Raw genomic sequence first — 52,278 nt, 5'->3', positions numbered from 1 at the left:
GAGAAAAACCTATCTTCTTCTAGTAAAGCAAGCCCTGGAAGCTTAGATATTTATCTTTGAAAGTGAAGATTTTCAAGATTTATACCGTTGGACTGGAGAAGGAAATGGCAACCCACTCCAGTATTCTTGCCTAGAGAATCCCATGGACAGAGGAGCCTGGCAGGCTACAGTACATGGTGTTGCAAGAGTCGGACACAACTCAGGGACTAAACCACCACCATACCATTGAAACAGAAAATTGAAATCAATTGGATGTAAAAAATTGTGTGTGTATTGTCTTGTCAAAGCCCACCCTATAATTTTTTTAAGTTCACATATTTACTTTCTAATTGAAGTATAACTGATGTACAATATTACATAAGTTACAGGTATATAATATAGTGATTCACAATTTTTAAAGGTTATACTCCATTTATAGTTAAGATTAAACACCGGCTATATTTCCTGTGTTGTACAATATATCCTTGTAGTTATATAATATAGTGCTTTATTTCAAATTAAATAACAACTTTAACACCAATATGTCTTTAAAAACTAAAATTTAACTTTAATTTGCTTGTACATTTTAAAAGTCAATGTATAATTTACATTCAATAAAATGCACAAATCATAATGTGTAGTTTTATGAGTTTTGACAATTGCTCAATCTGTAACCACCACCGCAATCAAGATTTAGACTATTTCCATTACCCAGAAATTCCCTTGAAGTTCTTTCCACTCAATCCCTTCCCAACCCCAGAGGCAACCACTGTTCCAGTTTGTATTTAAAAATGATTGGTTTTGCTTGTTCATTCTGCCTTCTCTCACTGGATATACTATTTTTAAGTCATCCATGTTGTTGAGTATTTAAGTTGTTTGTCCCCTTTTATTGCTGAGGAGCATTCCATTGCATTATACCACAGTTGATTCATCCATTCTCCTCTTGATGGACATTTGAGTGGTTTCCAGTTTTTGGCTATTATGAACAAAGCTGCTGCAAGCATTTGTGTACAAGATTTTTTTTGTGGATATATTGTTTCCTTCTGAGTAAATATTTAGGAGTGGAATTGATGAGGCACCAGATAGGTATATCTTTAACTTCACCTTATTATAAACTTTCGGTGTAGGTATACATTTAACTTTATAACAAACAGTCAAGCGCTTTCCAAAATGGCTATATAGGCACACCTTGGAGATATTGCAGGTTTGGTTCCAGATCGCTGTGATAAAGCAGATATCACAATAAAGTAAGTCATGTGAATTTTTTTGGCTTCCCAGTGCATATAAAAGTTATGATAACCATTATCAGTGAGTTGTAATCTTTATCCTGGTAGAGGGTCTTGCCTCTGTGTTGATGGCTGGTGGTTGTTGCTGAAGGTTGGGATGATTGTACAGTTTCTTAAAATAAGACAACAATGAAGTGTGCCACATCAATCGACTCTTCCTTTCACGAATGATTTCCCGTAGCATGTGATGCGGTTTGATAACATTTTATCAACATTGGAGTCAGTCCTCCCAGACTGCGCTACTGCTTTATCAACTAAGTTTCTGTCATATTCTAAATCCTTTGTTGTAATTTCAACAATCTCCACAGCATCTTCACCAGGAGTAGTTTCCATCTCAAGAAACCGCTTTCTTTGCTCATCCATAAGAAGCAACTCCCCATCTGTTAAAGTGTTATCATGAAACTGCAGCAACTCAGTCACATCTTCAGGCTCCACTTTTTAAAAAATAATTTTATTTGTTTATTTTTATTTTGGGCTGTGCTGGGTCTTTGTTGCTGCCTGGGTTTTCCTCTAGACTTCCCCAATGGCTCAGCAGTAAAAAATCCACCTGCAGTGCAGGAGTTGCAGGAAATGCAAGTTCGATCCTTGGGTTGGGAAGACTCCCCTGGAGGAGGACATGGCAACCCACTCCAGTATTCTTGCCTAGAGAATCCCATGGACAGAGGAGCTTGGAGGGCTACAGTCCATGGGGTCAAAAAGAGTCAGACACAACTGAAGTGACTTAGCATGCACACATGGGCTTTTCTCGAGCTGTGACAAACAGAAGCTACTCTCTAATTGCAGTGTGGGGGCTTCTTATTATCGTGGCTTCTCATTGCAGAACATGGGCTCTAGAGCATGGGTTTCAGTAGCTGTGGCACGAAGGCTTAGTTGCTCCGTGACAGGTGGGATCTTCCCAGACCAGGGATTGGGCCTGTGTCCCTACACTGACAGGTGGATTCTTAACCACTGGACCACCAGGCAAGTCTGAGGTTCCACTCCTAGTTCTCTTGCTATTTTCACCTCATCTGTAGTTACTTCCTCCACTGAAGTACTGATATAGCACTATACAGATTTTCAACTGTGAGGAGGGTTGGAACCCCCAGTCCCTGTACTGTTCAAGGGTCAACTATATATTACCCAGATCCATCAGAGGAATCACAATGTATGGCAGCTATAGCATATGAAATGTATTTCTTAAACAATAAAACTCAAAAGTCGAAATTACTCCTCAATCCATATGTTGCAGAATGGATGCTGTGGGACTTCCCTGGTGGTACAATGGATAAGAATCTGACTGCCAATGCAGGGGACGTGGGTTTGATCCCTGGTCCGGGAAGATCCCGCAGGCTTCAGAGCAACTAAACTCGTGCATCTTAACTGATGAAGCCTGTGCTCCTAGAGCCTGTGCTCCACAACAAGAGAAGCCATTGCAGTGAGAAGCCGTGTGCAACTAGAGAAAGCCCACACGTGGCAGTGAAAACCCAGTGCAATCAAAAATAAGTAAATAATTTTTCAAAAAAAAATGGCTGCTGCGTTAGCAGGCATGAAAACACAAATTTCATTATACATCTTCATCAGCGCTCTTGGGTGACCAGGTGTATTGTCAGTGAGCAGTAATATTTTGAAAGGAATCTTTTTTTCTGGGCAGTAGTTTTCAGCAGTGGGATTAAACTACTCAGCAAACCATGTTGTAAGGTACTGTGCTATCATGCAGACTTTGTCGTTCCATTTATAAAGCATGGACAGAGTAGATTTAGCATAATTCTGAAGGGCCTCAGGGTTTTGGAAACAGTGAAAGAACTTCAGTTTCATCTTGAAGTCACCAGCTGCTTTAGCCCCTAACAAGAAAGTCTGCCTGTCCTCTGAGGCATTGACTTCTTGGCTCCAGCTCTGCAAGTCCTATATGGCATCTTCTTCCATTGTAAAGGTGTTCTCTTGACAGTCCAGTGGTTAGGACTGGGTGTTTTCACTGCCAAGGGTGCAGGTTCAATCCCTCATCGGGGAGCTAAGACCCTGCAAACAATAAAAAAGAAAAATAAATATTTAAAAAAATTTGTTTTGTCTACATTGAAAATCCATTGTTTAGTGTGCTGTGCTACATCGCTTCATTTCCTTCTCCAGGGGATCTTCCCAACCCAGGTCTCCTGCACTGGCGGACAGACTTTTTACCACTAGCGCCACCTGGCAAGTCCCAGCAGGGTCTGTGTTTAATGTAGCCACCTCCATGCAGGATCCTCGCTGGATCTCCTGGCTAACTTGCTACAGCTTCTACAACAGCACTTGCTGCTTCGCCTGCAGTTCTTTGTTGCGGAGAGACCGTTATTCTTAAACCTCATGAACCAACCTCTGCCGGCTTCACACTGTTCTGCAGCTTCCTCACCTCCCTCAGCCTTCACAGAAGTGAAGAGAGCTGGGGCTTGGATTAGGATTGGGCTTTGGCTGAAGGGAGGGCTTCCCTGGTGGCTCAGATGGTAAAGAATCTGCCTGCAACACAAGAGACTCAGGGTCAATCCCTGGGTTGGGAAGACCCTACTCCAGTATTCTTGCCTGGAGAAATCCATGGACAGAGGGCCCTGGCAGGCCATAGTCCGGGGGTTCGCAAAGTTTACAACTGAACAACTTTCACGTTTTGGCTTAAAGGAATACTGTGGCTCATTTGGTCTTCTCTCCAGACCACTGAGACATTCTCCATGTCAGCAGCAGGCTGCTTCGCTTTCTCATTACTCATGTGTTCATGAGTCACACTTTTAATTTCCTTCTGCATTCACAGCTTGGCTGACTGTTCGGTGCCAGAGGCCTACTTTTCAGCCTGTCTCAGCTTTCCACATGCCTTTCTCACTAAGCTTAATCATTTCTAGTCTTGTATTTAAATTGAGGGACATGTGACTCTTCCTTTCACTTGAGCACTTAGAGGTCGTTGTAGGGTTATCATTAATAATTGGCCTAATTTCAATATTGCATCCCAGGGAACAGGGAGGCCCGAGGAGAGGGAGAGACATAGAAGGACAGTCCACAGGGGAAGCAGCCAGAATACACACACATTAAATTTGCAGTCCTCAGTATTGTAAAATAAAATAAAGTAAAAATAAAAAAATAAAAAATAAAAAAAATAAATTTGCAGTCCTATGTGAATCTGGTTCACTATGCCTCAAAACAATTATAATAGTAACATCAAAGGTCACTGATCACAGGGCCTTGCCTGGAAGTCCAGAGATTAAGACTCTGGCTTCCACTGCAGGGAACTCAGCTGGGGAGCTGGGATCCCACATATCACACCATGCAATGCAGCCAAAGAGTGAAAAGAAAAAATTAAAGCACAATAAAACAAGGTGTACCTAGGGAGCTCCCTGGTCACCTGGTGGTTAAGATTCCAGATTTTCACTGCTGAGGCCTGGGTTCAATCCCTGGTTGGGGAACTGAGATCCCACAAGCCAGGTGGCATTGCCCCCAAAAAATAAATAACAAGGGTGCCTGTACATGTACATTCTGCCAGTAATATTTGAGAGTTCTAGCTCTATATTCTTGACCACATTTAGCACTGTCAGTAGTTTTAACTATGGCCCCGCTGCTGGGTGTATAGTGGTATCTTATTGCAGTTTTGTATTTTTCTGATGACGACTGATGTTGAGCACCTTTTCATGTGTTTTTTTCCTAACCAGATAGCTTCTTTCTTAAAATATGTTCAAGACACTTGCTTTCTACTGTCCCATCTAACCCTTGTTCTTCTATCTTATTTTAGGTTATTTTTTCACATTTCGCCACTTGGAATTAGTATTCTATATTCCGTACTGACTCTTCAGCTATCCCTCTTTGTATGATTTTATTTAATGGTTGCTCTGGGGATTACCATCTGAGCCACCAGGAAGGTCCAAGAAAAAGAAGTGCAAGAAGACAAAGTGGCTGTCTGAGGAGGCTTTACAAATAGCTGAGAAAAGAAGAGAAGAGAAAGGCAAAGGAGAAAGGGAAAAATACACCCAACTGAATGCAGAGTTCCAGAGAACAGCAAGGAGAAATAAGAAAACCTTCTCAAGTGAATAATGCAAAGAAATAGAGGAAAACAATAGGATGGGAAAGACTAGAGATCTTTTCAAGAATATTAGAGTACCAAGGGAACATTTCAGGCAAAGATGGGCACAGTAAAGGGCAGAAACAGTAAGTATCTAACAGAAGCTGAAGAGATTAAGAAGAGGTGCCAACAACACACAGAAAAGATCTTAATGACCCGGATAATCATGATGGTGTGATCACTCACCTAAAGTCAGACATCCTGGAATGTAAAGTCAAGTGGGCCTTAGGAAGCATTACCACAAACAAAGCTAGTAGAGGTGATGGAATTCCAGCTGAGATATTTCAAATCCTAAAAGATAATGCTGTGAAAGTACTGCACTCAGTATGCCAGCAAATTTGGAAAACTCAGCAATGGCCACAGGACTGGAAAGGTTTTTATTTCAATCCCAAAGAAAGGCAATGCCAAAGAATGTTCAAACTATCGCACAATTGCACTCATCTCACAAACTAGCAAAGTAATGCTCAAAATTCTCCAAGCCAGGCTTCAACAGTTCGTGACTGAGAACTTCCAAATGTTCAAGCTGGTTTTAGAAAAGGCAGAGGAACCAGAGATCAAATTGCCAACAACTGTTGGAGCATAGAAAAAGCAAGAGAGTTCAAAAAAAAAATCTACGTCTGTTTTATAGACTACGCCAAAGCCTTTGACTGTGTGGATCACAAAAAACTGTGGAAAATTCTTCAAGAGGTGGTAATACCAGACCACCTTACCTGTCTCCTGAGAAACCTGTACACAGGCCAAGAAGTAACAGTTAGAATCGGACATGGAACAATGGCCTAATTCAAGATTGGGAAAGGAGTATGACAAGGCTGTATATTGTCACCCTGCTTGTTTAACTTATATGCAGAGTACCTCATGTAAAATGCCTGGCTGGATAAATCACAAGCTGGAATCAAGATTTCTGGGAGAAATATCAATAAACTCAGATATGCAGATGATACCATTCTAATGGCTGAAAGTGAAGAGGAACTAAAGATTTAACCTCTTGAGGGTGACAGAGGAGAGTGAAAAAACTGACTTAAAACTCAACATTCAAAAAACTAAGGTCATGGCATCCAGTCCCATCACTTCATGCAAATAGATGAGGGGTATGTGGAAATAGTGACAGACTTTATTTTCCTGGGCTCCAAAATCACTGAAAATGATGACTGTAGCCACAAAATTAAAATATACTTGCTCTTTGGAAGGAAAGCTATGACAAACCTAAATGCCATATTAGAAAGCAGAGGCATCACTTGCCCAAGAAAGATCTGTATAGTTAAAGCTATGGTTTTTCTAGTAGTCATGTATGGACGTGAGAGTTGGACTATAAAGCCATAAAGAAGACCGAGCACCAAAGAATTGATGTATTCAATTTATGGTACTGGCGAAGACTTTTGAGAGCTCCTTGGACAGCAAGGAGATCAAGCCAGTCAATCCTAAAGAAAATCAATCCTGAACATTCACTGGAAGGACTGATGCTGAAGCTCCAATACTTTGGCCACCTGATGTGAGGAGCTGACTCATTGGAATAGACCCCAATGCTGGGAAAGATTCAGGTTAGGATGAGAGGGAGTGACAGAGGGTGAGATGGTTGGATGGCATCACTGACTCAATGGACAGGAGTTTGAGCAAGCTCCAGGAGATAGTGAAGGACAGGGAAGCCTAGCGTCCTGCAGTTCAGGGGGTCGCAAAGAGTTGGACACTACTGAGCAACTGAACAATCAGGGTTAAACATACAATACATATTTTTAATTCATCACTGTTTACCCTGATTTAACTGTATACTAGCTTAAGTCCTTAATACAAGGATCTCAAAATCATGCAACTTCACTGACCCACTTCCTTAGTTTGTGCTATTTTTGTCATGTATTTTACTTTTACATACATTATAAACCCCAGCATATATGTGTTAGGTTTTTGCTTTAGACAGTAGTCTTTCAAAGGGTATTATTTAGTATTTCTGGTGCTCTTTACTTCTTCTGGAAGACCCAGCTTTCCATTTGATATCATTCCCCTTCAGCATGAAAAACTTTCTTTAGCGTTTCTCAAAACTCAAGTATACTTACTGATGAGCTCTCTCAGCTTCAGTTGTTTGAAAATAACTTATTTCCCTTTATTTTTGAAAAACACTTTGTAGATACAGAATTCTAGATTGATACTTTTCCTTTAACACTTTAGCAATATCATCCATTATCTTGTCATTTTCCCGTGAGGCTTAGCCTTCATTCTTTTGTGGAATGAAAAGAATGTATTCTCTAGCAATACAGTTCAAAAGCATCAGTTCTTCAGTGCTCAGTCTTCTTTATGGTCCAACTCTCACATCCATACACATCTACTGGAAAAACCATAGGTTTGGCTAGATGAACCTTTGTCGGGAAAGTGATGTCTCTGCTTTTAAATATACTGTCTAGGTTTGTCATAGCTTTTCTTCCAAAGAGCAAGCATCTTTTAATTTCATGGCTGCAGTCACTATCCACAGTGATTTTAGAGCTGGCTTTGTTTAAAAGTTTATTTTGTTTTTCAACAATTCAGTTATGATATGCTGAGGTGTGTGTGACTTTCTTTTTGGCTCAGCAGAAGTTGTTTTTCATCAACTTAGATATTTTTCTGCCATTATTTTTCTAAGAGATTTATTTGTGCCCATTCATTCTTTCCTCTCTTCTCTTGGACTCAATTCCACATATGATAGACAATTTGATATTGCCATTGAGGCTCTGTTTCTTTTTCTCCCAACTTTTTCTCTTAGAGCTTTAGTTTGGATCATGTTGGGGAGGAAAAGTATCTTTTTCCTTTATATGTCTAAGTTCTTGGCCGGAGCCATGTAACAACAGATTAAAAAAAAAAAAAAACATTAAAAAAGAGAAAATCAGGCAGATTCTTTACCAGCTGAACCACAAGGGAAGCCAGAAAGAGAAAGACAAATATTGTATTCTAACACATATAGACAGAATCTAGGAGAATGGTACTGAAGAACTTATTTACAGGGAGGGCAGCAATGGAGAAACAGACATAGAGAACAGACTTATGGACATGGGGAGAGGGGAGGACAGGGTGAGGTGTATGGAAAGAGTAACATGGAAACTTGTATCATCATATGTAAAATAGTCAATGGGAATTTGCTGTATGGCTCAGGAAACTCAAACAGCAGCTCTCTATCAACCTAGAGGGGTGGGGTGGGGAGGCAGATGGGAAGAAGGTTCAAAGGCGAGGGCATATATATATATACCTATGGCTGATTCATGTTAAGGTTTGGCAGAAAACAACAAAATTTTGTAAAGCAATTATCCTGCAATAAAAAAAAAATTAGCAAAGGAAAAAGAGAGAGAAAAAAGCAGGCCTTCCCTGGTGATCCAATGGTTAAGAAACTGCCTTCTTATGCAGGGAACTTGGGTTCAATCCCTGGTGGGGGAAACTAAGATCCCACATAACACAGAGCAAACCTGTGCACCACCAGCAAAGACCTGATGCAGCCAAGTAAATAAAAAGAGAAAAGCAGACAGATTTATTTAATATCCTATTTAGGAGTAGCATGTTTTGAATTCTATACTGCTATTGGTCTATTTTCTAGACCAATCCGTTTGGATCCTTATGGATCCTTTCTCCTGCTACTAAGCCTTTCTAGCTAAATTTTAAACATAGTACTTCACTTCTAGGATTTCCATTCAGTTCTTAGAGTTTCCATTCTCTCCAGAAATTCCTCGTTTCTTCATTCAATATTCTTTAGCATGTTTACAATGATTAAAGTGCTTGCTTACAAATTTCAGCATGAGTTGTTTGCCTTTTTCTCTTGATTGTGGACACTGTCATGGTTCATTGCATGTCATTGCATGTTCATTGCATGTTAATCTTCTTGCTTACTGGATAATATGAATGACATATTGCAGAGTCTGAATTGTTATCTTCCCCTGAACAGTTAGATTTTCTTCTAGTATGCAATTACATTCCCAGCAGACTCCCCCACTGATTATGTGGGCGTTTAGTTTTAGGTTTTACGCTTTGTTAGGACGAGTCTACTTTAGTTTTGTATTTTACCCTTAGTCCTAGTGCTTAGTCCTTAGGCCTGGAATGTGCTAGTTTGTATGTCTAATGTATGAAGTGTTTATCAAACCCTTCTAACTGGGTAGAATTTGAACCCCAAACTTCCCTCCAGCACCAAGTATCTGCTGGAATCTATAGCCAGCTCTTTCTCACCTTTCCTGCTTTCCCCTGGGAGGAGAGTGAAAAAGCTGACTTAAAACTCAACATTCAAAAAACAAAGATCATGGTGTCCAGCCCCATCACTTCATGGCAAAAAGATGGGGGAAAAATGGAAACAATGAGAGATTTTATTTTCTTGGGCTCTAGAATCACTGTGGATAGTGACTGCAGCCATGAAATTAAAAGATGCTTGCTCTTTGGAAGAAAAGCTATGACAAACCTAGACAGTATATTTAAAAGCAGAGACATCACTTTGCCGACAAAGGTTCATCTAGCCAAACCTATGGTTTTTCCAGTAGATGTGTATGGATGTGAGAGTTGGACCATAAAGAAGACTGAGCACTGAAGAACTGATGCTTTTGAACTGTATTGCTAGAGAAGACTCTTGAGAGTCCCTTGGACTGCAAGGAGATCTAACCAGTCAATCCTAAAGGAAATCAACCCTGAAATTTAACTGGAAGAACTGATGCTAAAGTTCCAGTACTTTGGCCACCTGATGAAAAGAACTGACTCACTGGAAAAGACCCTGATGCTGGGAAAGATTGAAGGCAGGAGAGGAAGGGGATGACACAGGATGAGATGGATGGCATCACCGACTCAATGGACATGAGTTTGAGCAAACTCCAGGAGACTGTGAAGGACAGGGAAGCCTGGCATGCTGCAGTCCATGGGGTCACAGAGTCGGACACAGCTGAGCATTGAACAACAACATGAGAGTCTTGCGCTGCTCGTAAATATAGGACTCAATCAAGAATTTGAAGGCAGTTAGTATCTCTTATCTTCAGGTAAGTTGCCAGATTCACGTTTGCTCCAACCTGACTTCTCAGTTTACTAAGACTCCCTTTCTGCTTAAAGTCTATGTCCAAAGATTCATGCCAATCCGTGGGGGGTGTGGGGCATACCCTCAAGGAAAAAGCTGGTTAAACTTGTATCTCCCCCAGTGTCTTTAGCTTCTTTCAAGATGGTATCTGTTTCAGCTTCTATTGTTTGGTCTTCAACACCTCAGAAGTTGATTTTTACATTTTGTCAAGTTTATAATTACCAACAGGAGGGTTAATCTGTTAAAAGCCACTCCATCATCACCAGAACCAAACTCCCTAACTATATTTTGGGCTTCTCAGGTAGTGCAATGGTAAAGAATCTGCCTGCCAATGCAAGAGATGCAAGAGACACAGGTTCACTCCCTGGGTCAGGAAGATCCCCTGGGGGAGGAAATGGCAACCCACTCCAGCATTCTTGCCTGGAAAATCCCATGGACAGAGGAGTCTGGCGGGGGGGTCACAAAGAGTCAAACACGACTGAGCATGCGTGCAACAGGAACTGTATTTTAAATGTAGATACATCTTACCTGGGGCTTTCCTGGTGGCTCAGATGGTAAAGAATCTGCCTGCAATGTGGGAGACCCAGGTTCAAACCCTGGATTGGGGAAATCCCCTGGAAAAGAAAATGGTAACCCACTCCAGTATTCTTGCCTGGAGAATCCCATGGACAGAGTAGCCTGGTAGGCTATAGTCCATAGGGTGGCACAGAGTTGGATACGACTGAAGCAACTTAGCATGCACACACACCTACCTAATGCATTAGTGAACACGTAATTCTACCACAAATGATGTACATTAGTATTTTGAAAACTTTTTTCCATACAATTATTTCCCTTATAATCCTTTTTTTTAAAATGGGAAACATTATCCTGAAAAGTTTTCAAAGGCTTTACCCAAGAATTTCCAACACAAAAAGGTTAAGAACTTCAAAAATATATGTTAAAAACTCCTGGCATTAGAGACGCCTTCCTGCTGCTGCCATAGGTTTCCTGCAGTTGAGGGAAAGCGTTTCTCCGGGATTCCTTCATTCATTATCTACTGAGTACCTACTATGTGTCACAGACTATCCTAGGGCCATGGGACAGGACAGTAAATAAAACAAGTACCTCCACTCATAAGTTGGCAGTTATACAAGTGTTCTTTTCACATTTCCAACTAGAAGGATCATTAAGTCTTTCTCCTCTAATTACGGGGTTACCTGGCATGGAGGAACAGCCACTGGCTCACACATATTAATTGGGTAAAATCTGAGAGGCTCTACTCCCAGGGATATTTGTTCTTGTCCCTCTTCACACTGGTCTACTGTTAGAACCACCACCCCTTTCCTAAGTGGGAGAAAAAGAAGTTTCAGGCAGAAAGGAATTGTCAGATGCTGCAGGGAAGCCACAACCTAAGGGAAGACCAACCACTGGATTTATAGGCTTTGGTCATGAGAACCCATTAACAAACTCAATGCTGGTGTGGGGACAGCAGCCACCCTGCCGGAGGCAAAGAAGTGGGAAGCAGCAGTGTGGCCCTTCTCAAGTTTGGCAATATAGTTTAGAGGGAACAGCTAGGCAGGGAGGTAGGTTCAAGAGACAAGCTCTTTTTGGATGAGAAAAGCTTTGGCACTTTTTAAGGCTGAGGGGAGACAAAGACTGAGTTACAATGAAGTTATTAGTGGGCCAAGTATGGATAAGTGACAACTCAGAGATAAAGAGCATAGGACAAGCATTCAACAAGATTTAGTTCTTGGGCCCAGTTAGTATCCACTTTTTTTGTGGGGATTCCACAGCACATCTGTGCTCTGAGCGGACTTTCCGCAGATTCCTAAGCCCGGAGTTTTTCTAGTGGTTCAGAGGTAAAGAACCCACCTACCAATGCAGCACTTCCTGGACTTCCCTGGTGGCTTAAGACAGCAAAGCATCTGCCTACAGTGCGGGAGACCTGGGTTCGATCCCTGGATTAGGAAGATTCTCTGGAGAAGGAAATGGCAACCCACTCCAGTACTCTTGCCTGGAAAATCCCATGGACAGAGGAGCGAGGTAGGCTACAGTCCACGGGGTCACAAAGAGTCGGACACGACTGAGCGACTTCACTTCACCAACGCGGGAGACACAGGTTCGGTCCCTGATCAGGAAGATCCCCTGGAGCAGGAAATGGCAACCCACTCCAGTATTCTTATCTGGGAAATCCTGTGGCTATAGGAGCCTGGAGGGCTACAGTCCATGGGGTCACAAAGAGTTGGACATGGCTGAATGACTAAACACCACCACTACTTAAACCGAGCCTGAAGACGGGTTGACCTGAATCTAAACTTCAGGCTTCCCTCCTGACTCCTCCCTGTCAGGCGCCCACATCTTCATGGATGTGCTGCCACCTACTGGAAGAGTGCAGAAAGTGGCGACAGCCATTTGCTGGAGGGAGCTGCTTTTCTAAAATGGCTGCAAAACCCTCTCCAAGAGACCACTGGGAAGGCCTAGGATTAAGAGGTTTGTTGGACTCCCTAAATGCAACAGGGTAACCCTGCAGCCCTTCATTCCAACGGAAATCACCATAATATTCCTGGTTGGAATAATTAGTAGTATATAGGGCTTGACAATCTCCTTCACTTGAAGGGAAGAACAGTTAGGATTAAAGAGCTGTTTTGCTGCTCATCCTGCCCCACAGCAGGTTATAGAGACACTGAGATCAAAGCCTGGCACACCATGGGTACAGTACAAGCAGCATTAGCTGCTAGTGGGTTAGCAAGCCAGCAAATGCTAATTCATGTTTCTAGATGGCCAAGTTGTTTATTACACCTTCAAGTTTAAACCCAGACACTTGTCTAAAGTTGAACTAAGCAGTCAGGGTGGTACCCACAAGAGACAGCTGCTGGATAATGGAAAAGGCCCTGGAGACCTAGAGACCAATCATACAGGCCCTTCCTAAATGTCCAGTTTGTGACAGACTGATCTGCCAGTGATGCAAATTTCCACACATCCAGTCAAATTCTACACGTTTGCTTCAAGAGGTAACAAACATGGCTTCCCAGGTGGCTCAGTGGTAAAGAATTCACCTCCCAATGCTGGAGACACAGAAGATGGAGGTTTGAACTCTGCCTTTCCCATGGAGCAGGAAACGGCAACCCACTCCAGCATTCTTACCTGGATAATCCCATGGACAGAGGAGCCTGGTGGGCTACAGTGCATGGGGTCACGGGGTCACAGGGTCCAACACGACTGAAATGACTCAGCCAGCACACACTAGCACAAACGGCTGTAATTAAATCTTTTACATCTAGGAAATATAGGCCACTTTCCTCACTATTCCAGTAGGTGGCAGCACATCCAAGATGTGGGTGCCTGACAGGGAGGAGTCAGGAAGGAAGCCTGAAGTTGTTTCAGGGTTCATTTTAGTTTTTAGGTTTGGTTCATTGGATGATGTCCCTATGCTGGCTTTTCTTTGTAGTAGAAAGAAAATTTCAGTCTTCCCTGCTTCAAAGCAGGTATTTATCCTGCCCTGTCACACAACAGGTAGACTTGGTAGATAGTGAGGTGGTACTAGTCAAGAATCCACCTGCTGATGGAGACACAAGACTAGGGTTCAATCCTGGGTCGGGAAAATTCCCTGGAGTAGGAAATGGCAACTCACTCTAGTATCCTTGCCTGGAATACTAGCACCGCCTAGTAGGCTACTGTCCATGGGTCACAAAGAGTGTACAACTGAAACACCGTGCATCACATGCTCAAGGTTTAGACACCTGCACTCCACCAGCAACTCAGAGCCAGAAAACTGCACCAAGGACTGGTAGTTTCGCGCAAGCCATTTTTTTCCCATGGGGTGGGGATAGGTTGGGGATGATTCAAGTGACATTATTTATGCCACCACTGATCTGACAGGAGACAGAGCTCAGCTGGGTAATTCTGTGATGGCACTGGATCACCTGTTATGCAGCCCTGTTCCCCTGGTTTATATCTTTCAGCTGGCCTTCTATTCCACTTGTATCTTTCATTCTATCACCTAGGGCACTATTTTTCAACTAAAATGTTAATCCCTTGACCTAGGTCTCTCATGTGACCTTTATTTGGAATTGGGGTGGGTAGGGAATGCTTGCACAATGTCTGAATTAACCCAGTGCAAAACTGAAGGCCTTTCTTGTCAGTTTCACCCGAAGTTATTGGAAGCCTTCATTTTGGCCCATTCACGCCAGAAGAATTCTCATCAGGCACCTGCTCTTGTATGCTTATTTAAGAGGCTCAACCAAAGCATTCCTAGCCCTCTTTCCAGAGCACTTTTTCAGGACACCTGACCCTCAGGACTATTTATAAATGGGATAAGATCATAGCAGACTTTCATATGAAGACACACAAAGCTGCAGTTGGTTACTTCAGTAGCCATTTCACCAAAACTTATGGCTGGGACACTCAAAACCAAAGCAGAAACATCTTCATCAGGGGTGGAGCAGATGTGGAGTGGTAGAACGGGCTCCACCATGCTCCACTCTCAGTGATATTCCAGGAGAAACACTCTAAGACAGGAAGTACAAGGCTGGCACCAGAGTTCTAGGACTTTTAATCTGTCCCAAAATTGCTGAAGCAAAAATCATGATAAAACATTCTGCTTTCCTTTACACCCCCCAACGCGCAAAAAAAAAAAAAAAACTCCGTAGGAAAAAAATTGTTTTGTACATGGGAAGAAACAATATAAATTCAAAACTTACAGATAAGGGTTAGCTCTACCACTCATCTCTTTTAAAAAGTTTATACGAATATCCAGTCAACACCAACAGGGTTATCTCCCTTGAAATGTTATCTATACGGATTTCCAAGTAGACCACAGGGCTGTATACTGTCTTGGAATGTCCTCAGAAGGCTCTGTCATTGATCAGGTAACAGAGTAAAAACCCCAGAGTCCTTTTCTTTCAAATGGAAGAGGGAGAGACAGGGATAGAAGAAACTATTCAAACTTCGTCTTCTTTCCTTGTGGCTTGTGGTCTCCTCCTCCTCCTCTGCCTCCTCGGAAGCCTCCTCGCCCTGCAGAAAAGCAAGGCATCATTAAACAGGCTCCAAAACTGCCAGTCATCCCTCCCCAGCAGGGTGACTAAGGACTTGGGGACTGATGCGGAAACATAGATCTGCAGGTCTGGAAGTGCATGGCCACGTAAACAGCATCCAGTGAACACAGCAGGGTGGCCCTCCATGCTTACCTCCAAAGCCTCCCCGGCCTCTGCCACCAAAGCCACCTCGGCCACCTCTGCCACCACCTCGGCCTCCAAAGCCACCTCTGCCTCCTCCTCGGCCACCAAAGCCACCTTCACCCTTAGGTTTGGCCCAGTCCAAAGTGACTTTGTTTCCATCGATTTCACCATCTTCCATGGCCTCCTTGGCAGCTTTGGCATCTTCCTCGCTGTTAAAGTCTACAAAACCAAACCTAAAACACCAAATGAAATTGCCTGTTATAAAGCACACATATGCCAAGTTTAATCTCACAAGTTCTACAGCAATCCCATAAGCCTTAACTGGGAAAGACCCAGGTCAGAGCACTTCCCTACAGAAAGCTGAAACAATGTCTCACAAAACAGCTGAATAGGCCTTTGTGAAGACAGAAGCCAACAACGCTAGCTCCGTGAATTGTCTCTTCTTCTCGTGCGAATCCTGAACTGTCACTGAATGACAGAAAGGAGCTCAGTGAGAAGACTCAAGGTGGGAGAGCCACCCATTTCCTGCCTCTTACTCACCCTTTGGAGGATCCAGTCTCCCGGTCAGTGACTATCCTTGCTCGAATAGAGCCATCAAAGGACTCCTTTAACGTCTCTTCTGTGGTATCCTCAGAGAGACCTTTGACAAAGAGAGTCTTGGATGGCTCTGGGAAATAAAAATAAAACTCAGTTATAATCCATGACAACACTGGATTTACATGTTACAGTCTAGCACCTGACTACTGGCTAAGAATCTTTGCCTTAGCAAATGCTAGCCTTTCACTTGGAGTGTCTATATGAGATAAAGCACGTTAAAGCAACTTGGGTCAATTAATGCTTAATTCAGCAAAGGGCTTGGACCAAATTCCACATGATGTTTACACTGATCACCAAAGCAGTTAAGAATCTTTTTATGGAAAACAGAAGCAGCAACCCAAGTAAGTGACAGCAGTCCTGAAACAGGCAGCTATAAACACAAGACAGTAAATCACAGGTCAATTTGCTGCTCAGTGTTGACTTGCTGGATCAGAACTTGACTATCTAGAGGAATTTTCTTGAGATTTCATCAGTTACTTCTCAGATAATCAGTCATCATATCCAGTAGCAGCAACAGAAAGCAGCAAATGTTCTTCTGTAGATCTCTGGACCCAACCACAAATTCCTGTTAACAAAGTGACTTACGGCTTCTTGCATTAGGTGATCCCCTGGGTCCTTGCAACTCCAATCTGATGGCTCTGCCCTCAATTTCCCTTTTATTACATGAATTTAAAGCTTCTTTAGCATCTTCAAATGAAGCAAATTCTATAAATGCATACCTGAGGATTAAGTCAATACTTAGAGTAAGTTACCAAGCATATGACTCCACTGTTGCCACCAAGCCTTTTTCCTCAAGCAAATCCTTAAACAATGCAATTTCTGCTAAATGTCAGAACATGATTTCACCTCCACAAGATAACTCTTAAAAAGCCTGTAACTGGCAACATAAAGATACTTTACCCTTTAGATTTGCCATTTTGGTTCTGGGGCACCTTGATATGAGTTGCCTTCTCAAATACTTCCTGAAGTGTTTCTTCTGTTGCACTATAGGAGAGGTTGCTTAAAACCAGGGTTTTTGATTCACCTATAAATAAAGAGATGTCAAGTTATGACTCTGAAGCAGTGTGTCCCAACTTAAGTCACAGCTGTACCGTGTTCTTCAAGAGCTTCTGTGCTTCGGAGAGATAACACACCAATGTTAATACAGGTGGAATCCTAACTTCCTGCTGCTGCTAAAGTCGCTTCAGTTGTGTCCAATTCTGTGCGATCCCATAGATGGCAGCCCACCAGGCCCCCCCGTCCCTGGGATTCTCCAGGCAAAAACACTGGAGTGGGTTGCCATTTCCTTTTCCAATGCATGAAAGTGAAGTCGCTCAGTCATGTCTGACTCTTCGAGACCCCGTGGACTGCAGCCTACCAGGCTCCTCCGTCCATGGGATTTTCCAGCCAAGAGTACTGGAGTGGGGTGCCACTGCCTTCTCCGTCCTACTTGCTACTCAACGTCAAATACCTGTTAAGTACTTACATGCTGGTTCCTTCCATTCCTACTGTGCACATGTGCAAGCTGACTATAGCCCTGTGTCTTCCTAGAATAATATTCTAATTTAAATGCCCACAATCTAAGTTCTTTACAGTATAAAACAAAGGAAGCTAGATTTATCTATGTTCTAGCACAAATATTTCATATAGCTCTCATTCAAGACAATTACAAATAGAGATATAACACGCTGATCTACATCCAGTTTATCAACTATATAAAGTACAAAGATGCAAAGGATTTGTTTTCTCTCCTAGATTTCAGAACCCAGAAGGAAACCTAAATTCTTACCACTCCAAGTGCTATTCTTTCCACCTCTATGGTCTTGACTTTGGCCTTTCTCTCCGGTGTAGTACAGAGAAATGGATCGCCCATCTATCTCTGTTCCCTGCTTTTCTTCCAAGGTTTTTTCTGCATCAGCTTCTGTCTTAAATTCAATATAAGCAATCCTACAATAGGGGGGAAAAAAGTAAAGAACTCACTCGGTTTTAAAAACCGTATTAATTCTCTTAATCTCAGCAATAGGAGTTTATTGCAGACAAGTAAAATAAAAATGCCCTTTGTTTTATACTAATTGAAATGTTCAAGGTTTCTGCCATTTTCCACTTTTCAACTACAACTTTCCTCCCACTACAGAAAGCTTACCCAATACTTCAGGTAAGTTAGGCCTTAGGTAGTACTTTATGTTAGTTTATAATAAAATTACTCTGAATTAGGTACATTATCCTCACTTGTACAGATAGGAAACTCAGGTTATAGAATAATTTGCCCAAAGTCACAAACATAGGAAAGTTAAATCAACATTTCTTCTATAAATTAGAGTGCATTAATTTTAATGTAACATCTCAGTAGACACAAAACATACCCTTTACTCTTTCCATCCTTGCTGACTAATCTGATCTCCACAGCATCTTCAAACACTTCTTTTAATTCATCCTGAGTAACTTTGTAAGGCAGATTTTTAGCCAAAAGGGTTCTTGCATCTCGATCTAGATTTTAAAAAAAAAATAAAAATGAACTGAATGGCTTAAAAGACCCTTCTTGTCCCAAAGATCAAAGACTGACTAATGTACAAGTTCTTGCTAAAATTTTTATGGACTTCTCTGGCAGTCCAGTGGTGAAGACTGAGCCCCTAATGCAGGAGCACAGGTTTGATCCTTGGTTGGGAAATTAAGACCCTGCTTGCAACAGGGCACAACCAAAAAAATAAAGATTTTAAAAAATAATAATTTTTAGATTTCATAATGTAAAAGGTGCTCTGCTATTATGTATTATGGAGATATAGCGATGGCAAAACAAACTGCTTTCACAGCTGACAGCTAACTATGTGCTGAATACTTAAAAAGAACTAAATATCATATGCTATGTATATAAAGTAAGTGTTCAGTATGTTTTAATTTAAAAGACTATGGGAAAAAAAACTGTAGGGAATTCCCTCATGGTCCAATGGTTGGGACTCTTGTGCTTCCACTGCTTCAGGGGGCACGGTTTGATTCTTGGTCAGGGAACTAGGATTTCACAAGGTATACAATGCAGGTGCCCCCAATTTTTATTTTAAAAAATTTAAAAATAGAAAGGTGATGAACACACACTGGAAAGGTGACAAGTATCTACAAAACGGTAAAAGATGCAAAGGGAGTAGTTAAGAGATCTGCTCAGGTCCAGTGAGGCAAAGACTATTAATTTAAATATACTGAACCAATTATTTTTTGATTAAGTCTAGCAAACAGTGCCAAGCACTGATGTAAACATTTAACATTCTAATTCATTTAATCCTCAACATATGAGGAAGCCAAAAGAAAAAGGTTAAACTACTTACCCTGGCTTGTCTACATTAGATTAGATATATAGCTATGAACAAGCTATCAGTATCAGTTTTACCTAAAGCTTTACATACCTTTCTTACTGTCTTTTCCCTTTGGTTTTTCTAGTTTAATTTCATTGCCAAAGACTTTTAAACCAGTGAGTTCCAAGGCTTTTTCCAGGTCTTCAGCAGATTCAAAATCCACATAGCCAAACTTCCTTTAAAGTGAAGGGACAAAAATTTTAAAAATTACAGGTCAGGGCGTGGTGGGACAAATCCCACAAGAGTCACAAGGAACAAGTACTCTGGGTAAGCAGTAACACTAACATGATAGTACAAACAAAGATTAAGAAGCACCTATACTATTAACAAAATTAAGTTAAGCCCTTTAAGATGGGGCTACAGAACAGATCTGTAAGTATCAAGACCTAATGATGCAAGTTCACCCCTGAGATCTCCATTAGCTACACTGCTGCTTAACAACTAATAGCACATGATAAAAGAACCTGTTTAAGCACTAAGAGAATCCTGTTTAAAAGCATTCACTATTATGGCTTTTCAGGTGTAAGAAATACTTAGTTTGTGTTGTATCAAAAATTAAGGGGAATTATGAAAATTTCAATTTGGGGGTTTCACAATTTGATAATCAAATTATTTAATTCAATAATGGCTAACCTTTGAAGACTTTTAGATATTCATGTTTAAGAGTAATGAGCTAAGGTCCTAAAATTGAAAGGAAAAAGCAACAGCAGACCCACAAACAATGTGTGATGCTGACACAGCGCCCCCATACTTACCTAGACACACCAATTCTGACATCAACAACAGCAAGATCATTTTTAGCAAAAATATCACTGATACCCGTTTTCAACTCAGGAGCAGATTTATTGAAGTTCAGGTTTCCAATAAAGAGATTGAAAGACGTAGTTGGTTCTGTGCCTGCACAAAAATTTTCTCAAATTAGTTAATTTTCCTGTATACTTAATCAAATTATTTCTGTACACAGCACATCAGCACATTGAAATATAACATCAGGTTTCAGTATTAAGTCCCTTATTGTTCATCACTTGTGCTATGTGGTGTTATTTCCCACCCCCCAATTCTCTAAGTTACCTTCCACTTTTTGTTTCTTGGCTTCAGGAGCTGCTTTTTGTTTGGCCATTTCCTTCTTTCGTTTTCCAGGTGCTTCTTTGACAGGCTCTGGACAAGAGTTCAAACAATCCATGTCATCCACACATACTCAAGTACCTCCTTTTAAACAAAACTCACGTCAATGTACTTGAGAATCCAACTTCATTACCTTCTTCCTCTTCCTCCTCCTCCTCCTCCTCCTCTTCCTCCTCATCGTCCTCCTCCTCTTCGTCATCGTCATCCTCTTCCTCCTCGTCATCATCATCCTCCTCCTCTTCATCTTCATCTTCAGCAGTGCTCTTAGCTTTCACAGGAGCAGCTTTTACTGGAGCTTTCTTTCCTTTCGCTGGTACAATCTCCATAGGTTCTTCTTCAGAGTCTGAAAGAGAAGCCACCTAGTCAAAAACTGAGTTCTATACCAGTTCTATGGAGACCTAAAGGAAAATAAATGTAATCTTATTCATGCCACTGTGCTTAGAGCTATGGTAAGTAAAATACAGAATAAGCTATCTGAAGCATCTTACTCAGCAGCAGCTATAGTCTGTGGGGTTGCAAAGCATCAAAAGGACTGAGCAACACAAGAGGCAATCTTGCATGGGTACCAATCTAGTGCATCACAATCAGTCCAGAGAATCCCTGGGATGATTCTCATCTAACCCCCCAGGTTTTCAGCAGTATGTAGTTTTACCACCCACACCTCATCCCTAATGTACCTTGCAAACAGGAGTCCAGGAACTACCAATACAATGCCTTACCATCTTCGTCGTCCTCCTCCTCATCATCCTCCTCCTCCTCCTCCTCCTCATCGTCGTCATCGTCATCCTCATCATCCTCATCATCTGTGGCAGGAGCAGCACCAAAAGCAGCAGCTGCCTTCCTCACTGCTGGTTCATCCTCCTCTTCATCATCATCGTCTTCCTCTTCACTGTCATCTTCATCTTCTTCATCACTGTCTTCCTTCTTGGCATTCTTGCCGTTCTTTGCTCCCTTGCCTGGGGTGGCTGCTCCCTTCTTACCAGAGGTTGCTACCAATGCTTTGCCTGGGGTGGCTCCCTTTTTGCCAGGTGTTACCACTGCTTTGGCAGGTGTAACTGTCTTCTTGGCTGGCATAGCTGCTGCCTTTTTGCCAGGGGTGACAACTGCTTTCTTTGCTGGTGTGGCAACTGCAACCTTTTTTGTTGGGGAAACCACCATCTTCTTTGCTGGAGTTGTGGTAGCCTTCTTGCCTTTTTTCTGAGGGATAACAACCTTTAAGAATAAACAAAAAACAACATAAGCTTGTTTTCAAACTCTAAGAGTTGTCCCATAAATGAATGCTCAATTCTAGCACTGCCTCAGTTCAACACCACATGCACCAGATGTGAGCAAGTTAAAAGGTAAGGTCAAATTAACATGCTCTGTACACTTGAAGTCACAGTCTTATAGCCTCAATAGTTTTCCCATCTGAAAATAACTGTTGTTCAGTCACTAAGTCACGTCCAAGTCTGCACTGCAGCCAGCCGTCCCTGTCCTCACCATCTCCTGGAGTTTGCTCAAATCCACGTCCATTGGGTCAGTGATGTTACCTAACCACCTCATCCTCTTCTGTCTGCCCTATTCTCCTTTTGCCATCAACCTTTTCCAGCATCAGGGTCTTTTCCACTGAGTTGGCTCTTTATACACGGCTTTAAGGATTACAACTTGACACACACACACACACACACACACACACACACATAAATCAAAAGCCTTAACACATAGAGAAGACAACCTGTTAAGCGTTAAGTCATTTGGGGCTCTCACAGTAGGTGGAGGTAGGAAGTTCACTGGATGCTCATTCTTAGGACCAAAGAGAAAATGAACATCAAAAAGGCAAGTGGGATAATCAATAGTGGCAAGGTTAGTAAAGAGCACATTAGCTTGATAATAACCATCACTTGCCTATATTTAAAGTTACACTCAGAACTTTTTGTTAACTATTGGTTTTATCAGGTAATGTGTGCCAAAATAAAACCTTCATTAAATTCTAAATAAGAAATATGAACAAATGAAGCAATGAGTCGTCTTTACAGGGAGCCAACAGTAGCTGGGAGTTCTAAAGTGCTAATACAATGAAAGGTGACAACTCTTACACCACACCACTTTAACAGTGATGAGCATTATCAAACTCATACAGGGTAACAGAGACCAACTGATCCTACTTGGAAGCTAGAACAATCTCATAAGGCTAACCTCAGACCTGAATATAATGCTCGGAGCTGCCATTCGCAGGACAGTTAACTGTCCACCCTGTTTATCTGGTATGTAGAACTCACTGTTTATCTGGTATATCGAACTAACCCGTTGAAAGTGGAAAACTAGTGATTTACTACAATATATCACTGAGCCCTGAAGGTGTGCATGCATGTGCGCGCACACACACACACCTACAGATCCTTCCTCTCAAGTTCATTCAAATATTCTTGTGCCATCTTGACAGATCAATACAACTTTGTGAAATGCTTGACCGTTACAACAGGTCCTATATGAATTAACAGAATCCTGGTTTTTCTGCCAATATTTTCCGACATCCAATACCACCTGCTTTAAGTCTCCATTTTGTAGTTTAAGGCAATTCAACATTGAACTATATACAATTACCTCTTCTCCACTGCTCTCATCGTCTTCATCTTCTGACATTTCCTCATCTTCACTATCTTCTTCTACCTCCTTTGGGGGAGGAGCCATTTTCTTGGAGTCACCTTGATTTTTACCGGCCTAAAACAGACATGACACATTACACCCTCCCTCATTTCAAGCCATTCTTCATGGCAAAACGGCAGTAATCTCCCTTAGTACTCCCTCTTCATACTGTTAACTACAATTTACATAAAAATTATCCTTCATACCAATGTTAACACAGGGCTTCCCAGGTGGCGCTAGTGGTAAAGAACCCGCCTGCCAATGTAGGAGACATAAGAGACGGAGGTTCAAACCCTGGATCGGAAAGATCCCCTGGAGGGTATGGCAACCCAGTTCAGGATTCTTGCCTAGAGAATCCCATGGACGGAGAAGCCTGGCGGGCTACAGCCCACGGAGTCGCAAAGAGATGGATACGACCGAAGCGACTTAGCACTCAATTTCCTACGTATTTTCTCCAAGTTCTTTAAAAAAACCACCCTTTGCTTTGAATAAAAAGGCTACTCTCTTCTTGCTACGTTCTTTAAGCACACCCGTTTAAAAAATTAAACCTCCAGCCAGAATCGAACCTTGCTTCACCGCACCGTTTCTCAATGCGGACTACAACTGGACCAATATAACTGCCAACAATTCAAGGCCCTTCACGTGAGGAAAACCACCTTGAAAAAGCCTTTGAGGTAAACTGTGGCACCAAATTCCACCACCCTCGTCTGAAGGCAGCTTTAAAAAAAAAAAAACACGTCTTAACCCGTCGTCTTCTATTAAGACTTCCTTTCCCAGGTTACCAACCCCGCCCCTTTCAGCCCTGGAAGGGCCACGTGGGATAAGTCGCAGACCACCACGTGCGCGCAGCCCGGCGCAGAAAGCATGCGGCAGGGCCTCCTGCTGGAGCCCCGGTCCCGTCCGCCCACCCCGCTGGACCCGGACCGGAGACGAGGCGCACCGCCGCCCTCCCCCCAAGGCCAGGTCCCTCCGCAGGCCGCACACGGCGCGGCCCACGTGGCGAGCCCCGCGCCGCGGCACGTGCGTCAGGAGGCGGGGCCCCGCTCCGGCCCGTCGCAGGAGTTTCGCCTCATCAGTCCGAGGCCCTGCTCCCCCTCCCCGCTCTCAGCCCCGAAGTCCTTCCCCGCCGCATTCACTACCCGCGCGGCACCTGCCGAAGCTCTTCACTTCGCTACCAAGCAGCTAAAAACGCGAGACCTCCCAGCTAATCGCGCGAGACTTCCCACAGCATGGCGCCCTCGAACGCGCCCGGGACGGCGCGCAGGCCCTCCTCCTGGCGGCGCAGCGCGCGCGCTCCTCGAAAAACGGGCCTTGATGTCCGTGCTCGCGCGGGCAAGGCCTCTTACCTTTGCGAGCTTTACCATGATGGCGGCTTATGACGGCGGAGTGTGTGGCGAGCGAGTGGCGCAGACGAGCCCAGAGGAACCTAAGCACCGTCGATGGCGGCCACTAATCCCTGAGCGCGTACGCTTGGCTGCCAGCTAGCGCTCGAGACTGAGGCGAAAGACTGAGCCTGCCCAGTAATCGCCTCTGGAAAGGCGACGACGGCACCCTCGTGACTCCGCCTCGACCAACCAGATTTCGCGTCCCTCTCATGAGCCAATCGCGAGCCTCTAGCTGAGAACTGCGCGGGGCGGGGCGCGAGCCGGAGTGGGCGGGCCGAGGCGGCCAAGGAAGGGGGAGGGGATTCGTGGCGGCGGCTTGGGGCGGGACTCGCTTTGTGCAAAGCCAGCTCTGATTGGGCCATTGGCGCGCGGTACCCGGAGTGGCCATCCGCGGCCCGCGCTCGCGGCGCCTGCGCGCTGGGACGGACATTTTGGCGCCGCGTGTTCAGTAACTCCCGAGTGGTGGATAGCCGTGGTCTCTGATTTTTCAGTCAGGGTCTTGTCTGCCTCGGAGGGCTTGAGTTTCCTGAGAGGCTTCACGGGCGGCCCCGGTCCACGTTTTACACAAAGCCTCCTGGAGGCAGTGCAGATAAGACTTTGTCCTGTTTCCCCTCTAAAGAGCCCGAGACTCGGGAATTCAGACTCCACCGCGTTGAGCGCCCACCTTAGTTCCCCCTGCTAATGAACCGCGCTAAAAAGTAGCCCTGTCTGCTGGTGATTCCCCCGAGGCCCCTTCTCAGAAACTGCCTCCTGAGAGCTGCTGATATAGACAGTCTCGTATGTGAGGTTTACAGTGAGCAGCGCACAAACAATATTTAATCTCAAGAAACCTCATGTGCTAGGTATTTTTCACAGTAGGCAACACCCTGGTGGTCACGGGATAACTGCGGGCTGAGGAGAAGAACTTGGGTCAGGCCAACCACAAAGCAGGGCCTTTGACCACTTAAAAGTTCCTTCTTTGTTATTTGGGACTAAAGCACCTACTTTTTAAAAACGTTGGCTGCTAAGTCAGTGTCAGATGGTCCGGGAGTCAGTCAAAAGAGTGAAGGAAGGTTCCCTGGACGGAATAGAAGATTGCCTTTGCGTTGTGCTTTTGCCAGTTATTCAGATGGATCACTGGCAAAACTTAATTGGTGTGAAACTCAACCCAGAGCACTTTCTTCAGTTTAGAGCTGCCCAGGTAGGAGGTTATATCCCTGGCATCTGGTACCTGGTACAAAACTAAGGTATCTTCCGCTATGACGATATTTCCCCAAATGAACTAATGTTCAGAATCACCTCTGGGGTTCCTAATTAAGGAGATGTGGGGCTGGGCCCAGGGTTTTGAATTTTAACAAGGGCTGGTGGGGATTCTCTGAGCCATCAAATTATTTCGCAATTCTTACTAAAACACTCCTGTGACTGAGTGAATAGGAAGCCCACAGCTCCCCACTGGGGCTGTCTGATCAGGGAGGAGACAGGCCCATGCTCTGGTCTGCACCCTGCTTTCTGATATCTGGCGAGCATTCTAAGGAGGTTTTCATTTTGAACTCTGGGATGGGGCCAAGCGGACAGGTACTAGGTGACTGGGAACAGAAAAAAACAGCATAAGCCAAGGCGTGGTAGAATAAAACCCCAGTGTTTGCAAGCATTTGGCACAGAGCAAGCTTTGGACACTCATGGGAAGAGGCTAGGGAGATAAGCAGGGAACATGATCAAGTGACAAGGATGAGTTATAGAAATATTGGCATGACTGACTTGTCAGTTCAGATCTCAGCTTATATCACCTCTTAAGAGGCCTTCCCCCACCCTTCAATGAAAAGTGCCACGCAGAGGCTTACTACCACACCACCCTAATGGAGACAGGTTCTTTTTTTTTTTTTAAGGCAGGTTCTTAACCACTACCTAGCATTTTTTTTAATCTGTTTACTGCCCGTTTGCTTTTTCCCCAGCCTCAAAGAATACAGCGTTTGTTCTCTGCTGTATTCCTGGTGCCCTAAGCATTGCCTAATACAAGTAGTGGTGAAAATTTGTTGAATGAATGAAGTATTTAGGTAAAGGGAGCAGTGGAGAAAGTCTGAGTATATGAGTGTTCAAGTGCTTTGCTTTGGAGTCAGCCTGAGATTAAAAAAAAAAAGTAATCGCTGATACTTATATAATAATTATGAATTTCTAAGCAGTATTCCAGTTCTTTATACCTCTAAAAATAAATTACCACTGTTTTACAGAAACTGAGGCAGAGAGATAGATTAACTTGTCCAGGGGCACATAGCTAGGGACTAGAATTTATTTTTTTGAGCATTTATTTAACCACTTTTACGTGGTCAAAGGCCCTGGTTTGTGGCTGGCCTGACAAGTTCTCCTCAGCCCGCAGTTATAACATCCTGCGACCACCAGGGTGGTTCCTACTGTGAACAATTCCTAGTACTAGAGGTTTCTTGAGATTAAATATTGTTTGTGTGCTGCTCACAGTAAACCAAATAAATTTTAATATTTTTACATATTTATTAAATAAATATTAACATAAATAAGTAATATCAATAAATTTATTGTTTATTAATAAGTTAACATTAAAATACATTTATTTTCATATTTATATATGATATATCTTTATTCAAGGTCTTAGTTGCAGCATGCAAACTTTTATTTGTGGCAGGGGGGTCTAGTACCCTGACCAGGGATCAAACCTGTGTCCTCTGCATTGAGAACGTGGAGTCAGCCACTGGACCACCAGGGAATCTTGGAACTAGGATTGAAATAGACCCTACTCTGTCATCCCAGTTTCTTTATAAAATGGGTATAATAATAGCACCTGACTTTAGGGTTGTAACAAGTATTAAATGAGATGTATAATAAGCCCTCAATACTAGTTAGTCTTATTATTGACAGACTTGAATTATGGGCTTCCCTGATAGTTCAGTTGGTAAAGAATCCACCTGCAATGAAGGAGACCCCAGTTCGATTCCTGGGTCAGGAAGATGCACTGGAGAAGGGATAGGCTACCCGTTCCAGTATTCTTGGGCTTCCCTTGTGGCTCAACTGGTAAAGAATCTGCCTGCAATGCGGGAGACCTGAGTTTGATCCCTGGGTTGGGAAGATCCCCTGGAGAAGGGAAAGGCTACCCGCTCCAGTATTCTGGCCTGGAGAATTCCGTGGACTGTATAGTCCATGGGGTAGCAAAGAGTCGGACACAACTGAGCGACTTTCACTGCACTTCATAGAGAGAGATAAAGGATCGTTTATTTCCGTTACCTCTTGAATGTGTGTATGTAAGTGGAGTGACACCAACAGGGCTGCAGGTTTGGGGGGAAGCTCCTGAATTCAGTGTTGGACATGCTGCGTGCATGATAAATACCAGTCACTTTAGGCAATTGGCTCTGAGAAGGTGGCCGCCTGGCTGCAGACACAGATGACATGAGGGACCAGCCTAGAATAGCAGGCAGAATGAGAGGAGAAGGCTGGGCAGAGCCAGGTCCAGTGGTGGGAAAAGGCCCAGAGTCAGAAGCCAAGTTAGGAAAGGGGAGTTTTGGAAGCCAAGGGAAGAAAGGGTTTAAGAAAAAGGGAAGAGAACAGTGTTCAGTGCCTCCAGAAAAGTCAAATAAGGTAAGGCCTGAGAGGGTCTACTGGATTTGGTATTAAAAGATATCAGAGGTTTTGGCAAGTGTGATGGGATAGCAGCCACACTGCTGTGGATAGAGAAGTTGTAGGGCCCCTGTGGGAAGCGCCCCTGGGAGAGGGAGTGGTCACAACTTAAGTTTCTCCATAGCTTATAGCCTATGGGGAAGGAGCCAGTAATGGGAGACTTGGAAGCTCAGGAAAGAAACACGAGAAGACGAGACTGACTGAGAATTGTCAAACCAAGGGGCTTCCCCTTGGTCTAGACCAATTTGACGCTAAAGGTAAGTGTACCTGTGTAACTGACAGAGATGGCTTAATGCCTCTTAAGTGTCCAGACAGTTCCCAGTGCATAAAAGTGCATAAAATGGACATTAGTAAGTATCCATTCAATGAATCGAGTATGGGCATGAAAATTAGGATAATTCCCGTCTGCTGGTGTCTTCTTTGGGAAGAATCGGAGGCTGGAGGGGCAGTTGGGCATGTGCTTAGTCACTCAGTCATGTCTGACCTCTTTGGGACCCCATGGACTGTAGCCACTAGGATCCTCTGTCCATGGGGGTTTTCCAGGCAAGACTGCTGGAGTGGGTTGCCATGCCCTCCAGGGGATCTTCCCAACCCAGGTATCGAACCCAGGTCTCCCACGTTGCAGACGGATTCTATACCTTCTGAGCCACCAGGGAAGCCCATGAGTACTGGAGTGGGTAGCCTATCCCTTTTCCAGGGAATCTTCCCAGCCCAGGAATCAAACAAGGGTCTCATGTATTGCAGGCAGATTCTTTACCAGCTAAGCTACCAAGGAACCCCAGATGGGCATTTACAAGGCATCAACTGGCTGGAGAAAAGGAGGGAACACTTTCTTAAACGCCAGAAGATTGATTTAAAAGTAATGGAATGTAAATTGTTGTAGCCACTATGGAAAATAATATGGAGGTTCCTCAAAATATTAAAATAGTATTGCTGAAAGATATCTGCACTCTCATGTTCATTAAAACATTATTGCAATAGCTAGGAGGTAGAGGATATGGGGAGAAGTTGGTAAAAGGGTATTAACTTTCAGTTATAAGATGAATAAGGTCTGGACTTCCCTGGTGGTACAGTGGATAGGAATCTACCTCCCAGTGTTGGAGACAGTTCGATCCTTAGTTTGGGAAGATTTCACGTGCCGAGGAGCACCTAAGTTCATGCACCACAATGACTGAGCCCACATTCTGCAACTACTGAAGCCATCATACCTAGAGCCTGTGCAACAACAGAAGCCACTAAGATGAGAAGCTGGTGCATCACATCGAAGAGTAGCCCTAGCTTGCCACAGCTGGAGAAAGCTCGGATGCACCAATGAAGACCCACTGCAGCCAAAATAATAATAATGAATGAATTTTTAGAAAAGATGAATAAGGTCTGAGGATCTAATGTAAAACATGGTGACTATGGTTGATAACACTATATAATATAACAAATTTGCTAAAATAGTACAACTTAAATATTCTCACACACGAAAAAAGGATAAAAATGTGAGGTGTTGAATGTGTTAATTAACTACTTGGGAAATCCTTTCACAGTATATAGATTTATCAAATCACTACAATGTATACTTTAAATATCTTTAAATATTATATGTCAATTATACCTCAAAGCTGAAATTTAAGCAAAAAAAAACAGAGCATCTAAAAATAAATTTTAAAAATAAAAAGTATATATAAACATCAAATGAAGTAAATTGGCTACAGTCAGAACAGGGAAGAACAGAATATTGTTTTGAACGAAATGATGTCCCTAGCAAGTGCACAAGACTTTGCAGGAGTGGAAACGGTAGGATGTGAACCTGCCCTGACATGTGGTGGGTGGGCAAACATAAAATGTTGCTTCTTCACCGTGTGGATTTCTGCCTCCCTATTTTTCATCTATTAAATGAAGGCAGGAATACCTGTTCCCTTTCGCAAGGATATGCTCATGTACTAGGAATAAGGCAGAGTTGGTTCAATCCACATCCTCAAGCGACCTGAGTCTGAGACTCTGGAAGGGAAACGGGTGGCTACCCAAATACTCAGATGTGTAATTAAGGCTTCTCGTTGTTCAGTCACTAAGTCGTGTCTGAACCTTTGCAACCCCATGGACTATAGCACAACCAAGCTCCTCTGTCTTCTATCTCCAGGAGTTTGCTCAAATTCATGTTCATTGAGTCAGTGATGCTATCTTACCTATCTCATCCTCTGCCATCCCCTTCTTTTGCCTTCAAACTTTCCCAGCATTGGGGTCTTTTCTGATGAGCTGGTTCTTCGCAGGTTTCAGCTTTTGTATCAGTCCTTCCAAGGAATATTTAGAGTTGATGTCCTTTAGGATTGACTGGTTTGCTCTCCTTACAGTGTAAGGGACTCTCAAGAGTCTTCTTCAGCACCACAATTCAAAAGCATCAATTCTTCAGTGCTCAGCCTTCTTTATGGTTCAGCTCTCACATCCATACATGACTACTGGGAAAACCATAGCTTTGACTATATGGACCTTTTTCAGCAAAGTGTTGTCTCTACTTTTTAATATGCTGTCTAGGTTGGTCATAGTCAGCAAAGTGATATCTGCTTTTTAATATGCTGTCTCAGTTCAGTTCAGTCACTCAATTGTGTCCAACTCTTTGCGACCCAACGGACTGCAGCATGCCAGGCCTCCCTGTCCATCACCAACTCCTGGAGTTTACTCAAACTCACATCCATTGAGTAGGTGATGCCATCCAACCATCTCATCCTCTGTCATCCCCTTCTCTTCCCACCTTCAATCTTTCCCAGCATCAGGGTCTTTGCAAATGAGTTAGTTCTTCACATCAGGTGGCCAAAGTATTGGAGTTTCAGCTTCAGCATCAGTCCTTCCAATGAATATTCAGGACTGATTTCCTTTAGGATAGACTGGTTGGATCTCCTTGTAGTCCAAGGGACTCTCAAGAGTCTTCTCCAACACTACAGTTCAAAAGCATCAAGTCTTTGGTGCTCAGCTCTCTTTATAGTCCAACTCGCATATCCATACATGACTACTAGAAAAACCAAAGCTTTGACTAGACGGACCTTTATTGGCTAAGTAATGTCTCTGCTTTTTAATATGCTGTCTAGGTTGGTCACAGCTTTCCTTCCAAGAAGCAAGCATCTTTTATTTTCATGGCTGCAGTTACCATCCATAGTGATTTTGGAGCCCAAGAAAAGAAAATCTGTCACTGCTTCCACTTGTTCCCCGTCTATTTGCCATGAAATGATGGGACTGGTTGCCATGATCTTAGTTGTTTCAATGCTGAGTTTCAAGCCAGCTTTTTCATTCTCCTCTTTCACCTTCATCAAGAGGCTCTTTAGTTACCTCCAGCTTTATTCTGTTGCCATCAGAGTCCTCCCAACCCCCCATCTCCAACCTGTAACCAGGACCACAGCACCTGCACCAGCAGAGTAGACTGGCAGGGGTGTAGGAGGTTTGTTTCCAAATCTGCCTTTTTTTTTTTCCAGTTTTACAAAAGTGAATTATTTGTTGAGTTTTAAAGCACACCAATGGCACAAAGTTCAGAAAGTTCGAGAAAATACACAATAAACTATCTCCTCCCTCCCTGTCCTCTAGCGATTCTGTCCTAGGACAGGGCCAGCAGCAGTCTCTCTATCCTTCCAGATTCACCAGTGTGTTTACAATTAGATATATGTATTATATTTCATACAAATGCAGTCATACTATATATACTGTGCTGAACTCTCCTTTCTTCTTCAGTAACTAGGTTTATGTCCTAACTCATTCCGCATCAATGCATGCAGAGCTGCCTCGTTCTTCTCGATAGCTACAGAGTGTTCCTGGAGTGGAAGGGTCATTTATTTAACCAGTCTCCATGCTGGACATTTAGGGTTGTTTCCTATGTTTTGTTATTACAAGTTTCACAGTAAATAATCTTAAAAAAAAATTTAATCATTTATTTTGTTGTGGCTCATGGGCTTTCTCTAGTTAGTGGCACACAGGTACCAGTTCCCTGACCAGGGATCAAACCTACATCCCCTGCACTGCAAGGCAGATTCGTAACCACTGGACCACCAGGGAAGTCTCCTCTTTTATTAAAACTTTTTTTTTTTTTTTGGCACTCCATGTAGCATGTGAGATCTTAGTTCTCTGACTAGAGATGGAACCCGTGCCCTCTTCACAAAGTCATAATCACTGGATCACCAAGGAAGTCCAATAAACCTTTCTACATACTTCATTTTGCACGTGTGCAAATTACACTTGTAGAATACTTAATTGTAGAACAGTTGGATCAAAGGAGACGGCCTTTCATATTTTGATAGATGCTTTCTTAAATGCTGCCTTTGGCTGGTTTTTTGGGCTTCCTTGGTAGCAGATGGTAAACTGTCTGCCTGCAATGTGGGAGACCTGGGTTCAATCCCTGGGTCAGGAAGATCCCTGAGTCAGGAAGATCCTCTGAAGGAACTGGCAACCGACTCCAGTATTCTTGCCTGGAAAATCGCACGGACAGAAGAGCCTGGTGGGTTACAGTCAATGGGGTCACAAAGAGCTGGACACAACTGAGTGACTAACACTTTCACTTTCACTTTGGCTGGGTTTTTTTTGGTGGCAGTTCCACCTGAGAGTGATCCCACCTGTCCTGGCTGGCTGGGGTTATCTGCTGGCCCAGAGCACTATACCCCTTGGTAGAGGAGGGACTGGGTAGGGAGAGGTGGGAGGCTACCATAACCCCTAGAGGCATCACTCTAGTTCTTTTCCCTGAATTTTCACACTGGAGACTTTGACCAGCTTCTGACACCAGCCCAGAGCCCCAGAGGTACTTGAGTAGCTGTGGGCCACCTCTTCTGCTTGTGGCCTGGCACAGCCACACTGCCGTGGCCTGGCCAGCTCCCAGTACCCACTGCCTCTGTCTGCCCTGAAGCTCCCACTCTGGGCACCCGTGGGCAGTTCTGGACCCTTCTGACCCACCCAACCACAATGGGCTTCATGTGAATGTGAGGGTCTCCCAGGCCCCTGGAAGAAGTCTGCTGATTTTCAGAAGGATTAATGCCAGTTCCCAGTTCCTGGCCTCCAGGAGCCAAAGGCCTCCATTAGGCTCCAAACATCAAAGAAAAATCACATCAGATATTTACCTATTTTTAAATATTTATCTGGCTGCTTTAGCTGTGGCACACGGGATCTTCCTTGCATCATGTGGGCTCTAGAGCACTTGGGATTAGTTGTCCCACAGCATATGGGGTCTTAGTTCCCCAACCAGGGATCAAACCCCCATCTTCTGCATTGCATGGCATATTCTTCACCACTGGATCACCACAAAAGTCCACATCAGGTATTTAAAGCAGAAGGAGTTTGGGAATTCCCTGGCAGTCTAGTGATTAGGACTGTGCTTTAACTGCCAAGGGCCTGGGTTCCATCCCTGGTCTGGGAACTAAGATCCTGCAAGCAAGCTGTGAGACGCAGCCAAAAATGAAAACAGGAGTTTAATGCAAGGAATTGGTTACCAGGTTGATAGGATTACTGAGAGGCCAAATGGAATGTCATGCACACACTGATCCCCGGAAGGCTTGTCCACTGAAGGTAGGTCCGTAGTGGGAGGACCAGAGCTGTACCCAAGGAAGCTGCCCAGGGGACCAGTGGGCACCCCTCTTTGCCAGGAGAACAGTTCACAGCCTGAAGTCCAGTGCTCAAGCCAGCTGGAGCCCAGAGGCCTGGGGTGTCTGCTGTGAGGCTGTAAAGATGATCAGGTTCCCTTGACCAACCCATCCTGCTTCTGTCTTCTGGGACATCCCTGATGCCTTGAGATGCTTTCCAGAACTTTCAGCCAGATTTCTGAAGAGGGATCCTAAGCGCTTCCTCCCCTGCCAGGCCTTGCTTGGCGTTTAGGCCAATGTTTTCATGCTCAAGGCAACTTGTGCCTCTACTGCCTGTGGGCTCAGATATCCGAGTCAAAAGACCCAGCATTTGTCTTCCCAAGAGCCTGAGAAGCTTCATCCGCCAACTCGAGGGTCAGCCCTCAGCTCCCCAACCACACAGTGCCCAGGAGGACTCTGATGGAGAAGGGCTGGCAGTTCAGGCCCTCGGTCAGCTCTCCCGTCTCCTACATCCCGGAGGTGGACCACACTGGGGAGAAATCTTGTGATGACACAGGTCGGGAATCTCCAACTGTTCCGCCCTCAGCAGCTGCCTAGGAAGTCCCCCAGGAGCTCGCATTCCCACCTCGCCAGCATCTGTTCCGAGTCTCTTCTCCTAGGAGGCTCCTCACCTCACCCCCCACCCCTCTCCCCTACCTCTCCACAGTTACACCACCTTCTTCCAGGAGAAAAACAGACCCTCCCCCAGGGCATTCCACTTTCTCATTTATAACAGCCCTAGGCCCTGGCTCTCCACCCTCAAGGCCCAAGGGAAGCTGGAATCCTTCCCTAAAACAACACCTTTCCTTGGGGCCAGGAGCCCCATCCCCATGCCTCCTGGGGCCTACTCCATAATTGGCCTACTCCTACTCATCAGCCACCCTTTCATTTCAGTATCCTTCCCTTCCTTGCTCCTTTATAGGAACTAGCTTCCGGCAAGAGTGGAGAAGGGTTGCTGCCAGACCCTACAGGGCCTCTAACGCTCTTCCCTGGGAGAACCAGGCACCCTCTTGGTGGCCAGCCCAAAGGATACTTTCTGACCTTAGCTTCCTGGACCCCTCTCTCTTGACCGCATCTTCCCTGGGACTTCTCGGCTGCCTCCTTCCTCTTTGCCTACCTTCTGTCTGCTCCCTCTGTGCTCTCCCCCGGATGAGCTCTTTGGCCCCATGACCTCAACTCTCTTCTGTCTATACCCCCACCTCCTGCCCTCTGCTTGGGGCACCCTCACTGGTTTAGGCTCCACCTTTCAGGGACAACTGCCCCCGTGATGGCACCCAAACAGGGTCTCTGCAGGAGCCACCTTCCTCCTCAGCTCCAGGCAGCTCCCTTTGGTGTCCTATACATCTTCAAATTCCAAGGGTTACAAAGTCAGTTTCTTCCTCCACTCTGAACTGCCACCTTGCGTACCTCCATAAATAAGACACAGCAACCAGTCCTCCCAGGTCAGAGGTGGATGTCTTAGACTGCTCTCTCCCCAAGGCAGGGGCTTCCCGCAGCCTGGCCCTCAGGGGTCTTTGGAGTCCTCCCCCTACTTTTCCCTCTGCTTCTCTCTTACTTCAGGCTTCATCATCCTGCCTGGATTAAAGCAGCAATTCTGAACTGGCCTCCCTGACACCAGTCTCTCCCCTGTAATTTACTCTATCTGTAGCCACATCAGTATTTTTTTTGATCAATGGACACAAGCGTGTTCTAATAATTAAAAGATTTCAATGACTTCTAGCCACCAGGGTGACCCTCCAGTGCCTCAGCCTGAAACCGTTTACCACAGATTGGGACTTGAACCCACATGGTTTGACTCAAACCCAGCCAAAACCCAGTTTGGGACTCGAACTCACATGACTGGGACTCAAACCCAGCCAAAACTCTGCTTGGGACTTCAACCTGAAGGAGAAAACAGACAGAGCTGGACTCCATCTTAGGCTGGCTGCGAACATTAGGCTACACGCACGGTCACCCTCTCAATGGACTCTGAACTTTGTGCCCGCTGTCTATAGAAATGGCATACCAATGGGAAACCAGATTCCCCAGATAAAAGAGCCTCAGGACTTGGACTTGGACTCTCCATTGCCTAAAAGAATATGCTAATTATCTCTGTAACAGAACAAAGTGGTAAATTCCATTATGTTTATTGGAATATGACCGCAGGCCTCTTAATATATGTCCACTGTTTAACTATCTAGGCTTATGACACATGAATCATGGGTTAACTTTGATCGTATCTCTCTTTTACCTTGTCCAGACTAGTTCCAAGGAATTTGGGGAGGTGGGTTTGAGCAAGTACACTTAGGGTATATAAGGTTTTCACAAAAACTGGTTGGGGTCCTTGGCTAAGAGGAGACTCTGCCTTGGGCCCGCTGGTGTAATAAACTGCACTCCACTATCTGCATTGTCCTTCTGAGTGAGCTTGTTTCCCAGAATGCGTGGCTACAACAAACCCATGTGGCTGGGACTCAAACCCAGCCAAAACCTTGCTCGGGACTTGAACCCACGTGGCTGGGACTCATACCCAGCCACAACCAATGGTACCTGGTTTCCTGACCTCATGAAGCTCAGTTTCTTGATGTCTCATCACAGAAAGAATTCAGTGAGAGACAAAGTGATAGGGAAGAAGTAGATTTATTCAGATTCAGAGAGAACCACACTCCACAGATAGAGTGTGGGCCACCACAGAGGGCGAGCGCGGCAGCTGCGAAATGTGGCTTGGTTAGTTTTTATAGGCTGGGTAATTTGATATGCTAATGAGTGGGAGAACTATTCCAGCTGTTTTGGAGAAGGGGTGGAGATTTCCAGGCTGGGGCCACCACCCACTCCTAGGTCTTTTAACAGTGCCTTGGAACTGTCGTGGCACCCCTGGGTGTGTCATTTCACTTGCTGATTGAGGAGCAAGGTCTGGTCTTGTCTGCCATCATGGTCCTATTTGATTCTGATCAGTTTATGTTGTGTCCATGGGTTACGTCATTCTTCCAAAAGTTGTGTGCCCTGCCCCTTTCCCTCCTGTTACAGTCCCACCACTGAAAGCCCACTTCCTGCGGCAGAGAGGGGATTAAAGTGTGCCACCCAGTCCTGGTCCTGTACTCAACAGTGATCTCCAGGCTTCCGCCAGCTGGACCACTGACCTTCCCCGAGTGGGCCCTCTGGGCTGTCCCACCTGCATCCTTTCTTGCATGCCTTCCCCTGAGACCACCTCTCCTCAGCCCTGGCTCCTGGGCAACCTTCCACACTCAGCCACCTCTTCCTGGAGAGACCCCTGTTATCTGCAGACTGGCTCGGAAACTTCTCAGCACCATCTGTCACAGTGCCTGTGGAAGCACAGTTTGCTTCCACATCTGTTTCCCTACTCAGCAGTGAGCTTTTGGAGGTCATATGGAATTCATTCTTTGAACCCTGGGCTCTGCAATGTCAGCAAACAGTTGGTGTTCAATAAACGTTGATTCTGTGAATGATGTTCACATAGGTTAGAGCTGTTGGAGGAACTTGGGATTAGCCAGAGAGTACTCAGGAGTTCTCATGGATATTCCTGAGTGTGGAGATCGCAGATACTCCAGAGAACAAGGCAGCTGCCTCCAGGCCCTTCAGTCTAACGTCAGTCTGTGGCCACCGTATCTGAGCCCTGCCTTTCCTGAATCCCCACTCTCCCCTCCTGGGGTCACCACCTTTATTCCTATCCATTCCTCCAGTTGTCCTCCTGGATCTGGGAGAGTCAAACCTAGACCTAGGGCCCTACCTTGTGTGGAGGATTGAAAGACGGTGAGATTGAAAGTAGTTGAGGGTCTGGATCTCAGTTTTGTAGATTCAGAAACCTGAAATTTTTAAAAGATAATTTATACTTCATGTCTATTAGGATGAGCTATTACCAAAAAAAAAAAAAAAACAGAAAACAACAAGTATAAATAAAGAGGTGGAGAAATCTAGAACCCTGTGCACTGTTGCTATCAATGTAAAATAGTGCAGGCATCATGGAAAACAATGGCCCTCAAAAAATTAGAAACAGAACAACCTTATGATCCAGCAATAACCCTGCTGGGTATATATCCAAAAGAATTGAAAGCAGGGTCTGAAAGACTTTTACACACTCTGTTCAACAGCCACGTTTAGCTATTACAATAGCCTAAGGTCCCAAATGTCCATCAGCGAGTGAATAGATAAACAAAATGAAAGGAAATTTTAATGCATGCTATACATGGATTTCTTTGGGAGGAATGATGCTAAAGCTGAAACTCCAGTACTTTGGCAACCTCATTCGAAGAGTTGACTCATTGGAAAAGACTCTGATGCTAGGAGGGATTGGGGGCAGGAGGAGGACGGAATGACAGAGGATGAGATGGCTGGATGGCATCACTCACTCGATGGACGTGAATCTGAGTGAACCCCGGGAGTTGGTGATGGACAGGGAGGCCTGGCATGCTGCGATTCATGGGATCACAGAGTCGGACACGACTGAGCAACTGAACTGAACTGAACTGATGACATGGATAAACTTTAAAGATATTATGCTGATAAGTGAGTGACAAAAAGCAGATACTGTATGATTTCACTATATGAGGTATCTTGAGTAATCAAGGGCTTATTCCCTGGTGGCTGAGACAGTAAAGAATCTGACTGCAATGCGGCAGACCTGGGTTTGATCCCTGGGTTGGGAAGATCCCCTGGAGGAAGGCATGGCAACCCACTCCAGTATTCTTGCCTGGAGAATCCCATGGACAGAGAAACATGGCGGGCTACAGTCCATGGGATCCCCAAAAGGTCAGACACAACTGAGTGACTAAGCAGAGCAGAGCACAGCACAGAGGAATCAAACTCATAGATAACAGGAAGTAGAAAGGTGGTTGCCGGGGGCTGGGAGGAGGGGCAGCTGGGAGCTGTTGTTAATGGGTATAGAGTTTCAGTTTTGCAAGATGAAAAGGTTCTGGAGTTTGCACAACAATGAGAACACACCCGCCGCTACTGAACTGTAGGCTTAAACGTGTTCAAGATGGTGGACTTCACAGCGGGTTTATGTTGCCATAATTTCCTAAAAGAGAATTTCGTTTTTGAATAAAAAATACATGCAGGAAACCAAAAAAAGAGAAAAAAATACACAGTAAGAAATCTCCCTGTCTCCTGTCTCCCATTCTCCTGGTTCCTATTCCTCTACCTGCTTTTAAAAATGTATTAACCATAAAGCACAGAAACCATATACTGGGCTCACTTCAAATAGCACAGGAAAAGCATTTCACAAAGTCCAAAACCCTTTCACGATAAAAACACTCAGCAAAGAAACAGCAGGGTACTTCCTCAATCTGATAATGGGCATCTACACAAAACCCACAGCTAACATCATACTCCATGGTGAAAGACTGAAAGTTTTTTCCCTTAAGATTAGGGACAAAACAAAGATGTCTGCTCTCAACGCTTCTATTCAACATTGTACTGGAGGTTATATCCAGGGTGACTTTGGGGAGAAAAAAAGTCATCCAGTTTGAAAAGGAAGAAGTAAAACTATCTCTGTGTTCAGATGACATGACCTTATGTATGTAATATCCAACGGAATTCATAAAACAATTAACAGAGCTAATGAAAATTTCAGCAAGATTGCAGGATACAAGATCAATGTGCAAAAATCAATTATATTTCCTATACAATAACAATGAACAATCAAAAATGGAATTACTTCTGTTTACACTAGCATCAGAAGGAATAAAGCACTTAGGAATAAGCTTAATGAGGATTTTCCTGGCAGTCCAGTGGTTAAGACTCCTTGCTTCCAGTGTAGGGGGTCCGTGTTTGATCCCTGGTTAGGGAACTAAATTCCACATGCCACATGGCCAAATTAATAAAAAATAAAAAACCTGTAGGAATAAGTTTAACAAGAGTAAAAGACTTGTACACTGAAAACTACACTGAAAGAAATCCTGTGTTCATGGATGGGAAATCTTAATTTTGTTAAGATGGCAATACTCTCCAAATGCAACACAGTTCAGTTCAGTCGCTCAGTCGTGTCCGACTCTTTACGGCCCCATGAATCACAGCACACCAGGCATCCCTGTCCGTCACCAACTCCCGGAGTTCACTCAGACTCACGTCCATTGAGTCCGTGATGCCATCCAGCCATCTCATCCTCGGTCATCCCCTTCTCCTCCTGCCCCCAACCCCAGCATCAGAGTCTTTTCCAATGAGTCAACTCTTCACATGAGGTGGCCAAAGTACTGGAGCTTCAGCTTTAGCATCATTCCTTCCAAAGAACACCCAGGACTGATCTCCTTCAGAATGGACTGGTTGGATCTCCTTGCAGTCCAAGGGACTCTCAAGAGTCTTCTCCAACACCACAGTTCAAAAGCATCAATTCTTTGGCGCTCAGTCTTCTTCACAGTCCAACTCTCACATCCATACATGACTACTGGAAAGACCATAGCCTTGACTAGACGGACCTTAGTCGGCAAAGTAATGTCTCTGCTTTTGAATATGCTATCTAGGTTGGTCATAACTTTTCTTCCAAGGAGTAAGCGTCTTTTAATTTCATGGCTGCAGTCACCATCTGCAGTGATTTTGGAGCCACAAAAAATAAAGTCTGACACTGTTTCCACTGTTTCCCCATCTATTTCCCATGAAGTGATGGGACCGGATGCCATGATCTTCATTTTCTGAATGTTGAGCTTTAAGCCAACTTTTTCACTCTCCTCTTTCACTTTTGTCAAGAGGCTTTTTAGCTCCTCTGTCTGCCATAAGGGTGGTGTCATCTGCATATCTGAGGTTATTGATATTTCTCCCGGCAATCTTGATTCCAGCTTGTGCTTCTTCCAGCCCAGCGTTTCTCATGATGTACTCTGCATAGAAGTTAAATAAGCAGAGTGACAATATACAGCCTTGACGTACTCCTTTTCCTATTTGGAACCAGTCTGTTGTTCCATGTCCGGTTCTAACTGTTGCTTCCTGATCTGCATACAGGTTTCTCAAGAGGCAGGTCAGGTGGTCTGGTATGCCCATCTCTTTCAGAATTTTCCACAGTTTATTGTGATCCACACAGTCAAAGGCTTTGGCATAGTCAATGAAGCAGAAATAGATGTTTTTCTGGAACTCTCTTGCTTTTTCCATGATCCAGAGGATGTTGGCAATTTGATCTCTGGTTCCTCTGCCTTTTCTAAAACCAGCTTGAACATCAGGGAGTTCATGGTTCACGTATTGCTGAAGCCTGGCTTGGAGAATTTTGAGCATTACTTTACTAGCATGCGAGATGAGTGCTATTGTTCGGTAGTTTGAGCATTCTTTGGCATTGCCTTTCTTTGGGATTGGAATGAAAACTGACCTTTTCCAGTCCTGCGGCCACTGCTGAGTTTTCCAAATTTGCTGGCATATTGAGTGCAGCACTTTCACAGCATCATCTTTTAGGATTTGAAACAGCTCAACTGGAATTCCATCACCTCCACTAGCTTTGTTTGTAGTGATGCTTTCTAAGGCCCACTTGACTTCAATCCTTATCAAAATACCACCTGCCTGTTCTGTAGAAGTTGACAAGCTGATCCTAAAATTCATACAAAACTTCAAGAGACCCAGTATAGTCAAAACAATCTTAGAAAAGAACAAAGATGGTAGACACACTTTTTCATCTCAAAACTTACTACCAATCTACAATAGTCAAGACTATGTGATATTGGCATTAGGAACAGACACATAAATCAGAGGGATAAATCTGAAAGTCCAGAAATAAATCCATGCTTTTACGGTCAACTGATTTTGACAAAGGTGCCAAGATAAATCAATGGGGAAACAATCTCTTCAACAAATGGCGCTGGGACAATTGGATATCCACTGCAAAAGAATGAAACTGGATGCCTGTCTCCTATCACTAACAAAGATTAACTCAAAATGGATCAACAAATGTAAGAGTTACGACTGTAAACTCGAAGAAGACAATGTAGGCAGAAATCTTCCTGATCTTACTGGAGGCAAGGGTTTCCTAGATACAACACCAAAGGCATAAGTTACAAAAGAAAAAAGAGACACTCTGGACTTCAGCAAAATCAAAAAACTTAAAAAAAAACTTTTGTGTTACAAAGGACACCATCAAGAAAGTGAAAAGATAATAATATATACTGCGAGAAAATATTTGCTAATCATACATCTGATAAGGGATTAACATCAAGAATGCACAAAGAATTCCAATAACTCAACAACAAAGATGAAAACAAAACACCCAGTTAAAAAACGAGCAGAGGGTTTGAATAAACATTCTCCAAAGAGATATGACAAATACTGAGTAATGAAGAGATGCTCAACATCATTAGCCATCAAGGAAACGCACATCGAAACCACAAGATACATCTTCACACCCACTGGGATGGCAATAATCAAAAAGTCAGATAATAAAATGAATTGGTGAGGATACAGAGAAACTGGAGGACAAGTATACTACTGATGGGAGTGTAAAATGGTGCAGCTGCTTTGGAAAATGGTCTGGTAGTTCCTCAAATGGTTAAACACAGAGTTACCATATAACCCAGCCAGTGCACTCCTAGGTGCATATAGCCTAGAGAAATGACAGTGGATGTCAGGAGTTCCCTGGTGGCCTAATGGTTAGGGTTCCAGGCTTTCACTGCATTGCTTGAGTTCAATCCTTGGTTGGAGAACTGAGAGCCTGGCAAGCCACACAGCACAACCAAAATGAAAAGAAGGAAGGAAAGGTGAAAAAAAGAAAGAAAGAAAATGTTCATACAAAAACTCACACATGAGGAACTTCCCTGGTGGTCCAGGGGTTGAGAATTCGCTTTGCAGTGCAGGAGATGCGGGTTCAATCCCTGGTCAGGGAACTAAGATCCCACAATGCCACAAAAGACCGCACTTGATGCAATTAGACCCGATGAAGCCAAATAAATATTAAAAAAAGAAAACCTTACACCAGACTGTTCATAGTAGCATTATTCCTACAAAAAAAAAAAATGAAAGCCTAAATGCCTAACGGTAATGAATGGATGAATGAAATGTGTTCTCTCCAGACATGGCTTGTAATTCAGCAATAAAGAGAAAGTACTTATCTGTGCTACAATATGGATGAATTTTGAAAATATGTTAAGTAAAAGAAGATGCAAAATACCATGTGCTTTATGTTTCCATTCATATGAAATATCCAACATCAGCAAATCTTTAGAGACAGGAAATAAGTAGTTTGTTTCCAGGGACTAAGGGAACAGGGAAATGGGGAGGGGACTGATGATGGCATCGGGCCTCTTCTGAGGTCACAAAAATGTTCTAGAATTAGATAGTTGTGATGGTCACACAACTTTGTGAAGATACCAAAAAACAAAAACAAAAAACCCAGCTCACTAAATTGTACACTTTAAAAGAGTATGTATTATGGTATGTGAATAATATCACAATTTAACAGTCCATATACAAATATGTTAACCTGTAAATGTAAGCTGGGAAGAAATACAGCTCTCACTGGGTCAGGACCAGCTTATCTGCAGATCTACTATGGAAGCTAAATCAGCAGGTTGCTTGGGACTTCCCTCGTGGCCCAGAGGCTAAGACACCACACTCCCAGGGCAGGGGGGCCCAGGGTTCCGTCTCTGGTTAGAGAACTAGATCCTGCCTGCCGCAACTAAGAGTTCAATTGCCACCACTGGTGGCTCAGATGGTAAAGGATCTGCCTGCAACACGGAAGACCCGAGTTTGATCCTGGATTGAGAAGATCCCCTTGGAGAAGGAACTGGCAACCCACTCCAATATTCTTGCCTGGAAAATCTCATGGACAGAGGAGATGGGGTTGAAAAGAGTTGGACACAACTGAGCGACTAACACACACACACACACACACACACACACACACACACACACACACACACACACACAAAGATCCCACGTGCTGCAACCAAGAGCCGGCACAACCAGATAAATAAAGAAAGGAGCTTGGCAAGCACAGAAAGTCAGTTGACATCCCAATATATCTAGAACCCTAACCCTCCTCACCACTGTTGTGCTCCTCCAGCTCCCTGACCCAGCTTTGTAGTCTTACTGGAGATTCACCCAGTCACACTCCCCCTTCCAGGTCCAGGTCTCTTCTTCTGAGGACATATGCATGACCCTCTGATTCACACTGCAGCACCTCCGGTGTCCCCTATGTGGCTGGGGGGTGATGGTGTGGGAGCAGGGCGGGGGGAGGGGCCCAACCTGGTACCTGGCAGAGCGGAAACTCAGCACGTGTTTCTAGAGTGAATCAGAGTTAGGAAGAGCCTCGCTGAGGAGATGCCTTCTGGGCTGGGACCTGAAGTGCCCAAGGAGTCTGTCAGCTAGATGGGGAAGGGAGAGTGCCCTGGGCAGGCATAGTAGCCTGTGCAAAGACCCTGGGGAGAGGAGCCCTGAAAGAGGGGCCTGGTGCCTTTGAACACTCAGGAGACTGAGGGGCTTAAGGTCTTCTGATCATCACAGACGGGGCTAGACACAGATGGAGGTTAGAAGGACTTTTGCATTAGACACGTTTCCTCGTAAATAGCTGCTCAGAACTGTTTAAATATGCAAGGAGATTCACTGGCTCTCAGCACTACAGAGTGCTGGCTACCCTGACTCTCAGCTCTCTTCAGGGCTGGCTTGACCCAGCAGCTCATTCTGTACTTGCTTCTTGCTCTTTTTTCCCCCATTTCTCCATGTCAGTTTCATTCTCAGAACAGCTTTCATCCTGGTGGCAAAACCTCTTCTTGCAGTTCAAACAGTGACCCCCATGTCTACACATCTTAGTCCAGAGGGAGCGAGGAAACATCTTTTACAGCAGCTGTAGCCAAAAAGAAGTCCCCTCCACTGTCCTTGGGTTCGAGGCCCACTCCTGGGCTGACGCTGCTCTATGAGGGGCTGGGCCGCCTGTCCCAGCCCCAGGTGCATTTCATACCCAAAGAACCGTTAGGGAAGTGCCCAGACAAGAGAAGGGTCATAGGAGACAACCACAGTAGCCAAGAAAGTAAAATTCTCTTCTTCTTTTTATTATTTATTTGGCTGTGCTGGCTCTCAGTTGCGGCATGCAGGATCCCTGATCTTCATTGCAGCAAGAGGGATCTCTTAGTTGTGGGACCTTTTTTGTTGTTGTTGTTCCACATTCCCACTCTCGGTTGCAGCATTTGGCATCTAGTTCCCTGACCAGATGTAAGTGACGCAGGTTCGATCCCTGGGTCAGGAAGATCCCCTGGAGGAGGGAATGACAACCCACTCCAGTATTCGTGACTGGAGAACCCCATGGACAGAGGAGCCTGGTAGGCTACAGCCCCTAAGGGCACAAAGAGTCGGACACAACTGAGCGACTCAGCACAAGATCATCCCTGACCAGAGGGCTTCCCAGGTGGCGCCAGTGATAAAGAATCCACCTGCCAATGCAGGAGGGATGTGAGACTCTGGTTTGATCCCTGGGTTGGGAGGATCCCCTAGAGGAGGAAATGACAACCCACTCCCAAGCCCCCTGCATTGAGAGGGCAGAGTTTTAGCCACGGAACTACCAGGAAGTCCCACAAATTCTTAATTTCCTTTCCTCATCTGCATGGAGGTATATCAGCTCTATGTTACAGGTTCAAGCACGACAGTTCTGTGCTGTGGCCAATGCGACCTGGGGCAGAATATCCCCTCCAAGGCTGTTTTCTTTTCAGTGAAAGTAAGGGCTGAGTCACCTGGTGATCAAGCCGCTTTTCCTGTTCCACCCAAGGTCCTTTTCTCTGAAAGGAAATGCAATGGCCAGATAAGACCAGCAGATGGCAGTCCTGAGGCATGCCCTGTTCTGTTAGAGCCTGGGAGCCGCAGCTGCAAAGCCAAGCTGGGCCTCTCCAGCCAGAACCTGTGGTCTCCTGTGCCTTTTTGGGAACCCAGCTCTCAGGTGGCAGCCGGGCCAGCTTCATGAGCATGCCACCCACACTTAGAAGGGCCCTTGGACTGGTTTCATGCCCTGCCGCCTTGGAGTCTTACTGTTGAACAGGAGCCCTCACTTTCACTTTGCCGTAGGCCCTAAATTATGGTGCTGGGTGGCAGGATTCACTGCTACTTCCCAGAGATGGGGTGGGCCTTTCCCCTTGCTGTGCCTTCCATCAGCCTTCCTGGGGCTCCTGATTGTGCTGGTCTCCTCAGCTCACTGTCTGATGGGAAGCCTAGAATGTGTAAGGGCCCAACGTGGGGAGGATGAAGATCCCAAGGGTGGAGGATGGGAACCCCAAGGGGAAAGGACATTGACCCCATGTGGGGAGAGCGGGGACCCCATGTAGGGAGGGCTGGGACCCCACAGGGCGAGGATGGAGACTCTAAGGGGAAGACAGGGACCCTACATGGGGAAGACGGGGACCCCGGGGGGGAGGGTGAGGACGGACCCCAAGGGGGAAGGACAGAGACCCCACGTGGGGAGAGCGGGGATCCCATGTGGGGAGGTCGGGGACCCCAAGGGGAAAGACAGAGACTCCACGTGGGGAGGGAGGAGACCCCGCGAGGAGAGGATGGGGACCCCACGGGGGAGGACGTAGATTCCAAGGGGGAAGACGGGGACCCTATGTGGGGAGGACGGGGACCGCATGGGAGAGAGGATGAGGATCCCATGGGGGAATACAGAGACCCCACGTGGGGAGGGTGGGGACCCCACGTGGGGAGAATGGAGACCCCAAGGGGGAAGGGCGGAGACCCCACGTGGGGAGGGTGGAGACCCCACGTGGGGAGGGCGGGGACCCCACGGGGGAGGACGGAGACTCTAAGGGAAAGACAGGGATCCTATGTGGGGAGGACAGGGACCGCATGGGAGAGAGGAGGATCCCATGGGGGAATACAGAGACCCCACATGGGGAGGGTGGGGACCCCACATGGGGAGAATGGAGACCCCAAGGGGGAAGGGCGAAGACCCCACGTGGGGAGGGCGGAGACCCCACGTAGGGAGAGCAGAGACCCCATGTGGGGAGGGCTGGGACCCCATGGGGGAGGATGAGGACTCCAAAGGGGAAGACAGAGACCCCACATGGGGAAGACGGGGACCCTACAGGGGGAGGATGGGGACCCCACGTGGGGGAGGAGGATGGGGATACCAGGTATGGAGGATGGAGACCCACGTGGGGAGGACGGAACCCCACATGGGGAAAAAAAATCCTCTTTGGTCAAGGTCATCAATGGCCTGGTTGTGGGCTCGTCTTACTTGTCCCCTCTGGTATCTGACACTCAATTCCTCTATTCCATAGTGTCTCAGGGCTCAGTTCAGGGGCCCCCCTCTCCTCTGAACACTCCTCACTCACTGCCTCACAGCCATCAGAGTCCCCTAGGCTTCCTACCACTTTATTAGAAAGTCACTTATTGAGGTGTAATTTACACACAGTGAAACTCACCCTTTCGGGTGCACAGTTCAATGAGTTTCAATAAACACATGCAGTCACAATATAATCCAGAGTATTTCCACACCCCCAAGATTTCTCCCAGGCCCTCACTCCAGCCCCCGGCAACCGCTGATCCATTTCCTGTCTCTCTTGTTTTACTTTTTCCTGTCTCTCTTGTTTTACCTTTTCCAGAATGTCGTATAAGTAGAATCGTACAGCCGGTAGCCTTTTGGGTCTGCCTTCTTTCATTTAACATCATGCCACACTCTTTTGTTTTGTTTTTTGGCCACACTCATGGCATGGAGGATCTTAGTTCCCCAAGCAGGGATCGAACCTGAGCCCCCTGCATTGGAAACTTGGAGTCTTAATCACTGGACCACCATAGAAAGCTCCCACACCTGCTTCTGAATCTCATTTCTTGGTATTCCATGTGCAGCCATCGTTTAAGCACCACCCAGAATTCCCTGGCTTCCATGCTTTCACTGCCAAGGGCCTGGGTTCAATCCCTGGTGAGGAAACTGGGATCCCACAAGCCAGATGGCGTGGCCAGAGAAATAAATAAAAATAAATAAAGCACCGTTTTCTGTGATGTCACACACCCTCTACCATGGCCCTCTAACAAGCTCTGCCTGAAACTCAATGAGGCTCTCAGGTTCCCTCAAACCAGATCCTCTGCCTTCACTCTCTCCCTTGGTCACCAAGCTGGAAATCCAGGAGGCATCCGTGCCTCTGTCTGCTGTCCCCACACCTCCAGATGTCGCCCTCCCCAGTTGGCCCCTTCCCTCCATCTTTTCTGCCTCGGTCCAGGCTGATGCCACTGCAGGGTCTCCTGGCTGGTCTCCTTGCCTCCCTCACCCTGGCCCTGGCCCTGGCCTCATCCCAGTCCATCCTGTACCACTTCATGAGGGCAGCAAGCAACCTCCTTGGCCAGGACCTGACCCTGCCTGCCTCTCCAGCCTGACCTCTCTCCACAGCCCCTTCTAAGATGGGGACACTGTCGAAATGAACTGTTGGTGAGTAAGCAGGGTCATAACATAATAGCCCCAAATGTTTACTAATGGTTGCTAAGAAACTGCAAAGTGAAAAAAGCAAAATGCAAAAGTGATCTATTGCTTACCTATCATGTACAGAAGGGGAACTAGAAATTACACACATGTGCAAAAAGAAATACGGTAATAAATGCAGATAAACCAGAAACCAGTGAGATTGCTTACTTGCAGAAGGGACAGGGTATGAAGAACCAGGGACCAGGGAGAAGGCGTAGGGGAAATGACACATCTCTGTGTATCTCTGTGTAGTTCCGACTTTGTTGTTACTTTTGGGCCATGCTGTGTGGCCTGTGGGATCTTGGTTCCCTGACCATGGATGGAGCCCGCACTCCCTAAGATGGAAGTAAACTGCGAGACCACCAGGGAAGTTCCAATTCCGATTCTTAGAATCACTACTGTGTTGCAAAAATTAAACAAAATTTTAATCAACAGGCAATTGGGAATAGGGGAGTGGAGACGACCCAAAGTGGAATATAAACAGGAACAAAGGAGCCCAGCTGTGCAACAGTGGAGGCCATCACGACACTGAGGACACTGGGGGACCCTCAGCTGAGCGACTGCAGAAAAGAGCATTTGACCATCTACTCTGGGGAAAAGCAGAACAGTATGCATGCTGAGTAGCAGGTTTGTTTTTCACAGAGCGGAGTTAAAAATTCAGAAACTGCTTATGTGTATTCTAGCACTAAGCAAGTAAGTAAATACATGGTGACTAATAAAAGCCAGATTTCTCACTGTCAAAAAAACAAGTTAGAAATAAGGAAGAAGGGGCTTCCCTGGTGGTACAGTAGATAAAGAATCCACCTGCCAAGGTAGAGGATACAGGTTCGATCCCTGGTCCGGGAACTAAGATCTTGCATGCTTAGGAGCAGCTAAGCCCATGTGCCACAACCATTGTGCCCAAGCTCTAGAGCCCTCGAGCCACTACCTCCAAGCCCACACACTGCTACTGCTGAAGCCCACGTACCTGGAGCTGTGTGCTTCACAAGGGAAGCCACCACAGCAAGAAGCCCTCGCACCACAATGAAGAGCCCCTGCTGAAAGCAACAAGAGGAAGCCAAGCAAAGCAATGAAGACCCAGCAGAGCCAAATAAAAAGAGGAAAGAAGGAATGAGGGTAGTCTACAGTGAACACCATGGTGGTGCCCTGGAACTGGGGGCACCAATGCGAACTCATGGTTTTCAGAAATACATATTGGTGAGATAGAGAAATAGCTCTGGATGAGAATGTGTGTGCATATATGCTTCCTAACTCTGACCACTGAGATGGCTTGAAACTCATATTGCCCAACACCAGTGAACTCACCCAGCTCCTAGATCTTGGTGTCTAAAGCTATTCTCCAATAACAGGCACCAAGACTCCTTGGAGAAATGGCTACTTCCAGGGCTGTGGCAAGGAAAGTACAAGATGAGCCTTCAACATCTGATGGGGTCAGAAGGGAAGGAAGAGCTCAGAGAATAATGGGGGACATACTGGGACATGTCAATAGACACAAGGAGGCAACCCGAATGTCCTGTCCCCATGCCAAACCAGGGACAATACAACAGATGAAATACTGATAGTAATGGATGATAATCCATAGAATAAGAGCCTACAGAATAAAATAAGAATCTATGAATCCATATCAATATAAATATTTGAATGAGTGAAGAAATAAATAAATAAAGGCAGCAGAATTCCCTGGCAGTCCAGTGGTTAGGACTCCACGCTTTCACTATGAGGGCCCAGGTTCAATCCCTGGTCAGGGAACTAAGAGTCCCACAAGCCGAGTGGTGTGGCCAAAAATAATAATAATAATAATAAAGTAAAAAATAAAATAAAGGAGGGTGGAGGAAAAATCCTTTCTCATAATAGATTCTAACCCATAAATGTAAAATGAGAAAAACTGAAAACCACCACTTGGCAAATACCGTGGTAATAACGGTGTCAGCACACTAAAAAGCAGAGACAGCACTCTGCCAACAAAGGTCCATCTCGTCAACGCTACGGTTTTCCCAGTGGTCATGTATGGATGTGAGAGTTGGACTATAAAGAAAGCTGAGCGCTGAAGAACTGATGCTTTTGAACCGTACTGTTGGAGAAGACTCTTGAGAGTCCCTTGGACTGCAAGGAGATCCAACCAGTCCATCCTAAAGGAGATCAGTCCTGAGTGTTCATTGGAAGGACTGACACTGAAGCTGAAACTCCAATACTTTGGCCACCTGATGCGAAGAGCTGACTCATTGGAAAAGACCCTGATGCTGGGAGGGATTGGGGGCAGGAGGAGAAGGGGACGACAGAGGATGAGATGGTTGGATGGCATCACCGACTCAATGGACATGAGTTTGAGTAAATTCTGGGAGTTGGTGATGGACAGGGAGGCCTGGCATGCTGTGGTCCATGGGGTCACAGAGAGTAAGACACAAGTGATCGACTGAACTGAACTGAACTGTGTCAGGCAAGAATTAGTGACAGATGCTAAGGTGAGTTGTGGGGGCAGGGGGGGAAGTAGGATAAGAAATAGGATATTTAGAGAGTTGCAAAGTCTCTCTCTATAATTAAAAATGAGTAATTTAATTTCAAAATATCAATTTATTTATTCAGCCATGCCAGGTCTTAGTTGCGGTATGTGGGATCTAGTTCCCTGACCATGGGTCAAACTCAGGCCCCTGCTTTGGGAACGTGGAGTCTTAACCACTAGACCATTAGGGAAGTCCCTAAGCAAGTGATTTATAATGAAGAAACCTGACAGAAATCATCTTAACCTAAGATGACCCATGTGAACATGGCCTGGAAAGGGGCAGATGGACGACACATGCCTCCTGATAGGATGCGCTGAGAAGCACAGAACATCTGGGGGGTAAGAACATCGCCTGAGTGAAGACAGAACAAGGAGTGATGAGGCAGACCAGGTGGAGGTGGTCACTCTAAGACCGGTCAGGGGGGGCTTCTCTCAAGCGGCAACACTTAAGCTCTGATCCAAGTGTCAGAGCTGGAGAGAAGCACTCCAGGCAGCAGGAACAGCCATGTCAAAAGACTCAAGGCGGAGAAGGAGGGCAAATATCTGGTGTGCCGTGGGGAGTGAAGTGGGGATCAGAGAGACAGGAGAGCCCCTATTACATGGGGCTCTGTGGTCCCATGTTAGGTGAGAAGTTTGGGGGATTCTTCCTTAGATTTTTTTTATTGTAAAATACACACAACAAAGTTTACCGTCTTAATTTTCTTCAGTGCACAGTTTGATGTTATGAAATACGTTCATAATATTACACAATTATCACCACCATCTATCCCTAGAACTCTTTTCATCTTATAAAGCTGAAACTCTATACCCATGAAACAAAAACTCCCCAGCCTCCCTCCCCATAGACCTGGCAATAACTGTTCAACTTCCTGCTTCTATGATTTCTGACTAAGCATCTGGAATAAGTAAAATCATGCTGGGTTTTTTTTTTTTTTTCAGTCAGGTTTATTTCACTTAGCATAATGTTCTCAGGTTTATCAATTTATAGCATGCATCAGAATTTTCTTCCTTTTTTAAGGATGACTAATATTCCATTGTATGTATAAACCACATTTTGCTTATCCATCAATCCATTGAGAGACATTTGGATTTTAGTTATTGTGAACATGGGTGTACAAACAACTCTTAGAGACCACGCCTTCCCTGGAGGAGGAAACGGCAATCCACTCCAGTACTCCTGCTTGGGAAATCCCACGGACAGAGAAGCCCGACAGGCTAGAGCCCATGGGGTAACAAAAGAGTTGGGCACGACTTAGCAGCTAAACCACAACAACGAGCAGTGAATGAGCTTAGAAGATCCTACACCAGAGCCCCTGGCACTGGGAACGCAGAGTCTTAGCCACAGGACCACCAGGGACGTTCTCCATGGTCATGTCTAATTTCGGTGGAAGGAGCCAGTGCCAACAAAAATCCCAGAAATACAGAAAGGTAGAGGGTGGAGGAAAGCCCTAAAGAGGCAGGGGATGGAGACTGGGGTGCAGTGAGGGGTGGAGATCAGTCAGGGGCAGGAGGAAGGCACCTTAGGAGGGGAGGAGGCTGCAGATCCACGAAGAGTGTACAGGTGACAGGAGGGGAGGGGTTCTAGCATGGCTTTATTTAGTAGGTGATGTTACCAAACAAGAGTGAGAGAATGGTCTGGCTTTGGGGGAGAAGAGGGGGTCATGAAGACAAGAGAAATGGAAGACTTCTGGAGAGCACTGATGGCCCAGCCAAGACTGGA

The 52,278-nt window shown here is 45.0% G+C and overlaps 1 protein-coding gene across 1 annotated transcript; it reads right to left on the bottom strand.

The window, feature by feature from the left end:
• On the bottom strand, window positions 14,816–24,674 carry NCL (nucleolin). Its single transcript, XM_018058282.1, has 14 exons — window positions 24,488–24,674; window positions 23,100–23,216; window positions 21,236–21,728; window positions 20,650–20,859; window positions 20,463–20,549; window positions 20,147–20,288; window positions 19,443–19,567; window positions 18,411–18,534; window positions 17,837–17,994; window positions 16,969–17,092; window positions 16,654–16,787; window positions 16,012–16,138; window positions 15,481–15,704; window positions 14,816–15,307 (listed from the first exon to the last, which is right to left on the bottom strand). The coding sequence occupies exons 1-14, from the start codon at window positions 24,503–24,505 to the stop codon at window positions 15,231–15,233; spliced, it is 2,160 nt and encodes a 719-aa protein (XP_017913771.1). The 5' UTR covers window positions 24,506–24,674; the 3' UTR covers window positions 14,816–15,230.

This window comes from Capra hircus, chromosome 2 (assembly GCF_001704415.2).
Source record: "Capra hircus breed San Clemente chromosome 2, ASM170441v1, whole genome shotgun sequence".
NCBI lineage: Eukaryota > Metazoa > Chordata > Mammalia > Artiodactyla > Bovidae > Capra > Capra hircus.
Note: the sequence above shows the minus strand (reverse complement) of the source record. Positions and strands in the feature narration are given on the sequence as shown.

Coding starts and splice junctions, on each gene's coding strand:
- NCL (XM_018058282.1), bottom strand. Junction 19,568..20,146: donor GTCAGAATTGGTGTGTCTAG/GTAAGTATGGGG, acceptor TTCACTTTAAAG/GAAGTTTGGCTATGTGGATT. Junction 15,308..15,480: donor AGGCCGGGGAGGCTTTGGAG/GTAAGCATGGAG, acceptor GCTTTTCTGCAG/GGCGAGGAGGCTTCCGAGGA.